The sequence below is a fragment of the Euphorbia lathyris genome, chromosome 3 (assembly GCF_963576675.1).
Source record: "Euphorbia lathyris chromosome 3, ddEupLath1.1, whole genome shotgun sequence".
Taxonomy (NCBI): Eukaryota; Viridiplantae; Streptophyta; class Magnoliopsida; order Malpighiales; family Euphorbiaceae; genus Euphorbia; species Euphorbia lathyris.
Genome location: NC_088912.1, coordinates 63770706 through 63842794, shown reverse-complemented (window position 1 = coordinate 63842794; position 72089 = coordinate 63770706). Strand labels below are relative to the sequence as shown.

General features: G+C 36.1%; 3 protein-coding genes and 1 long non-coding RNA gene across 10 annotated transcripts; 1 reads left to right on the top strand and 3 right to left on the bottom strand.

The window, feature by feature from the left end:
- Nucleotides 1-9687: 9687 nt before the first annotated feature.
- Nucleotides 9688-17119, bottom strand: LOC136222935 (PIGF/3-ketodihydrosphingosine reductase fusion protein). Of its 4 annotated transcripts, none has more exons than XM_066010627.1 (10): nt 17020-17093; nt 16691-16740; nt 15454-15690; nt 15085-15150; nt 14742-14784; nt 13420-13474; nt 12935-12983; nt 12443-12510; nt 11702-11810; nt 9688-9973 (listed from the first exon to the last, which is right to left on the bottom strand). In XM_066010627.1, the coding sequence occupies exons 3-10, from the start codon at nt 15655-15657 to the stop codon at nt 9860-9862; spliced, it is 708 nt and encodes a 235-aa protein (XP_065866699.1). In that variant the 5' UTR covers nt 15658-15690; nt 16691-16740; nt 17020-17093; the 3' UTR covers nt 9688-9859. The 4 variants fall into 4 exon arrangements, with proteins under 4 accessions (XP_065866699.1, XP_065866700.1, XP_065866697.1 ...); XM_066010628.1 differs by having other exon boundaries at nt 15454-15687; nt 17020-17089; XM_066010625.1 differs by lacking the exon at nt 16691-16740 and having other exon boundaries at nt 17020-17119.
- An 11768-nt stretch (nt 17120-28887) lies between these two features.
- On the bottom strand, nt 28888-32562 carry LOC136224828 (uncharacterized). 3 transcript variants are annotated; one of them, XR_010686635.1, is made up of 5 exons: nt 32255-32562; nt 31537-31814; nt 30912-31126; nt 29071-30772; nt 28888-29000 (listed from the first exon to the last, which is right to left on the bottom strand). XR_010686635.1 is itself a non-coding variant. In XM_066013255.1 (4 exons), exons 2-4 carry the CDS (start codon nt 31679-31681, stop codon nt 30653-30655), a joined length of 480 nt encoding a protein of 159 aa, XP_065869327.1. In that variant the 5' UTR covers nt 31682-31814; nt 32231-32547; the 3' UTR covers nt 29057-30652. The 3 variants fall into 3 exon arrangements, 1 of the variants encoding a protein (XP_065869327.1); XR_010686634.1 differs by having other exon boundaries at nt 32231-32547; XM_066013255.1 differs by lacking the exon at nt 28888-29000 and having other exon boundaries at nt 29057-30772; nt 32231-32547.
- A 121-nt stretch (nt 32563-32683) lies between these two features.
- LOC136224827 (shikimate O-hydroxycinnamoyltransferase) lies at nt 32684-37377 on the top strand. Of its 2 annotated transcripts, none has more exons than XM_066013253.1 (3): nt 32684-32828; nt 33416-33873; nt 36251-37377. In XM_066013253.1, exons 2-3 carry the CDS (start codon nt 33466-33468, stop codon nt 37136-37138), a joined length of 1296 nt encoding a protein of 431 aa, XP_065869325.1. In that variant the 5' UTR covers nt 32684-32828; nt 33416-33465; the 3' UTR covers nt 37139-37377. The 2 variants fall into 2 exon arrangements, with proteins under 2 accessions (XP_065869325.1, XP_065869326.1); XM_066013254.1 differs by lacking the exon at nt 32684-32828 and adding an exon at nt 32867-33177.
- A 154-nt stretch (nt 37378-37531) lies between these two features.
- Nucleotides 37532-38938, bottom strand: LOC136224830 (uncharacterized). Its single transcript, XR_010686636.1, has 2 exons — nt 37931-38938; nt 37532-37857 (listed from the first exon to the last, which is right to left on the bottom strand). It is a non-coding gene; the product is annotated as an uncharacterized lncRNA (long non-coding RNA).
- Between the last annotated feature and the right edge of the window lie 33151 nt (nt 38939-72089).

Below are 72089 nucleotides of genomic sequence, written 5' to 3'. Positions count from 1 at the left end.
ATAAAAGCTACAAAGCAACAATGAAAGCTACAAAGCAATAATGAAAGCTACAAAGCAATACATAACGAGCCTAATACGGAGGAAAGTCCCAATAGTTCTCAAAATCTCTCAGGTGTGATGCCCGCTCCGCAGATAGTGCCTCCTCGGCAGCACGCGCTCTCTCATCAGAAACTCGCGCTCTCTCATCAGAAACTCGTGCTCTCTCATCAGCAGCTCGTGCTCTCTCCTCTGCAGCAAGGCGTCTGATCGACTCATCACGCGCCCTCTCCTCGACGGCAAGGCGACCCTCGGTATCCCGTCACATCATCCCCGACCAGTGGTCGTTCCTCTCTTGATACACATGACCAACTCGGGCATCAGCTTCCCGCACTAGCTCGCTCTGTCTCCGCTCGTGGGCATACAGATCACTCTACAGAAAAAGAAAAAAAAAGAACAGATAAAAGGCAGCATAGGCAAAAACATAAATCATACATACATGCATACATTTCACTACACTAAAGTACAGTAATGATACATACCAGGTGATCGGTGCAGCGCAAGCTGAGGCGGTCTCGGAGATAACCAGACAGCCCCACGTAATCCGTACAAGTCTCTCTCGTGGTCAGAGAAGCGTCCGAGGGATCAAACGGGACCCTCGAGGAGAAGATAGGAGGGGCCGCCTCAAATCCCGCGTAAGGTGCCCCGGACTCGTCATAGCAGATCGTAGCATAATCTCTCCCATAGTCTGGTATAGGCACGCCTAGGGAAGACCTCTCCGGTCGGGCAGCGCTGGAGGACTCGCCAACATAGTAGGGCTGCTCGTACACTGGCGTCTGAGCCCGAGTGCCGTCGAAGAAATCAGATAAGTGGGCACTCCTCCAGGATCCCTCCTGCAAACAAAACACACCATAAAACCTCTGAACATCTCATGAATAAAATGGGTAAAATAAAAAGGAAATAATTAATTACCAGGTGCACAGACCTCCGATTTGCAGTCCGTTTCAGCCTGCATTTCTCCCAGACAGCAACCAATACTGTCAAGATATGAACTCCAGACAACAGCCAATTTTTACAGAATAATAACACCAGTCAAAGTACAGACGACAGTCAACAGAAAAATAATCGTTAGTCTATATCATTCCAGACCAAAACACGTTCCCATTAAACCTCCGAGACACTAGCTCCAGACAATGGTGTTTTAAAAGAATCCAGAATCGTTAGAAAGAACTTTTCTGCTCTCTAGCCATCTTACCTACGGTTCACGACCGAGGTAGCTTTTTAGCCATCTTACCTACGGTTCACGACCGAGGTAGCTTTTTAGCCATCTTACCTACGGTTCACGATCGAGGTAGCTTTTTAGCCATCTTACCTACGGTTCACAACCGAGGTAGCTTTTTAACCATCTTACCTACGGTTCACGACCGAGGTAGCTTTTTAGCCATCTTACCTACGGTTCACGACCGAGGTAGCTTTTTAGCCATCTTACCTACGGTTCACGACCGAGGTAGCTTTTTAGCCATCTTACCTACGGTCCACGACCGAGGTTGCTTTCGAGTCATTCTTACCCATAGTCAACGTACGCTAGATTCCGAGAGAAAAACATCCACCGACGGCCGATTCAGAGGCGAGGATGGAAGGAATCAGAGAACGACACCAGAGCGCGCAGCGCGAAGGTCAGGTATGCTCCCTCTTACTCTTTACGTGTCTTTTACTTTTATATGTTTTACATTGCATGTGTTACGTTAGCAAAAAAACGTTTTCGAAACACACACATCACTGTCAAAATAGAAAAGTAGGGGCAACTGTAGACACTGAGTCGGAGGACCTGTGACGAAAACCTGAAAACCAGACGGTTGAAGTGATTGATTCCGGAAGTTTTGAAAAACAAAAAATATATAAAGAATAATAAGCGAAGGAAAATTAGCGGCACGGCGCGGGTGCTTAGCGGCATCCGGCACGCGGACGACAATGGTCGAACGCCCGCTCGGCGGCGCGGGACGTGCGCTCGGCGTCCGTCGGACGCACCGCAAGTGGCACGCTCTCGACGTCCGAGCAATACCCAGGTCCGGTGGCACGGGGCACGCTCTCGTGGGCCGCTGAGCGCACGTGCCCGGTAGCGCGAAGCGCGCGTTCGGCGGCCGTGACGTGTGAGCGTCCGGCGACGCGGGACGCGCGCTCGGCGGCCGCGGGGTGCGCACGCCCGATGGCTCGAGGCACGCCCCGAGGGTCGTCGGGCGGGCGCCCAACCACGTCGGGCGAACGCCCGACGGAGGTTGGGCGCGGGCGCCCAACCTAGAGTTGGGCGATCGCCCAACAAGGTTGGGCGGTAGCCCAACACTAGGTTGGGCGGCCGCCCAACCCCAATGGGCGACGCCCAATTTCTTTTGGGCGTCGCCCATTGGTCCGGGGACCCGTTTGCCAATAAAAGGCACGGATCCCCATGCAAAAAAAAGGGGGAAGGAAGGGAGAGCTTCTCACACTAGAATATTTTTTCTAGAGAGAAGAAGTTGATTTTTTTAGGAGAAAACATTTTTTTTCCTAAAAATTGAAAATCTCCAAATTCCCTAAGTTCAATTTTTACTAAATTTTTCATAAAAAAACGGAAACTCGCGGTTCGTGGAATCAATCGGCTTCGACTGTCAGATACCGAATTCAAGGTATTATCCGAGGACTAGACTCTTTATTTTATTTAATTTATTCTCTTCTCCTATTTATTTTCTTTTTTTATATACTATAGTTTTTATTCATTTCGTCATTTATTTATTTTGTCACATTTTATTTAATTAGCGTATTTATTTAATTTTCGTTTCGTGTTAAATAAAATTCGGTTTGGTTTTAAAATAAAAAACCTCGTTTTGATATCCCAATACGAACCGTGATCCGATAAAAAGGTAGTTCGGGTATCAAAAACGTTGTAATTATAACATTTTAATTTAAAAGAAATTTCCAAATAATGTTTTAAAATAAAAACGTCGTTTTAGGAACTTCCGTTTTCGACTATGATCCATTTTTGGTAGTTCGGAAATCCAAAATGATTGAATTAGATTTAATTTAAAAGCTGTTGAATAAATCTGGAAACATTTAGGAGTGCTGCTGTAATTTACCAATTTTGTCACTAAATGCTGTTTACCAACGGATTTTCCGTCGGTAAATCTGCCAAAATGTAGAAAATGTCATTTCAGTCCCTTTTTCTTAACTTTTAAGCTTTTGAGCCTTAGTATATATATGTATAATTACGTAATATATGTTTTTTAAATTATTTTAGAACTTTAGCATATATATTTATTTTAGAATATTTGTATATCATTTTTATTCTATTTTACAATATGAGTATAAGTATATATATATATGTATTTCCTTTTTATTGATTTAGGCTATGTTTTGAATATTAGTTACTTGATATTTTGAGAAATAATGGATAAATATTAATATGTGTCATTTTTTATATTTGAAACTATATTAGTTATGTATACATATATATAGTTTTGGGATATTTGGGTTATCTTGATTATTGAATGAAATTATTTTTGGGTAAATGTTATTTTCTTAGTTATAGGATTTACTTACTATTTTCACATTTTCAAAGTATAGATATATTGTACCTATTATTTTTATATACATATAGTTCCTTTTGTATTAACTTTTATTTTCATATTCTATTTTTGATTTAAATATATATATATATATATGTTAGAATTGCTTTCTTTATTCTTTTGGGCTTAATCATGGGTCCATGTTTCAAGTGGACTTTGTTTGAGTATGGATGGTGGTTTAAATGGGTTATTATGGTAATTATAATTAGTAAAGAGTCCATTAAATAAGTGGGGAAAATAAATCATAAAAAGAGAGTTTTCAATTGAATTATTTAAACTAATGAGTTTTTAGATTTCTAATGTAAATAAATAGAGTCATTCTTGTTAATATTTCAAATCGTTTCCCAAAACATCACGTTTTAAAATCTTAATCTGTTCCAAAGGCGGATTAAATGATCATTGTAATTAAAATCATTTTCTTTGTGAATAATAGAGTTTTGAATCATTTTCTCAAAGAATTTGTACAAAATAAAATTGACTTGTATGTTTAAACCATGTTTTCTCATTAAAAGGTTTTTATCTCAAAAGTTTTCAAATACTCGAGTCGTTCCAACGGCGATTCGGGTAAATTTCATCAAACGGGGTTTTAAAACGCACCTAAATCGTTCCAACGGCGATTAAGGTGCGAACCATGTAAATGAACTCGTTTTGGAGGAAATAAGTTAATGTAGAACGAACACACAACATCACATTTAATACGGGTGTAAATAAATCACTTCTTTCTTCCCCCTCTCTGTGTATGTATAAACATAAATGGGTGATTCTTTACTGATGTGGCTTTTCAATAATATATGCTCAAAACGGTTTCTAAAAAGAGAAAGAAAAGGGTTTCAAATGAATTTTAAACTTAAAGAAGTATACGATTAGTCTGTTATCGCCTAACATGTTGAGTAGGAGGCCGGTGCTTCATAACCAGACGATGTCGGGGTGCCTAGTAGCCTTTCTCCGGAAAGGAGCTAACCTTCTCGTCTCGTACCTAAGTTTCCCGAACCCACACCGGTCTCCCGCAAGGGATCGGTGTTCATTTTCCCATTCGTGGGTGGCGACTCTTCCATATCTCCGAGCTCCGGTCCTGCCGAGCAGCTTGATTCCACGATTGGTTGCTTTCGGCGCCAATCACCGCTTACGTCGCCATGAGGTTGTCCACCCCCCGGTCCGCCCGGGAGATTAGGCCGCGGCACCTCGTCTAACAGCACCCAATGTGAGATTAGACGACTTAGATAGTCCTTCACTAAACAAAAAAAACACAGGGGGGAGAGGGGGGGCCACCTTGACGAACCCCATGCGAATAAGAAAAGTAACCCCGATCTCACATATTCACTACAATAGGAAGTATAGCTGACTGGAACAAACTCATGATCCAATCACAGAAAGTTCCACAAAAACCAAATCCTCGAAGGACAGCTATTAAAAAAATCCCAACTCAAAGTATCAAAGGCTTTTCGAATGTCCACCTTGACAACCATATTTCCACCAAAACATTGTTTCCTAAGGATATTCACACCCTAAGAAGCCCATGTAATAAATTCAGAAATGCTACGCCCTTTAATAAAACCGTAATGTTGTTCAGACACAATGTTACTCCAATACCAAACAACTATGAAGCAAAAATCTTGGAGATGATCTTGAAGTAGAAATTACTCAGAACTATAGGGTGGAACTAATGAATGGAGACAGCCTCCGGAACTTTAGGAATTAAAACCATGAGGTTCGAGTTCTATCTTATTAACATGGCCACAGTTGTAAAAAAAAAATACATAACAACTTAGTAGACATCTCTGGAAATATCCCAAAAATCCTTATAGAAAGTACCTGAAAGCCATTTGGACCAGGAGCGTGCTGATCTTCCAAGCTAAAAATTGTTTGTCGCACCTACTCTATATCAAGAGCATTAATAAGTAAATCATTATCTGCGATAGTCAAGGGAAGCTCTAGGGGGAGGCCGCATAGGGGCTCCCGGTTAGGAGGACCTCCGATAAAAAAAATTAATTTTTTCTTTATGAAATTCAAAATTAATTTCAATTCTAATACAATAATACAATCTGTCTCCTTTTTTGTTAGTCATCATCTCTTAACAACAATAGCACAACAAGGATCTTCAAAATTTATTTTACAACTTTTCTTTTAACATTAATAGGGATGCATTACAAATTTAGTTATATGGTTATTGGGGAAATCAAATTCATCACCTGCTTACAAAATAGTATAATTTTAAAGTCAAGATTCACCAGACAATACTATCTCAATGTTATTAACAGATGATGAGTTTTTTTAGTAATAGAAAAGCCTTATTGGGTGGTCAGAATGCTCACATGAAACAAAAAATCATCTTTTATCAACAAGGCTTGAAATTAGATTGTTTTGTACATAAGGGTTAGATCAATTTTCACCTAATAACCATAGGAATAACTTTGTACATAATCTAACAATAATATATCAATTAATTTTCGTTCTTTGCAAATTGCTAAAAGAGTTTGATCTTCAATTGGTTCTTTTTGTTGAGTCAAAAATTAATTATATTTCATATATACTAGATTTAAATTTATAAAAAAAAAATGGAGTATGAGAGTTGCCAAGGGCCAGGACTGGCCCTGAGCATAGGTCATGAGTGCGACCGCCTAGGGCTTGAGCAAAAAGGGACCCAAATTTTTTTAGTGTATACATAGCATTTTTGTAATGTAGTTATAATACCCATTCATACTTATAAAATGATCAAATAATATGATATTTTAGATCAAAAATAGATCCAATTTTCTATCTTAAACTTTAAGTACAATTTTTTTTTATTAAGAGTTTACCTATGCCTTGGGAGGTCATGGGTTCGAATCACATCCGGGTCTGGTGGAGATTTTTCTTTCTTCTTTAATGTAAGCGCATTGCGCAAATTTTTTTTTTTAAAAAAAAGAGCTTCTTATCTTTTTTTTTTCGCCTAGACCCCTAAAATTATCAGGACTGGCCATGTTCAGGACCTCTAAAATACTAGAGCCGACCCTGACCATAATGACCGAATACTTACCTCAGAAATATTAAAAATATTGTGGTTGGTGCAAAATCCTCATAGTGAAATAACACAAAATAGTAAGAGATAATGTGATCAGAAATGACACCAACATCCCCCGTCAAGGTACCATGAACTAGAAGGTGCTTTATACTATGCTTGGATTTTTTACGAGCATATTTTTTTATGAAAGAAACTCATATTTCTATCCCCGAAAGTGATCCACTCTTTGTGGGATATCTCATTCTAGTGCAGTGCCAACTCAAGCTCCTCATAAGCTCTCAACTCGGCCGCTTGAAGCTCATGTGAATGACCCTCATACGAAATGTGAAGTTGCACATCCTGAAGAGCAAAGGGTTCCCAAGATATTGTATCATGAATACTGCTAAAAACAACATGGTTTCAAGCTCGAAGGGTGCCGCATAGCCGATGAAATTTGAAGCCAAGAAGTTACATTGGTGGAAGATCCGGGAAAGAACCCAGCTAAGAGGAGATAACCATATCCCGGAGAGAGGCATTAGAGATCCACATTTTTTAAAACCAGAATCGAGAAGGCCTATGAGCCGAAGACAAATAAGAAAGAAGCAAAGGAGAGTGATCAAACAAATGTCGGGGCAAAGCGAGGAAATTTATTGAATCCCAAAGCTGAAAAATGGAAGATTACCCACCGCTTTTTCAATTCGACATTCAACCCGGCTATGACCATGACGTTTACTCGACCAAGTAAAATCATTATAAGATGCATGTATAGGTGGGGAATCGGACTTTTCGTTTGTGTTTCCTTCAATTTGCTGAAGGATTATGCTTCTACTCACTTGGCGAAGTAATCAATTGCCACAACTATGTACATGTGTCCATTTGAAGCATTCGGTCTTATCTCTCAATGATATCGATGCTTTAAGTTGTTAAGGTTCAGGTTGATGCCAAGACTTTTAGAGCTTCAAGGTTGGAAAATGGCTAAGGTTGCCATGGATTTCTTAGCAAATTCATGACAATCATTTTCCATTGTGAGTCAGTAAAACATTTATCATAGGATTTTCATGCCAAGCCAATTCCTCCCCTATAAACTCCACATATTCCTGACTGTACTGATTCTAACACATCTCGTGCCTCTTCTTCACTGATGCACCTCAGATGAATCTCGTCGAATTATCTTTTGTGTAGAGTATCTCCGTACAGCACAAACTATCTTGCCAAACTTTTGGTCACAGTTTGGTCTTTCGTCTCAACATTTGGCGGGAATTAATCACTTCTCATGTAAGGCATGACATTGAAATACTATGGCTATTGTCAACTACCAAAGTCATCACAGTTTCATAAAAAGAACCATTTGTCCTTCCGAAAAATAATGGTTTCAAGACGAGGTTCATCGAGCTCTCCCAGACGGAGACCAATTTCATAAAAAGGACCATTTGTCCTTCCAAAAAATAATGGTTTCAAGACGAGGTTCATCGAGATCTCCCAGATAGAGACCAATTTCATAAAAAGGACCATTTGTCCTTCCAAAAAATAATGGTTTCAAAACGAGGTTCATCGAGCTCTCCAGATAAAGACCAATATGGCCAGCACATCTGCTTTCTGATTCTAAGCTCTCAAGACATGAAAACGACATTCTTGGAATCTCTGCCCCAAAACTCCCAAATGTTCGACTTGGAATCTCTGCCCCCAAACTCCCAGATGTTTGAAATATGGCATAACCTTTCTTCTCTTACTTTTTAGTGCCTTTTGTGCCTATTCTATTATCAGTTTTGAATCTCCTCGGATTTCCACATGTGATGTCCCAATATCAGTAGGGATTCAAGGCAAAGATACATGCTTATTCAGCCATATTGTTAGTTGAATTGAAACAAGAGTTCCCTTGCCATTAATCCTTTCTTCTTCTAATGCAACCATCACAACTCCAACTCATGCTCCTATAGTGTAATTGCCCTATCGAAATACATCTTCCATAGCAAGACCGCAATCGCATTTCAAATGTTCATCAAGAAACTCATCTTCCATGGCAAGACCCCAATCACATTTCAAATGTTCATAAAAAAAAAAACTCGTATCTCATAGTTTCTTTCTCCAAAGCTAATGGGCCAAGAATTGAACAATTGTCCTACCCTTGATTACTTTCTTAGCCCTATGTATTCGATATCAAATTCAGACAACCACCATCTAATTGCCCAAGGATATCAAATTCAGACGACAACAATAATAACAACAGCCATCTAGTCGATATCAAATTCAGACAACCACCATCTAATTGCCCAAGGATATCAAATTCAGACGACAACAATAATAACAACAGCCATCTAGTCATTTTCCCTATCAATGATATCAAATTCAAACAACAGCAGCCATCTAGCCATTTTCCCTATCAAGGATGGAGTTTGGCACAAGTACTTGATGAGATCTATCTAAGAGACTATTACTAAATAATCCTCCCTTTGGTTTTTAATAAGGTTTTCACGAAGATCAATAAAATATTAATTATGCTATTAAAATAGCTAATTTATCCTAATATTTCTCTCTTAAAACTACTTTTTATGTAAAATTTATATTTCTTCTTAACTATTATGGCTTAATTATAATTGTTTGCATTAATTACTAAATCTCTCTCTTAATAAATAAGGGTAAATTTGAGGAAAGCTTGTCAAAAGTGCATTGGTAATACAAAAAAAAACGACTTATAAAAATGACCAAATTGAAAATATTAAAACATCTAGAGGGAGTATAATTTTCAGTAACTGAGCAAGAAGTAAAATAACAAAAAGTATAAAACACGAGTTAAAAATCCAAAAACCTTGAAATAGAAAGAAATGTGAGAGGCGATTCCCATTTTTAAACAACTAACAAAAATCTTCACCACTTGTTGGTGTGCCTAGAGGTTAAAAAATCTCTAAGCTGTCCCAGTTTGCTTTGGTTTAGCAGATTCTCCCAACTTATTACTACAGGTAAGAGAAGTCAAAATATGCAAGGGACAAGTGAGATTCATCCCTCTCCAAAGATAGGCTTATGGTGCTGCAATACAATTCTCTATCACCTGGCTACCATCTCAAAGACTCAAATTCCAGCTAATAATACAACCCTAAACTAAGGAATAAGCACTTGTCTAAAAACAAATAACAATAATGATAAATCTGACCTGACCAAATCATAACTATTGAAAATTCAAATCCAAAAGAATCAACAAAACAGCAGCTATTTATCTAAAATTTAAAACTAAACTACAAAAATTATTTATTCAATAATCTCTCAAATAGAGTAGCTTGCTATAAATATCAACATATAATGTCTAGACTTATTACTCCCCTTTAAGATGACGTGGTACAGCTTGCACGAGTACAAAACCAAGAGACACAACTAATGCAACCACATAGCCAATTATTGCTCCGTAAGTCACACATATTGGCCATTCCTGCAAATAAGAAACATGACTTCTCACAAGAACAAATAGACATGGTTGATCAGAAAGAAAGAAAAAAAATGACAAAATTAGAGGGAAAATTACAGGTGCATTTTAGCTTGTTATAAACTGGAAAATTACATACTGTTAGGTTTTGGCTTATTCAGATACCTTAATGATCAACCACAGTTTCTATAAAGGTGTTAAAACAAAAATATCCCCAAAAACAGATTAAGCTTGCACATTAGTCTGCCCAATTTCATTATTCTCTACTACGTAACTCATAATTACTAATTCGGATATAAAGTTAAATAAATATGGACACATTGCACATCTTCTAGCAATGGTAAGGGAATGAAATTACTAGAAATGGCATTTATACACAACTCCAAATTTATTTTATATAGCATGTTTATGCTTGGATAACAATAAAAGGGCAGCCCGGTGCACTACGCGTCCCCGCTAAGTGAGGGTCCGGGGAGGGGTCCCACCGCAAGGTTTCCCCTGCCAATTTTATTTTGGCAAGAGGCCGCTCCTAAGACTCGAACCCGTAACCTCTCGGTCACACGACAACAACGTTTACCGTTGCGCCAAGACTCGCCCTCTATGCTTGGATAACAATAGAGAGAAAAAGAACTTTTCAACTGAGTTTGGAAATTAGTGTTAGATTATTTTAAATCATCTCAAAAAATGAACTTGGAATCTTACCTTAGATGACAAACATTGATTTCCATTTCAAAAACGAGCATATTGCGACTCCTTTCTAATTTATTTTATATGACTCGAGAATTCAGATTCATGTTAATCATATGATTATTCTGAAGTGCCTTTAAATGCATTAGTGTGTCAATTATTAGGTGCAATGTGAATGTAGGCAACAGAGCAACAATAATTCGGTGCATGAATGCAGCATCCAGGTTGTTTACTATTGTATGGTGTGTTGACTTTATGGATGACATAGGCTAGGCTACTGTTACCGTCTAAAGATAACTCCATTGACTATTTTGTCTTAATTGGGTCTCAACGCGGCCCAATCATTCTTGAATCTTCTAAACAAAGTAAAGTTTTTCTTTTTTTGGTTTCTGTTTCTAAAGCTAGCGTTAGGTTTCTCTTTTGTAGTTGAATGATATAACTACATAAGGATGTACTGAGGAACCAAAGTTTGATTGTAACTTATAAAGCATGCCCCAAACAAAAATATTGACTCTATCAGTTCAACAGCCAGCAGAGGTCGCTTGCAGCTACAAAGATCTTGCATAGAAAACACTGGCAGTCCAGTTGTCCTAGTGCTGGATTTTTGCTACCTTCAAGACTTGCTTCTTATTTTTCTTTCATACTATCACATTTTATACAAAATGGAGCTATGAGCTAGCCAGCTATGTTCCATGAAGAAACAGTGTCAATAGGTATAACTTATAAGAGAAGATCAGTTCATTCACAAAAGAATAATACATAACATAACTCATTATATATTATGGTTAAGAAATTTGAATTATTCTAAGGAGCATATGGTATTAAATATTGTCCACAAGGGCAGGGAAATGATAAGTGAACTCAAGATACAAAATGTCAATTGCAATCTCACTACAGGATCAATGTGTATTATCACATGCAACAAACTCAGCATACACATAAAACAAGTTCACAATGATTTAATCCATGAATGGACATATAAAGAGATAACAGCAAGGATGTTTTGTAGGAAATAGTCTACCAAAAGGATTAAAAAAAAATGAGTACCTGCCATGGTCTTTCCCAGTCAAGTGGCATGGGCCAAGCCCCAAACCAGGCTCCAAGTATAGCTCCGTGTGCTGGTATACAAATCATGTACTCTATAGATTCATTTGGCCTAGGATAAAACAAATTTATGTTCCATATCAGGACAATATAGATATTCCAGTGAAAATTCAACCAACTGCTTTATTACAATTGTAAGTTGCTATAGTTGTTATTATCAGCAGAGCAGAACAACTTAAGACTTAAATTTAAATTTATAGATTTCCTAGTACAAGGCAAGAACCCAAACTTGATATTTTCTCTGGATTGCATAATAACAACAATAATAACAATAATAGTACTAACAACAACAGGCTCAAAAGCCAAATTCTCCTATGATTCATAGCCATATGGCTAAACTTGAGGAAGAATACAAGCATGCATCTCTATTCATTCCTCTTCTATCTAATAAGTGCTTACATAATATTGGATAGCAAACATTGACAAAAGGGAAGTGTCCAAAGAGGAATGTATTTGGGCACCTAATAGATACTTTCTCAAGTTTTCATATATTCTTCCAATGATTTCAAACATTGTATCATACACAAGTTACCAATTGGCACCATCTTGAGTTTGAATGGTATGGCCTTCAATTACCCTTGATCCATTGGCAAATAAAATAAATGAATATACAAGTACCATAGTATGACAAGTATTTAAGGTTCAAGTGTATTCTCAAAGTAACTAAATATTCAGAAACCTTACTTCGTAAATGCAAAAAGGCGTTGCCAGTGAGACCATGATGAACCAAATATACAAGCTGCAGGCACAACCTGGCACAGTAAATGTTTGTTAAACGATATCACAAAGGCCTACCCTAGTGAGAAGGGAAACGTGATCAAAGAACTTGGATTGACCCGACAATTTGACTTATTTTACTTTCTAAGAAAAATCAACAAGTCTCAAGTAAAAGTATTTGTTTATGGTAGAAGAAATCAAACACAGAAATGACAATAGAGAAAGTGATATATTGATAGATCTCGGTATTAGCAACTTGCAATACACCAATTGATTGAAATAGAAAAGGAAAACAAAGATGAAGAGAAGATAAAATGAATTGGGACTAGGCTCAACCCCAACTCATCTTCCCTCTCTACAATGTAGAGCCTCTCTGCTAAAAGCAGCCACAAAAACCCAAACATTATTTCCCTCCTCAAACAAAATATCTCAAGCAGTGAGCACCATAATAATCATTACCGTGAATGATGACATAAGAAGAGACCAATTAATAGTCTTTGGTAAGTACCTGATAAAAAAACAAAAAAAAAAAAACCAAATCAGCATTTCTCAACAATTTGCAGCTCATATGTAATAATGAGAATGGATTAACAGATTAAGTTGTGTCCTATAAGAAATACAAAAGGTTTATATATATTCTTCACACACTATGTTTCTATCTTCGTAATTCTGAAACCAAAAATCATAGTTGAGGCTGGACAGGCACCACCATCACTGAAATTCAACACCGCAGCTGAGTTTTTTTAACCACAATCAACTTAATGTGACAATAAACAAAGCCCATAAAGATCTTTTTTAAATAAGCAGGGATTCAAATACCTGATAGTGATGGAAGTTTTCTTGGGGGTTATAAAATATGAACTCCTCCCTTCCAACCTCAACTCTAATTTTTGTTTTCAGAAATATTTAAACTTTAAAGAGCTATCAGCCATTATGCCACATACTGGATGCCAACAGGTGCTCCCAAAACAATAGCTCCAAAAGCATTCAATACAGCCCCTACAGAACGAAAGATAAAAAGAAGTAAAAAAAAACAAATTAAAAAATTATGGCAAGTAGGTGAATAAAAGAAGACCCATAAATTTTGTAAGGGATAAGAAAAAAGGGGGTTCATAGTAAAATTACAATAAACCCACTTAGCTTTGCATATGGAATGGAGTAATTTCTAACGTCTATATACAAGGCCGGAAAACACCTACCCAGGTCTCAATTACTACAAGGCTAATGAAGTCTAAAGAAAATTAATGGAAAAATTAATTCTCCACCTAGGAGATTGATCAAAGTCTAGCAATAGAGTAGTAGCACTGGGAGGACTAGCAATAATATCATATACGACAATGTCCAAAATCTAAAGGAAAAATATAATATCAAGCCACCAACTTAATTGTCTTATCAGATAATCTCTATCACTTAAGAAAGTGCCAAACTTATAAGATTGATACCAGTTTTGCACAGACAATCAAATACATCTATTAAATATCTGTATCTGGTTCTAAATACACTGTCTTTAATTTCTTTTTAACAAAACTTTCAATGATAAAAACAAATGTGAGTATTATTTTTACCATTTTCTAAAGCCTGAAAACTATCTTTATAAGAAAATATTTATTCCTTTGCAAGATAATTTTCAACTAACAATATATTTCATGGAAGCAAATGAAATTACAGAAACCATTCATCAGACTGTTAGGGAACCCTTGAATGTCCATATCTTCACTTCACATATACAAAACTCAAGAAGTTCACTCTAGCAGCAAGAAATCCATTTCAATAATGGTTAACCTCCATGGAGAATGTTATTGAAGAAACTAGCAGGTAACACTTGGTTAAATTAAGATTGCACATATACAAACATGGTAGCACTCGGTAAGTGTCGTACTGATAAACTATCATCAATTGCAGAATGCTAACGACCAAAATTCTTAATAAGCCTGTTTTAGGTTGATAGGTTTTCGAATCTTCCAACTGCAAATACAGACATGCTAAAAACATAGCCAACATAAAAGCTTGTCCAGATTTGTTCATTCTTATCAGTAGGAAACATTACCACTTAAAGAAACCCATAGTTTTTTGCTAACTAAATACAGCAACATCTATCACACAATTTATCCAAGCACATACACACTAACAGGAGACATATTAATAAAGAAGTATTGAATGTACAATTGTTCAAACTAACATAAACATATATAGCATTGTTTTGTTATGCGAGTCAATATGAATATAACAGAAAAAAGTAAAAGGTAAACACAAGTTCAAAACTAACCAATTGGAAGAGCCAATAAGCCTCGTCCAACAGCTTTCAAGTACTGTAACATCAAATTGAAGAGAGAAAGGAAAAGAAAAACATAAATTAGGATGATACTAGTCAAGGTGTGTTTAGTTGCCACCAAAATAGCACAAAATCTTCGGATGAGAAATAAATTTTAAATAATTGGAACAGTTTCTAACTCAAACTGAAATTTCTAGAGCTCTTTCCAATTAATTAACTGACGCAGTTTATGTTTCTATTTATCCCCTTTTTGTTTCATCATTCCTAGATTTTCCAAACAATCAAACAAGAATGCAACAAATAAAATAAAATAATAAGGGCACAGAGTAGGTCATACCGAGCATTGTTCAGGATTCAGTCGAAACCAACCGTAAAGAAGTACAACGATTATGCTATCAACAATCTAAAACAGAAAAAAGAACAAACAAATGTCAAGTAACCAATTGACCTAGAAGTTTAACAACAGAATTTGTCATCTCAAACACAACCCCGCAAGTAAATGCTCTTTGCTGTACTTGAAGCATTCACGACATAAACCCACCCTACTATGTGTTTTGAAATTTCAACGTTGGCAGAATTTGAACCCCTCGTCAATGTCTAGGAACCAATTTTCTAAAGGGTGAGGAACAGAAAGAAGCCATAAAAAAGATTTAATTCCAAAAATGTTAAATAAAAAATCATAAAGAGGAAAGAAGAGAAGGGATACCCAGAGCAAACGGAGGGTGCGATAAGGATCAGAGACTAGGTTGATGTAGTAGAAATTTCGGGTCACCCATAAAGCAATAGCTAAACCAAGTGCACAGAAAAAATGCACCAAAAATGCTTGAAGAGTTGATATGTATTGGGATGAATTCACTGCCGTGAACGTTTCTGCTCCACTGCAGTGCTTCTTCTTCCTCTGTTTCTCCATCTTTGCAATTCTGAGTTGCCCTTTTCTCCACTGCTGCAGAGCACATAAACATAAATAGACATTTGGAATGGGCGGAACCAGGGTTCACTTTTAGAGGGGTGCTCCATGTAGTCAGTAAATTTTGGATCGGACATTAGCCTAGAGGGATTTGGTATCAAATGAAAGAAATAAAAATACAAGGTTTATTATCACCACTCGGAAATGGTGATAATAAGTATAGGTTTCGCACCACGTCTAGATCGAATGTGACTTAGAATTTTCCTATTCTAAAAGTACAAGGTTTAATACTATGTATCAATTAGAAGTTTATTCCAAATAAGAATGCACAACCAGATTGGGTTTCTAAATTCTAACATAAAGTTTAGAGCCAAACTAAAATACTATTTTGATGAATGAGAAAAATAAATCTAAATTATGTGTATAGTGGTGAAACACCTTCCATCACAATTTTTTCTTGTATAAAATGTTCAATAATATCTAGTTAAGGATTATATGCATAGTGGTGAAATAATGAGCCTTTTACTCCTCTAACAAGTTATGTAAACTAAATACATATAAGCCATATGTTAAAGCCATCTGTTGAATTGAAACACTAAAGCCACCTTTAAAAGGATAGTCACTTTTATTCATCATGTCTTCAGAAGGACAAGATCTACTAAAGCCATCTGTTGGAACATTAAGTTTTATCAGTAATTGACAAAATTAGATGAGTGTTGTACTCTAAGCTCTTAATTCAAATTTTGAAGTTACGGTATAAATACTAGAAGTCTGAATCAATGTTATCAGAACAGGACCAGACATCAAACCGGATTTGTAACTGGGTCACGGGTCATTTGGTCGGATCGGATGGCTCGGATTGATGACGTAATAAATAAATAATATAATTATTAATTATATATATTATTTAAAAATTATATTTATATATATAATAACTATAATAAACCTGTTTCCAAAACTTTGATTTAAAAAAAACCTGTTAAAACCGAAATATATATACATTTAGCAAATTGTAATAAGAAGCAAAACGTAAAACCTGTGTTCTGGAAGTTGCTTAGACATCACCATTATTTAAACAATATGCACCTGTTAAGCATTTTGGCAGTAAATGAAAGGAATACATTTTGGGAGTAGATTAATCAAAGCATCAAATTTATGTATCAGTTAGTAATAACATCACCATATCAAAGCATTAAATCAATCAACAAGCATAAATCACCATATCAAAGCAGTAAGTAAATCAACAAGCATGGCTTTCAACTTTCAAAGAAATGAAGAAATCTAAAAGAAAAGTATCAGATAAATCACCATAAATCAAAGCAGTAAATCACCATATCATTTAATTAGGAATGAATTTCGACAAACCTGTGAAGTCGATGCAGTCGGAGGCGCTGAAGTGGCGGAGGCGGAGGCGGAGGCGGAGGCGGAGGCGGAGGCGGAGGCGGAGGCGGAGGCGCTGGGTGGGTGGGTGGGTGGGTGGGTGGGAAGGAAGGAGGCGGGATGCGATTGATTTTGGGGGAGAAAGAAAGAGACAGTAATACGGTAATACCAATTTAATTTTGGGGTAAATTACAAAAATGGGTCAAATGGGAGGCTTATTTACATATTTAACCCATTTACCCAAGGGTTAAAGATGCAAAAATACCCTTGGGTCAATTTGAGAAATAATTCATCAAACTGTCTTCTCGGTCATGAATCTTGTTATCTACACTTCATACGCGTGTCATTTTATCAGCAACAAATCACAAACATTCGTTGGGATATAAAAAAAATAAAAAAATATACTGTCTTTTCGTACGAATTAGACAAAAAAAATTCAAAAAATCCACCGAATTTATAAATATTAATCTCAAGTTCTATTATTAAATTATAAAAAATATGAAATCTTTTTTAGAACGAATTATTATGCAATTGGTGCAGAATAATGAACAAAAATATTTGTGTTTTATAACAGTATCTGAAATTGACCCAATTTATCAACGTTAGGGGTAAAATTACGCTTGACTTTCAACGTTAGGGGTAAAATTGCACCATTTTAGACGTTAAGGGTAAAACTGCTCCTGGTCCTAAACGTTAGGGGTATTTTTGCACCTTAACCCTTTACCCAATCTATTACATATCTAGACTCATTTTGTGTGACTTTCCCATAATACCCTCAATATTTACACGTGTCTGTCTGACTTCGCAGATTCGATCTTATGCGAAGCCTACGAAGTAGCATATGCGAAGCCTGCGAAACTAATGTTTGGTTTAGTTGATGAATTTAATTAGCATATGCGAAGCCTGGATGTGTTTTGAAGCTAATTCGCGAAGTGGTATATAACAAAAAATGTCAAACAACAACGGATTCTAACATTAAAATCATAACATTATCAAAATTTACAACAAGATTGCCACAATAAACTCCTAACAAATCACTTTATTATACATAGGCTCCTATTCAATATCGATGGATGGATGTTTCTCACGGTACAGAACAATATTGCCACAATAAACTCCTAATAAATCACTTCATTATACATAGACTCCTATTCACCACCGATGGATGGATGTCTCACGATACATAGGCTCTTATTCACCAGAGGGATGGATGTGTCCCACGGTGTAAGCTCTTATTCACGACCGATGGTTGGATGTCCAGGCCTTTTGAAATGCATGCCTCTCATGGCACCCTAACACGCCGGCTTCCAGGAATGAATATTATGTATTCAACCACATTCAGAAAAATTTAATCGTGTTAATCAGAAAAAAAATGAAGATATGCGAACATAAATGTGTAAGGAAGAGGGTGATTTTACTTAGCGAAACAATGATTTTGCGACGTCTGCGAGGAGGAATGTGACGTTATGACTTCGCAAAATGATGATTTTTGCGAAGTGAAATCAATAAATTTCTCCCTACAGACCTTGCGAAACCCGTATATGCTAAGTAGATTTATGGGGAAAATGCAGAAAAAACAGTACATACTTACATTTTTCGACAAAACCAATATGATAAACTGAGAAAAACGATGAAAATAACGTAGAATCACCATTTCTTCGAACGAGCAGGAAATGGAAGATGAAGAACCATGGCTTCGTTTTCTAGGATTAGGAAGTTGCAGAATCAAGAGATGAATAGAGGAAGAAGAAAAATACATTGTAATTTGGAGACATGGTGCAGATTTCGTGCAATTTAAAAGAATATATGAAGATCAAAAGTTTTGGAATCATTAATGGAGGAGCTGCCAACCGTTTTGCGCAACCAAGGAGAAGAGGGGAGAGATCGTTCGTGTTTGAGGAAGTGGGAAGGTTAGAGGTATTATAAGAAAGTCACGCAAAATCAGTCTAAATATGTAGTAACCCATATGTAAATTGGTCTCTTATTTGACCTAGTTTTGTAATTTTCCCTTGTGAATTATTTGCGTGAGCTGGATTAATTAGCGAATTTAAGACAAGTTTGAGACGAGTGATAGTAACAACAATAACATTGACACCGCAATGGAGTATGATTTTTATTTTGTTCTATAAATTTAATCGTGGGAATGGTAGTGTTATCATACTATTGGTTTATTTAGCTTCTCTTTAAGGTTATGGAAATGTGGTCCTAAATCTATATTCTTTTTAGGCAAAAACATATTTAAGCCCCTGAACTTTATCTGTTTTAAGGATCAAGTCCTTGATCAATTATTTTTCCATATTGAACCCCTGATCATTGATTTTGTTATGGATTTGACACTTATTTAACTTTTCTGTCGAGTTTGAACTGCATACATCGTTAGAGCGATTCGGCTTGTTGACATGGACAAATAAAAAAAAGATTTCTTTGACTAGGAGAGATAAAAAAATCAAAAATTAAAACGAAATTATAGAAATTAATTTTCAGTATATTCTTCCAAACTCGATTTTCTTCTCCCTCATTTTGTGATTTTCAACATTAGAATTGTCAAATCGATCTTCTCATCTCCTAAACTCGACAAAAAAGTTAAATAAGGGCTAAATCCATAACAAAATCAATGATCAAGGGTTCAATGTGAAAAAATAATTGATCAGAGGCTTGATCCTTAAAACAGGTAAAGTTCAGGGACTTAAATATGCTTTTTGCCTTCTTTTTATGCGGATGCAATCATACCATCACATACTATTAGATATGGATTTGGATTTTTTTATTACAAATCAACACTTCTAATTTTTTTTTTTTTTTGGTAGAAAAGGAAAAGAAAAACGAATAACAACAAACTACCCAGGAATTAGCCTAGGGAAGCTAACCCCAATCCTATCTTCTAAGAGAAGATGAGAGATGAAACTAGGGGAAATAGGAAGGGTAGTAACGCCTAACGTCCCTTCATGGCCCGCCGCCGCCAAGCGATCAGCAACACGATTCTGCTCTCTAAAAATGTGTCTGAACTCTACGAACTCAAAGGAGGAGCAAAGCCTTATAATAGCTTTGATGAGGTTGCGATTGTTAAGACCCATAGAATGATTCTCAGAAATCATTTTGATTGCTTCCAAATTATCAGACTCCACAGAGAGCCTCTTAACACCCAGCCTTTTAGCAAGATTGATTCCAGTAAGAATAGCCCAGAGCTCCGCAGAAAAGGAAGAACCCAACCCTAAATTCTGGGAGAACCCAGAAAGCCAGACGCCCCCTACATCTCTAAGCACACCTCCAGCCGCAATCTTACCGTTACTGAGGCAGGAACCATCAGTATTCAGCTTCACAACCCCCTCTCTTGACCTGCTCCATCCCACGAGATGGACATCACAACACTGAGAGGCTCTGGCAAGGGACTCTCCTTTGAAACTATCGATAATAGAGAAAAGTTTTTTCGAGAAGAAATCAGCTAAGTTTGTCATAAAAACAGTTTTATCTCCAAAAATCTCCTCGTTTCTCCATTTCCAAACTTGGTGACAGATAATAGCAAAGAAAATGTCACCATGCTCCATGTATGGAAGCAACTTTCCTCTAACACTTCTAATTTAATTATTCAATAAATGAATAATTAATTTTTTCTTTAATAAAAACAATTTAATTTTATTCGTTTTGTTTTATATTACATATATCTTTTAGAGATTTTTTTTATTTCATAATACATGTCATTTTAATATAATCAATACACATTAAATCACGTTTGTTCTACATTAAAATAATGGTTTATAAATATTAATTAGAATAATGGACATATTATAAAATAAATAAATAGTGGAATCAATAAATAAGAGACATCATGTAAGCCCTCATCGAGGTTTGTGGTTTGCCCTGACCTTGGGAGTGGGTAGATCTACCCTTACCTAAACTTTATTTCTACCAAAAAATAATAATAAATAAATAAGAGACATCAAAGTTTTTTTTCCGAATATTCTTAATTTTTATACAATTCTCTGGAAAGATATGTAATATGCAACAGATGAAGTAACTATTAATGAGTTATAATTGTAATTTTTTTTTTGTAAAAAGAATAATTGTTTTATTTATAGAAAAAATAATACATCTCGACATAAGTAATTAAAAAATTACAATCTAGAACTAGACCGGAGAAGTTTGAATATGCATCTTCAATATCATATATCGTTATGTTTGGTGCACCTCCTGCAGGTCTCCAAGAAACTCTTGCAACCGATTGCAGGGGTTCTGTTCTTAGCTGTTTAGTTCGTCTCTAAGCTTTTTGATTTCTCTTTCTTTCTTGTCCTCTTGGACTTTTAGCCTTCCTTTTTCTACCAAAACATATATCGTTATAGAATAATAGTAGTAGACAATGCTTGAAATTGTTTTTTACACAACGACGAGAAACAAACTCTATCCATAATTGATTTCATAGTCATTTCTCCTGTAATGACTTTATGATCTTTCAATTGGTCAAATCTATGTGATGATAAAAAAAATGATGACAATAATATAGGGAGATATGCCATAACTACCAATAAAAGAAGAAAAAAAACTATAAATAAAGAAGAAACTATTAAATCTACTATAGTATATTGATAAAAAAAAAATTTATTTAATAAAGAAAAAGCAAAACAAAACCAAAAGTTGACTTATCTTTTAGTTAAAAGTCAGAACAAAATTTCAAAATCTGTATAAGAAAGAAGAGAGTTTTTTAACCGCTAGATTTAGATATAAAATAAACTAGAATGGGAGCTGATAATAAAATAAATCATATATATCCTTTCAATTTCAATGTCTATTTGAGATTGATCAGGATTCAAATAGGGTAAATTACATCATAATTAATTATGATGGGTTAAACTATTTACAAATATTCCATATTCTAAAAAAATTCTTAAAATGTCAAATTCTAAAAATTGAAAACGATCATGATAAAAAAAAAACTGAAAAACAATAATTGTTATTTTACAAAAGTAAAAATAAAACAATGAAAGTTTGATAAAAAAAAATTAAAGAAAACAATCAGAATAAAGAATTCATGTAATTTCGATATAATTTCCTCGTTCAAAATAAAATTCAAAATTGATTATTAATGTAATTTCATTATTCAAATACGTATTAGCAAATGATCAGTACTTTATGGTCCATACAACGATTTCGATATAATGGATCGAAAAGATTTTTTTTGATAGTAATATTAATATTTCATTAAATCATAAAATTGTAAGTACATAATAAACCAGTAAGGAATAAAACCTTACAATATAGGCTAAGCCTAATACATAGTCCACGATGGTAAGAAAATGACTATTAAAAGCAAAAAAAAAAAGCCATTAAAGGTATATTAAACATAAACAACATTTGAACCATATATAGATCGTAACTCTAAATTCACCGCAAAACAACTGTAGTCCAATCTTCAGCCTTTGAACCATTCTGAACCTTCGGATCTAAGTCCTTTCTTTTGCAACCACGTAGTCTACGGATAAGATCTATCATTTCTGTCCTTGCTAAAACAGAAAATATTACAAAAACAAAGAGTTTAGCCAACAAACACAGTTCAAACGGATTCAGATGTACGATAAAATATATAGGATCCAACTAAAAAACTGACACAAACAAAAGGAAAGTAACTACGAAAATAGAAAAACAAAAACGGTAGGAGTTTCCTTCTTCCTCCTCAACGAGACAGCAACGGAGAGGAAGGCAGACGAGGAGAGACGACGGTTTAGGAGGGGTGGGGGAGAAGAAGAAGCAAAAGGCGGAGGAGATGGGAGGCGGAAGAGATCTGAACTCCTAGAGAGAACCTTCTCTCCGAAAAGATTAAAATCGTATGACTTTAATTTTTTTATCCCAATCATTTTTAATAAGGTAGTATGTATTTTATTTTTTTATTGGTCGGCTTATTGTGTTTGGTTCATAATAGAACTTTTTGTCATTAATATGTTGTCTCAATAATTTGATAACACGCTAGCCTAGAGTCCGGAGAAGGGGGAGTCTCTGCCCCTGCACGATGGCTCCAACACTGAGTAGCGGTAGTTCTTGATAGCTCCCGCTAATTTTGGTTATATTGGTGTATTTGTAGTATTATTTAAAATAGTTGAATTGAGTTAAGATTATATTTTAAGGGTCAAATACATGGATATCATAATTAAGTACAAAATTACAACTAAGTTATATCACCAAACTTGATTCTTAATAAGTTATTATTCTCTATATATTATGATTTTACACCATAATTTAAAAATTCAAGACTCCAATTCATAAATCATAAACCCTATAAAATATATTCTAGACTTCTAATATATAAACTCTAATCCTTAAAATATATTAAAAGTACTTATTTTACTAGTTTGACATAATCTAAAATTATAACTTGACATAGTTGTAAATAGTTTTTAAAATATGAATTTCTGTGTAATTTTTCCATGTTTTAATGTAAGAGGTTATAAGTTCAAATCTCATTATTATTTTTAGGGATAAGTATCAAATTTGACCCCTTACGTTTTTGAAAAAGTACAAATATAACCATAACGTATGAAATGATGCAAATTTAGCCCTAATGTTTCCAAACAAGATCAATGTTAGCCTTATATTACTGAAAATTTGAAAAAAAATGGTTTGACTGTTATTTAACTATTACATTTTTGGTTGGTGTGGCTGTGATTGGGAGGCCATTGGCATTCATCTTCCCTCAGCGGTGCTCCTACAGTTAGCCTCCATGGTCATTTTCCCTCGTAATTTTTCTGTTAAGACTGCTTATTTTCTGACTCAGTCTAATGGACCTGGAGCGATGAATTCTCCGGTTTGGGGGCTTGTGTGGAAGCTTCAAGTTCCAGAGAGATTGTGTTTCTTTGTCTGGCTTGTTTTGCATAATGGTGTGCTCTCTAATGAGAATCGCGTCCGGATCAGCTTTGTCTAGATAGTTCCTGCTCGGAGTGCGGAGAGTCAGAGTCTATCTTGCATATACTTCACGATTGTCGAGCCGCAAGGGAGGTATGGGCATTGTGGATACCTTTTGAGGAAAGGGATGAGTTTTTCAGTAGACCGCTCGCTGCATGGATGCAGAAGAATTGCTGGTAGCGTAATTCAGTCAGATATGGGTGGGAGGTTACTTTTGTTATGATTATTTGGTGGCTTTGGCGTTGGAGGTGTTTGCGTGTTTTTGAGCAGGAAGGTGTGGGTTGTCTGAATAAGGCTAAGTTTCTTCAGAGGAAAATTGCTGGGTTCAAGGAAGCTTTCGTCTTTGAAGAGCGCACGGGGGTTGGGGATCGATAGGTGGTTTTTATCCGCTAGCGATCGCCAGAAGCTGGATGGTTTAAATTAAACAGAGACAGAGCTATTGAGGGGAATCCCGGATTGGCGTCGGCTGGAGGAGTGTTGCGGGATGCTCATGCCTGCTGGGTTACGGGGTTTGCAGTGAATCTGGAGGTATGTTCGGTAGTCCTTGCTGAGTTGTGGGGCTTCTACTTCGGACTTCGGGTTGCTTGGGGATAAAGGGTGCAGAGGGGTGGTGGTTGAGTTAGATTCTAGAGTTGTGGTCCAGTTGGTTCAGGAAGGCACTGAGAACCGTCGTCGTTGTTACTAGCTTGTGAATGAGTGTCGAAGGTTGTGTGCAAATGATTGGGAGATTCGACTAGTGCATGTGTACCGAGAAGGTAATTGCGCTGCAGATTGGATGGCTAACTTCGTAGGACGTCTATCTTTGGGTTTTCACGAGTGTGAGGAGCTTCCTGCAGGCATCCAAGATGTTCTTTTTTCTGATTATTATAGGACTGATCGTTCCCGGATGATTCGGTCCTAGTTTTCTGTTTTCTGGGTTTATAGCCCTCCATTCGATCCCAAAAAAAAAGTAAACATTTTTGACACATTGACAAAAATAACTATGATTAACTTGTATCTGACGGACTCAATTGTTACCATTTTCATATATTTTTTTCTGTGACGTAATTGATGTTTGGAAGTTCCATTATGACAATTAAATAACAATCACACTAGTTTTTTCAAAATTTCAGCAATATAAAATTGATCTTGTTTAGAAACGTTAGAGCTTAATTTGGACTATTTCGTACGTTAGAACTAAATTTACACTTCACTGAACGTTAGGATGTTGAGCTTATCATTTTTTTTACAAATTTTTTATTTATTTGAATTTTATCTTCTAAATAACCATTTTATCATTATTAATAACTATATTACTCCATTTGTTTCATATTACATGTTTTTTTAAAGAGTTGTATAGAAATTAAGGATATTGGGTTAAATGAACAAACTGGACAACTTTAGGGGATTGTATGCATTTTTTTTACCGTTGGAGGCAAGAACAAAATCCTCCCACGCGCCTCCTGTGTTTGAGACACAAACGTTGACTAGGTCAATGCCACGTCAGATGATAGGGGGTTAAAAGTAGCGTTTTTTTGGAGTTTAGGGGGTTAAAAGGATGTCCCTTAAGTTGAAGGGGTTAAATGAATAAAATGGACAACTTTAGGGGGTTGGGTATGTATTAAGCCAATACGTAATTTAGGAAGAATATAGTAATGTAATAGTTGACAGAATTGTGTACCTTTCTTCTTGATTTTTGTGATAGGCATTTGTGTTTATTCCTTTGTATACGTGTCACTTCTTGATTGGTCCGAAAGCTATATTTCTGCAATAGAGTGACTTGATCATGTAATTTGGATCCGAAGCTCTTTTCTCATTGTTATTTCCGAAAAATCACTTTATAGTTAGATGGACTGGCCGGATATATGAAATAATGGGCCCGAGCTTGTATGTCTAAGCTCACTCTCATATTTCATACCATATCAAGAGCCCTCCTTAGATCTTTGATAACGTCCTTTAGGACTTTCTTGGACATTGAAATGTCATTATTATTATTTCTAATAATGATTAAGTCCATTCACTTGTCCCTTCACTTGACGCGCCGTTTTTCCTTCTTGAATCATTTATTATTTATTTTATTAGTGAATACTTTTTTTAAACCAAAGAAAACGCTTTACTCACCATCTTTTTCATAAACCAAAAGCGATTTCTACTCTTTTTCTCTCCTACCATTTTGTGGCAAGAAATCTGTAAGTTCCTCATAACTTTTACTTCTTCGTCTTCATCTTGAATTTTCTTTTCCTTATGGCTCCTAAAGCCACGATTAAGAAAATTCGTGAAGCTAAAGTTCAAAATCCTCATTTGGAAGATGAAGAGGCTGTTAAGAAACCATTCTCCTTAAGAATTTTGATTTTGATTTTATAGTATTTAACATATAAACAGCGTATTTGGCAATTTTAAAATAAAATGAGTTTTTTCTTCTTCTGATATTTAGATTAAATTCTCTAAAAAGAATATCACCAAATTGAATATTTTCATTGATAATATAAGTGCAAGGACAGATCTAGAGGGGGGCTTGAGCACCCATTGTAGCCGGAAAAACTCCATTAAAGGTTTATATGAAGTTTCAATTTTTAATATAAAAACACCAAAAATTATCAATGGATGATAAAAGACCAAACCATAAAACGAGACATACTTTAGGTGTTAAAGTTAGGTTTACAATAGATTCTGTATATTCTTTGATTTTAAGGAAGAAGATGACTCCCACTAACATCACTGTGAATTTGAAAAAACAAACAAGACACTTCAGGAACGCAACAAAAGAGAATAATGATATATTAAAAAAAATCAAAGAACAATTGACCATGAGAACAATAATTTATTTTTTGTTATAAAAACAACAATATATTAAAAAGTCTCAAATTTATTTATTCCATTTACTATTACTTAATTGATATAAATTTCAAATTATGTCAAAAATTCCAACCACCTCAAACTAGAAAAACCATGATTTAAGGATACATTTGGTAATCTGTATCTAAATCATTTGGTAATATTTTATTTTTAAAATATTTTGATAAGTGACATTTAATCCATTTTAATTGACCGATTTGTTAATTTTGTTTGTCACATTTTATAATTTTTTATACATGATATATACAAGTGACAATTGATTTAATTTTTTTCATATAGACTTATGATGTGGATAAATAAAGAATTACTTTTTTTTTCTTATTCATTACATATTAAGCCTATTAGAAAATAATAATAATAAAATTATTATATTTATATGGCACGTGTCGAAAATTGTGTCATGTGGCAAAAATTTAACAAGTTGGTTAATTTTTTTTATCTAAAATTGATTAAATGTCACGTATGAGAATATTCCATAGACAATTGTTATCAAATAATTACAAAATTTTGGATACCACATGGATCAAATATAGATTTAATCCATGATTTAAAAGATAAGCTAACATACTTTACAATGACTAGATAACTTACGATACACTACATTTTAGGATTTCGAATTTTATTTAAATAATTAATTAAAAAATATTTTATTGATTAACTATACGGTGATAATATTTTATTTGTCAGATATGATGTGGTATCAAATTATTAGCTCGACATATGAATAACGTGGTATATTGAATGTATATTAAAATTGTTCACTATATGGAGCAGCTCCTATCAATAAATCCTTGATCCGTCATTGCGTAAGTTTATTGATAATTGCTGTGGTGAGCAAATATGTACAATGTAAAGGAATTATAATATGCAAATATAAGAGGAAGAAGAATATGATTTCATTAATATCTCATCTAGCAACCAACAAACTCCTTACCTCATACACGTGGGTAGGAAAAACCCAAAAAAAAAAAAACGGATTTTAGTAAAAAGCAATGTTATCAGGTTCGGATCGGACCAGCTGGTCCGATCGGCGGGAAAGCCGGTCCGAGTTTGTCCGGTTATATCAAAGGTGAAATAACCGGAGGGACCCGGGGTTGGACCGGGACCCGGCGGTTGGCCTGTGAACCGGTGTGACCCCGGGTCCATAGAATACGTTGATATATTTCAATTTATTCTGAATTTAATTTATTCGTTATATATTTAAGGCTCAAATTAACAAAAAATAACAAACTAAAAGTTGCTTATAATTTATTTTGGATATATATAATGTATAAAAATATTTTAAATTAATTATATATATTTAATATATATAAAAATATTATTTATTTATTTATTACGTCATCCGGTTCGATCATTCCGATCCATCCGATCCGACTAAATTACCCGTGACCCAAATCTGGTTTGATATTCGATCTGATTCGGATAACATTTGTAAAAAGAGGAAGGTCATGTGCCTAACAAACTTAATATAAAAAAGTACTAAAATAACCACAATTGTAAAAAATATTATATGATATATATAATACAGGAGTGAGATTCATTCTATCATATGTGAACTTTTCCATATAAATGCATAACTAAAGTATGTCTATACGGTTAAAAAAATAGTTTTAAGGTTTCGAGAAGAGTTAATGTAGCTTCCATCTATAAAACATTACAATTTTAATCTTAACAATTATTAAAGGGTGTTGTTAAATATAGCCTCCATTTCTCACCTCTATCTCCATGAAAGGAAAAAATACCCTTTAAATTTTTGGGGTGGGAAATGAAGGACTTTTTCCTCTCTCGATATGCGGGCGTGAGGTAATCATGCCTCACCACAAGGTGAGGCGTGAGGCTATCACGCCTCACCACACGGTGCGGACGTGATAGCCTCACGCCTCACCTTATGGTGAGACGTGATTACCTCATGCCCGCGTGCCGGGTGAGGAAAAAATTGTGGAATTTAACTTGGATTAACCTTTTAGAAATAAAAATTACGGAATTTAACTTGGATTAACCTTTTACAAATAAAAATTAACAACATAAACATTAAAATAAATTAATAAACATAAAATAGTACATATAATATCAAAGTGTTAAAATGTAATAAGTTCTAGTAGATAAACTCATAAAAACATATATCGGTTCGCCCGACGTCACGCGTCCATAAACTCATCCATCTCGCTCCTAATAAGTGGAGCCTCCTCATCAATTCGGCCGGCAGCCGATCGCTGGGTGATACGCCACAACCAGCTAACCCACTGCAAAATAAATAAATAAATATTAAAAAACAAACACATGTAAACTAATATTAAATAATAATAAACTTACATATTCGCTGTTGGAGCGAGCAAGCTGGACCGGTCCATCCTGTCCGGCATGAAGGAGATGAGGATGTGAATATCGCATGTACCAGTCCATGTAAGCAACATCACAGGCAGTGGGATCGTATCCAACTGGCCGGCATCTCCTCCGATCAATGCCCCGAGCCGATGGAAATCTCCCTCAGGTATCGTCAACTGTGACAGAGGAATGCGTGAGCCTGTACGATAAAGACTTCCATGACCATATTGCTCTATCAGGTCTAATACGCTCAGCCGGGATAGACTGAGTATATCTGACCTGACGTATGGCTCGATCCGGCATATACGGCTCAACAATGTCTCTACACCGTATCCAACCGGCCTAGGACACTCGAAGCTGATCATCATCGGGGACATGACCATAAGGCAACCACGTCACCTGCAAAAAATAATACTCAATAATAAATAATATACTATAAATAATACTTAAATTAGAATTAAAATTAAAAATACTGTACTAAAATTATAAATAAAAATATACCAAAATTATAAAATTAAAATTAAAAATATAATTACAGTAAAACCTCTATATAGGAATACGTTTGGGACCGGACAATTTGTATAACAATTGGGAGGTTATTCTTATATAGAGTTTGGTACCAAAAAAAAAAATCAACACTTAAAGTTTATAAATTTAATGTTTAGCATATCAAGTCTACGAGTTTTATTTCCAATACCTAAAGAATTGGAAGAGTTTTGAGTTTAGTTTCCAATACATAAAGAAAAGAGTTTTATGGGAAAATGATAAGAATTTATAGTTAAAGTTGGAATTTGTGTGCCAACTCATATTTAATCTCAATAATTTTTAATTTTTTTAATAAATTTTGTTTAAATCCTTAATACATATATACATTATTTACATAATTATTCCTATATAGAGGTATAGTTTCTAAAGGTGGGACTTGGATTATGTATAACAGTTAACATTTGGGAGGTTATTCTTATTTATAACCGGCCCAAGTTGGGACCGAAATTTTTTATAACAAATTGGAGGTTATTCTTATATAGAGTATTCCTATATAGAGGTTTTACTGTAATACTAAAATTATAAATAAAACTATAATTAATACTAAAATTTTATTAAATAGCTCGGCTGCCGTCATGCAGTCCAGCTGTGCACGTATGGTCTCTAGTCGGGCGGCCGTCCTGCCTGGAACCCCGACCTCCCATCTGCATGCTCGAGGACGGTCAGCTGAGATCCTGAGTGGTAGTCTATGCGGCTGGAACACCGGAAAATACTCGTATATCCACGTCTGTAGTAGGGTCAAACATCCGCAAATACCAGAACAGTCTCCCCTGCTCGCTATCCCTAGCTGCCGATATAACGTAGCAAGTGTAGCAGACCCCCATGAAAGTCCAACTGCCCCTCTAACACCGCCGTGAACCTTAGCCAGATGGTACGACCTAATCCTATCACCACTATTGTCAACAAACAAGGTGGATCCGAGCATAAACCACATCCACGTCGTGGCTCGAGTCGCGTCATCCCTATCATCGCTGGTAAGTTTGTGTACAACATCAACAAATACACCTCCACCACTCCAGTATTTTCAGAGCGGCGACAACAACTCTTCCTGATCCACCCCGAACATCATCTTGGACATGGCATGCAGCCGCTCAGTACTGCATGACTCAGAGACCATCAGACCTTCGATCGGGATACGCAAAATCTGCCATACATCATGCAGTAGAATAGTCATCTTCCTGAACGGTTGTAAAATGACACATATACAATTGTTGATTTTTTTTTTTAGATTTAGGGTTAAAAATAATAATTAAAATAATTTTGACAAACTAAATTATTCTTACCTCAGGTGTTGCACCACTTAACCACACCCCCAAATTCTGACATGCTAATGATCTGTTGTAGCATGTCAGAAACGATCGAAGCTCCCCTCCCAGCATCCGTGAGGCAACATGTCTTAGAAAACTAGGAATCACGGAACCATCAATGGAGCCACCATCCACCTGCCTAGAAACAATCCAGCTGTGGTCCTCACTAGCTTTGGGACGTTTGCTGGTCCCTGAAATTTTAAATAATACTAAAATTATAAATACTATACTAAAAATTAAAAATACTATACTAAAATTAAAATATTATACTCAAATTTTACTATACTATACTAAAATTAAAAATACTATACTAAAATTATACTATACTATACTAAAATTATACTATACTATACTTACTAAAATTATAAAATTATAACTATACTATACTAAAATTATAAAATTATACTATACTAAAATTATACTATACTATACTAAAATTATAAAATTATACTATACTAAAATTATACTATACTATACTAAAATTATAAAATTATACTATACTATACTAAAATTATAAAATTATACTATACTATACTATACTAAAATTATACTATACTATACTATACTAAAATTTAAAATACTATACTCAAATTAAAAGTACCTGTACTCGCAAAGCGACCACCTCTGCGCTGTCTACCCTGGGTCGGCTGCTCATCGCCATAATAATCCGTCGCCGCCTCCGCTCCTCGAATCTCGGGCTGATTCAATACAACCTCCTCAATCGAAGCCCTCCGCACTTGCTGCATCGCAGCCCCTCTCCGTCTACGACCCGATACATCAATACCACGTTGTCTCGTATGCCGGTGTATCCTCTTCGTCCATATCTAGACGACGAGCTGATGACGGGATAGATTTCCCCATGATAGTAGACCGCTCTGTCTACAAAATTACATCAAAAATAAATATGATTTACAACAACTAAATTTACCTATACAATTTACAACCATTAAATTAGAAAAAAATATAATTTACAACCTAAACATTTAACTAAAATTATATCTACAACATAAACATTTAACATTTACAACAATATAATTTACAACAACAAGAACATAAACATTACAACAATATAATTTACAACATTTAACATATAAATTATAATCAAATTAATCTAAACAAATAACAAACAATTAAATTTAATTATATTTATTTAAAAAATAAAAAGCCCCAAATTGCATTCGGACGTATGAACATTACGCCCGCCCTATGGTGCGGGCGTTTCCGGCGATTTTTAAAAATCCCTCACATATTCAAAAACGAACAACAAATCAACAAAATAAAACCGTAAATCGTACCATTTTTGCTTTCCTTTACCGTACCTGTCACGATCCATGGTTTGGTTGAGAAATTAGTCCGGATTTGATCCAATAACGTTTAGCGTGTTTGAAAGGTTTTGGGATTTTGAAAATTTATTCTATAGAGATAGAAAATTGTGGCTTTGGTTTAGTAATTCAAAAATGCCATTAAAAGCTTCATCGTATAAGCCTTATATCAACAGTGAATCCTATTTGATAAAATAAAGCTTTTTTTTTTTTAAATGAAAAATAGTTATGAAATAGAAAATGGAATAGAATGGTTCAGCTATGATGGTCTCACCAACCTCAACTCACTAGTGAGGGAGAAAGTCCAAATTATTATACTTTGACCCCCTCGTCTTATTCCTTTGTGCCAAAGCTATATATATATATAGATAAAAAGAAAGAAAAAGAACGTGGCAAGGGGTGAATGGTCAATGAGAGTAGGCGATGTTAGGTGAGTGACAGATCGGATTTCTACATTACATTACCAATACCATCTTTCTTCCTTATAAAATAAGTGGCCTGCCCTTTGCATTCTAACCTCCCACTCACCAACTCCGTTTCTTATCTCCTTGTTCCATTTTCCTAAAATCAGGTATTTCTTTCCGATCATTTCACTTTCATATTCTGCTTTCTTATTATGCAAATAACTATATTCTTGTGTGCCGTAACCGGAACGAATCGTCATCGTTTTCTCCGTTTAAACTTCACCCACTCCTCTTCCATCAATGATTAATGTGGATCTTCTCGTTAAATTTTGCTTTTCTGGGTTACCACCATTGACCGATTCGATTGCTTCTAATTTCTTTTTTCACTGTTTTTACATACAAATAAAATTAAACTTCTGTTAACAGTTTTCCTACCATTTTTAGCCTTTTCCACGTTAGTTAGGAGTTAGGACAACCTTCAAATCCCGTATACAGTATGTATTTCTACTAATTCAGGTAAAACTTATAATCAAAAAACAGATTTGGGCAAAACTTTATTTTCCATCTTCATTATTATTGCTCAAGTACTATGTTACATGTCATAATCATTATTATTGATTTTTTTTAAATATATAATTCCCTAATTAACTCCATTCCCATGTAATTATGAATTATCATGCGATGCGATGCGATGCGTCAACTGCTAAAAAAGTCAAAGATATTGTGTCTGACCGCTGATCTGTTTGCTATGCAGAAACGGCAGTCAAATTAGCGTAGCAAAAAAAGCGCGTGGAAAAGAAAACGATGATCATCAACGTAAAAGAGTCGACGCTGGTCCAGCCCGCAGAGGAGACGCCGAGAGTTGGGCTGTGGAACTCCAATGTTGATCTAGTGGTCCCGAGGTTCCACACCCCGAGCGTCTACTTCTACAGGCCAACTGGTGCTCCTAATTTCTTCGATCCAGATGTCATCAAGACGGCCCTTAGTAAGGCACTTGTGCCTTTTTATCCCATGGCCGGACGCCTGCGAAGGGATGAGGATGGTCGAATTGAGATTAACTGCAATGCTCAAGGTGTATTACTTGTTCTCGCTGACACCACCTCCGTCGTTGACGACTTCGGCGATTTCGCTCCCACTTTGGAGCTCAAGAAGCTTATTCCTACCGTTGATTACTCCGGCGGGATTTCCACTTTTCCTCTCTTAGTTTTGCAGGTACGCTCTTTCAATTTTTTACTCTGCATTTCGGAAATTAAATTCCATATATTCCTTCATTAAATGATCCTAATTGGTAGTGGGACCTATACTGCAATTGTTGGTAGATTTGTCCATGAATACAGGTGAATTGGTTATGTTTTCAGATAGTGATATTTTGTTAACTAGGTACTTTAGCAACAGACACCAAAAAAATTGAATTCCACATGACATTTCTAACACTACGTACATAAATGCTCTTAGTTTGAAAATCGTTCCTATCATATATTGAAATTTTAACAGTTTTTATTTTCTACTCTCCACTACTTAATCTAAAGATATAATATCATAATTGTCAAAAAAAAAAAAAAAAAATATCATAGTAAATTACAACCAGCCAGTTAACTTCACTCCCAAATAACATTATAATCACTAAACTTCAATTAACATCTCAACAAAGAAATTTTTCAAAAATTTAAGTTGTTTTAAACTATATTTACCATGAAAACACCTCTTATTTTCCAAAATCACAATTTTTTAAACAGTTACTTTGTCTTTCTTAGCCAAACATTTAAATCTGAAACATTGAAACTGTTTAAAATAAAATTTCCATAAGTTTTATACTGAAGGATTACTTGCTATTAAAGTGGTATGTCACTAAGTGTAAAGTTGGGCAACTTTTATGTTAGGCTTTACAGTTAGTGACTATGAAAGTAATTTACCCTCTAATACCTTGTGATTAAACCAATTTACTTGATAGATAAAACCAAAAAATAGCATCTCTGACAATTACCTTGGATTTAATTAGGAGAGTATTTGTTGGGCAAGCTTTAACATAATAGAGAAGTATTTGGCGGCTGTGATCCGGTTATAAATAGAAGTTACTGTAAATGGAGATGACATTATCTTTAGCAACTGATATTCTTTATACCTTGAGAACTTTGTAAATTGCCAAGTTTCAAACTTTTGATGACAATGTACTGTTCCACTGGTGGTGTTATTAATAAGCATAATATTAAAACAAGTGTAGGGTCTGTTTTCTCAGATACGGGCTGATCAACATAACATTTACTTGTCTTAAAGCAATGCTTCATAATTTTATGCCCCACAACTAGAAGGTTTCTCACATCACATGGACTTGAGATAACTTCATTTTAGGTTTTAGGCCTTTTCACATGGAGCTGAGGGCCACAATGACTGTAAAACAAAAGATATTACTGAGCAGGACCACATCTGATTAGACATCATTGTCTTCTCACCTAAATTTGATAGTGATTGACTGGACTAGTAACTCATCTCTTAATCAAACTTGTTGGCTTTCATTGTTTACTTACTTTTTACTCTTCTTAATGAATACAGATCATTTGCTTTAGACTTGAGGATCCATCTAAGTCTGATAGTGATCGATCACTTACTATTTGTAATCATTATGACTTGATCATAATGTTAAACATGTCAGCGACTTCAGACGAATAAGGACTCAGAATTTATAAGTTTTTGAAATTAAAGATTTGATTATTTAAAGCTACGCCTTGAGGAGAAACTGAGATAAGCTTTCAACTGTTAGCGAGTGCAGTTTGTTAGGGCAAAGACATTTGTTTGCGACAAATTCTCAAACTTTTATTTGACAATCGTTATTAATTGAGGCTCACATTTTCTAAGAGCTAAAAACTTACTAGAAAGTGAATGGGATAGGATACTTAGGAAATCGACTCGCATACCCAAAAGTCGTCATTTAAATAGGCTGCATATCTAAATCTAATTGGATAGTAGATTTTCTCTACTTTCCACTCTGTTTGTTTTCTTCTTTGTTCATTGCACAAAGATGCTCTATTATATGACTACTATAGCATGCCACCTGGCAAGCCTTGTCTGAGCACACATATCATGTTATTATCAATTTGATGGAAACTCACCTTTGCCTAAGTGGTCTTGTTTCCTTATTGAAAGGAAACGGTTTTCTATGATATGGCTATTCAAGTCTTTTATAATTTTTCTGATGGGAGTATTATAACTAAAACTTTGGTTGCTTATACTTTAGCAGCTACGGTTAGTGATCATAAGTGCATATATATACTCCATGATTTTCTCACAGTTGATTAAGAGGCATAAAGAGAGTGATTTTCTGTGAAATTGAGCTTTTTTCTGCACTCATCATCTATAAAATGTAGAACAAGCAAGATGATTGAGCATATAAATAACCAACCAGGACTTAGTTTTTTTTTTTTTTTGTCATTTCGTGCATAAAAAAGAAAATACCCATATAGCCTCCAACTATTTATAGACTTCCAGTAACTACTTGGATGTTTTCTGTATGGTCCCCTACAGACTTGTTAGTTCAAATTCGAATTAATGCATGCTTGAATTTACTAATGGTTTTTGGTTTGATTATTTGCAGATAACACACTTCAAGTGCGGTGGAGTTTCGCTTGGTGTTGGTATGCAACACCATGTAGCTGATGGGTTTTCTGGTCTTCACTTTGTGAATACATGGTCAGATATGGCTCGTGGTCTGGACCTTACAGTTCCACCATTCATAGACCGCACCCTCCTCCGTGCCAGAGATCCACCTCAGCCTGCATTCCACCACGTTGAGTATCAACCTCCTCCATCCCTAAAGGCTTGTGCCGAAACCACCAAACCAGATAGCACGACGGTCTCAATTTTCAAGTTATCAAGAGAGCAGCTTAACGTCCTGAAATCTAAGGCAAAAGAAGATGGAAACACTACAAGTTACAGCTCGTATGAGATGTTGGCAGGTCATGTATGGCGATCTACTTGCAGGGCACGTGGACTTGGTGATGATCAAGAAACCAAACTATACATTGCAACTGATGGAAGGTCAAGGTTGCAGCCTCCACTTCCACCGGGTTACTTTGGCAATGTGATATTTACAGCAACACCAATTGCAGTAGGAGGTGATCTGATATCAAAGCCAACATGGTATGCTGCAGGAAGGATTCATGACGCATTGGTTCGCATGGACCATGATTACCTTAGGTCAGCCCTTGATTACCTTGAACTTCAGCCTGATTTGTCTGCGCTTGTTCGAGGGGCACATACTTTTAAGTGCCCAAATCTGGGGATTACTAGCTGGGTTAGGCTGCCAATCCATGATGCAGATTTTGGATGGGGCAGACCCATATTTATGGGGCCTGGTGGTATTGCATACGAGGGTTTATCGTTCATCTTGCCGAGCTCGACAAATGATGGAAGCTTATCAGTAGCAATTGCATTGCAATCAGAACACATGAAACTGTTTGAGAAGTTCATCCATGACATTTAAACAAGTGCTGGGGAATATGACATATACCAGAAATTCTTTGTTTCTTTGTTTCTTGTTGAAAAACTTAATCACCACAATATCTTTCCGTGTTTGTCTTAATTTCAGCAGAAATGAAATGTCCATTAAGGGGAAAGTCCTTGTTGTACACGCTATGCACATATCTCAACTATGGAGAAGAGAAAATTGTATGTGTAATTTAGTGCAACAATCAATTTGACCTTTTCTTCTATTGATTCTGAGCTGAACTCTTCTTTAATCCTACACTTAAAAAATTATGGTTTGATGGCAAGCTTCTGGGATATGTTCTTAAAGACCAATTGAGTGTAGTTCAATTGGTACATCTAATAAATTCATCCCACATCTCAAAAAAAGAAAAAAGAAAAAAGAAAAAAGTGAGTATGAAGATGAAGCATTTATTAAGCAAAAGCAAAATCAATTATTAAAGATAGTAGCATCTTTAAAAAAGAAAAGTTGATGGAATCGAAGATAAATAATCATAAACAGCAGAGCTTTAAGCAAGTAGCAGAAGAAGATAAGAAACTAATGGAAATAAAAGAAAAGGCAGAAAGCTAAAGATAGATAGGCAGGGTGTTGCAGAGTTACAGAAGCACTTTTAGGATTGGGGCGGCGAACAATATTAGAATTAGTCCCATGAGATCCAGTCGATCTCTTCATAGACTGGAAAAGCTGAGCCTTGTTGTGTCCATGGCTGTTTGAAACTGCAGGTTAAAAAAAGATAATTACATGTTTTGAGTTAGGAAGATGAAGCCAGAAGTAGAGTTGGTAGCGTACCATGGATAGTGAAGTCTCCTTCATGTTTTGCTTGAAAGGAAAGGTTTGGTAGGAGATGAGCAGATATGATCAAAAACCATACAACAAACACAAGCTTCATTTCCTTTCCTTTTCCTTGAAGTGGAGTCTCAAATCAAATCTGACAAACAGAAACCAACCAACCCTGCCGTGTGATGTTATTGATTGCTCAATAAGTTGTGATTTTATTAAAACAAGAAATTGAAAGTTTTGTCAATATAAAGTAAGTACTACTTAATTGAGTAACCGTGTGCATTTAATCATTTCCGGTTGTATTTATTTGTTGGACATTTTATAACCACACACTAGTTAGGAAATTATATAATTACAAAAGATAATTAACCAGGGGTAGCCTACTTCTAAAATAAAAAAAAGTATAAAATTCAGAATTCTTTCCAAATACTCATATACTCCTTTATTCTATTCAACCATTAATTAAATCTAGGAATAACTATTCCATAAACTAAAAGCTCAACTTAATTAAACTAAAAGCTTAATCCGATAGTTAAAGGTCCACTACATATTAATATCTGACAATGAAAAACGCAAAAAATGGTAAAAACGGAAAAAGGTGAAAAATGGTTAAAGAGAAAAAACACAAAAACAGTGAAAAATATGAAAAACGTGAAAATGGTAAAAACCGAAAAAACGGTAAAAAAGTGAAAATGCGAAAAAATGGTAAAAATATGAAATACACGAAAAATAGTAAAAACGAGAAACTTAATTTTAAAGCGTTTCACATTTCCATATTCGTTTCGTAATCCGAAACTCTTGAAAACTTGCACAAAATATTTCGGGGTCATGTTTTCATAATTTTAAAAAAAAACTTGTTTCTAGCATGTGTACATAGATAATGACTTGCAAAGATTAGGACATATTAGATTTTGAAGTATGCATTCGATGTGATAGAATTTGTAAAGTTTGTTATTTGATTGAGATTAAGATGGTTTTAATTATACTTAAGGTAAGTTTGTCTTCTGAACTACAAAATTGTTCCATGTTATCGCATTTATGAACCAAACATAAGAATAACTATTTCTAAGGAAAACTATGTTATTCTATTCTATTTTATTCCATATCATTTTTTTTTTTTTGATAACGTTGTTTTCCATTCTATTTCATTGAACCAGCCAACACCTTATCATTATATTGGGCATTTAGGAATACTCAAGCTTTACTTCAAAATGTCTGAACATATAAAACATCACATGAACGTTCATCAAAATTAGAAAAAACAGCAACAACTTTGCTTATCAAATCAGCAGCGATGAATATGGAATTCGATAATTAGAGAAACCAGCAACCAATTCGAAAATTAGATAAAGCGAACGACATTTAACAAATCAACTCTTGGCTCACCTTATCAAACATATTTAGCTTCTCAAATTGACTGATGAGTGCTACGCAGAGATCATTCGTGTTGCTTCTAGTGAATATCTCGAAATCGTGTTGAGGAAATAGTTTTTCTAATGGGTTGTTGAGTAAATATCTCGCAATCGTTCGAGAAATTTGAGTTTGAGAAGGAGAAATAACACCTAATGGGATGGCTTCTAGTGAATTGAGTTTTAATTGGGCTATGTGTACATTAAAGCCCATGTTGCGGTTTTCTAATTCTGCCACAACAAAAGGGCGGGCTAAAGCCCAAGAGGCAGTTAATAAATGGGCTGCTATAAAAAGGCCTCTAAAGGAGCAGTTTTTTGTAATGAACATATAATTTTGTGCAAGATTTTCAACTAAGCAAATGGAAAACTTGTTATCTACCAATATTACTTAAGTTGTGGCATTCCAACACTAATCCAAATTGCATTACCAAGTGAAAATACATAGCCATATTGCAATCATCAAAGCTTCCAATCCATTGTTGTATGAATAGCCAATCAACTCTTCCTTGAACCAAATAATAAAATCAATTGTCCCATTGCAAACCTTTAATTATTAGTGATTTGCAATTCTTCATTTTTTTTTGAGTAATTGCGATTCTTCATGATTCTACTCAATCTCCATACCTAGATAGTAGTGCATAAAGTGTTGGATTCTTCATTTTGACCTATGATACTATAAATGATGAGAAAGATGAATATAATGATGAGGAGAAGTTGAAGGTAAAAGAAAGTGTTCACGAAGAAAGAAGAATACGATGTTATTGATTTGGATAATAATGTTGCTATTAATGAACATGATGTTCCTTCTATTGATTCTAATTCATTAGATCCTCTTGAGACACTTTCTTTGATTTCTATCATCGGATGATGTTATTTTTGAAGATGATAGTAAAATGATAGGGAGTGTTCTTGAATCTTTGAAGTCTGATATTGATAGGAAAGATGATGAATAATCAAAAGAAGATAAGCCATCAAAGCTCTTGACAGTTTGAAGCTAAGATTATGGTTTTTATTTGTATTTCTATTATTTGTTTGTTTTTTTGGGTTATTGTCTTTTTATTTGTAATTTTTTTTTAGAAAAGTGATAGTATTAATAATAAAGGCGGTGTCATTGTTGCTGAGAATGAGGATTTTAGTAAAATTAAAAAGAGCAAAGTTGAAAGTTGTTTTGATTTTTTTTTGGAGAATTTTCCATTTGAAATTAGTTTGATGCATTTTGCAGTATGTTTCTTCATTAAAATAAGAAAGAGAATTATATGAGGTACTTATGCATTGAATGACCAACTAGGATAGTAGACTCATGAATGGATAAGCAAACATGTTATTAATTGGGTTAAGGTTGATTCTTTAAAGAAAAAGAACCAGTAGTTTGTTTCCTGATTGTTGTTTTTATTATTACATTTCCTCTGTTTTTTTTTATAAACCATTACAGGGTGTTTCATACAAATTAAGAAACATAATTAATTTAAAGTCAAATTAGTAATCCAACCTTAATTAATATATGTGAGCGCTCGCCTCCACACTTTTTTTTTATTTACGTGAAAAGCAATTTAATGCCATACAACGTCACTTACCATTATATTAGGATGCCACTGGGGAGTGTTACCAATTCCTCGGCTTTTTATTCTGAATGGAGCCAAGCTCAACTGGACAGGCGAGGCGTGATTTCTTCTGAGGCTCCTCCCCGCTAGACTCGTCCCCACGCAGGCATGACTAAGGTAAATTTTGACGCCTCTCTTTTCCCTCAGATAGGCCAGGCAGGATATGGGTTTGTTGCTCGCTCTTCAACTATGTTTCTGGCAGTAGGCAGCAGTTGCAGCGGTTTGATTTCGGATCCGTTTTTGGCGAAGGTCTTAGCATGCCGGGCAACGCTCCTCTGGCTGGTGGAGAAGGGGTGGAGTAATGCCTTGGTCGAGTCAGACTCACAACTCCTGGTAAGTGCCCTTCGTAGCGAAGCTGGGAGCTCCTCGAGTATTGACCTGTTATTAGGCGGCTGCCAATCTCTTTTACAGTGAATTGTCGGCTGTTCTGTTTGCTTTGTTAAGCGATCCACGAATCAGGTTGCCCATGCTTAGTGGTCTCAACGACTGATCGCGGGGTTTGGGTTAATGTCCCGCCCCATTTTTTGTGTAACGTTTTGTTGGCTGATTTGTAAAGGTTCTGTTTAAAAAAAAATATATATATATATAGAGGAATGAGCATCAAGGAAGAATTTTCAAACTTTGAACAGAATAGGATAGTACATAATAGTAGGCATATACATATGAATTTCACGTGGAAAGCATCACATTATGAAAGAATAAGAAAGAGAGGCCCATTACCATTAGTGAAAGACAGTGTAAAAAAGATTATTCCCACATTATTATTCATCTCACATTTTCAGTGTGCAATAACAATTTATAATTAAGATGTCAATCTTCACTTGGAAGCTCTAAACTTCTCTTTAAATGATTGTAACACAACAAGTTAAGTTAACTTCTTTGTTTATTGGATCATAGTCTTATTCCCTTCTGTTCGTATTTAGAATTTTGTCATTTTGTCCATGTAGTATTATTAGTAATGTTTGTTCATCAGGTATTCTCATTCTGGATACAAAATTATTTAGTTTGTTAAATTTTCCGTATGACATAATTTTTAACGTGTGGCATGCAGACATACCAATTGTTTTTTTCCGTATAGGCTTAATATGTTGATAAATGATGAATTATTTTTTTCTTATTTATCTATCTATACAACAACAACAAAGCCTTAGTCCCGAAATGATTCGGAGTCTGCTAACATGAACCATCATATAAAACCGTGAAATCAAGTCGTGTCAGCGACACAAATTCTCTCCCTCCACTCTTTCCTATCCACTACCATATTTTCCTCAATCCCCAATACACTCATATCACTCTCGATCACCCTCCTCCAAGTTTGCTTAGGTCTTCCCCTACCCCTCACCACTACATCCTTTTGCCACTCTTCAGTCCTCCTAACCGGCGCATCAAGCGCTCTTCGTCTTACATGGCCAAACCACCTTAGTCGGTTTCCCTCATTTTATTCTCAATAGATGTAATCCCTACTTTTGTCCTAATTATTTCATTACTCACCCGATCCTTTCTCGTATGACCACACATCCATCTCAACATACGCATCTCCGCCACCGACATCTTATGAGTGTGACAGTGTTTCACTGCTCAACACTCCGTACCATATAACAATGATGGTCTGATTGCCGTACGGTAGAATTTTCCCTTCAATCTATTTGGAATGCCGGGGTCACAAAGAAAACCCGTAGCACTCTTCCACTTCGCCCAACCAGATTTAATCCTATGAGCAACATCTCCATCTACTTCTCCACCCGTTTGGATAATAGATCCTAAATACCGAAAGCAATCCGATGCCTGAACAACTCTCCCATCTAGGGTGATTGTCCCTGCCTCCCTACTCATATCGCCGCTAAACTTACACTCCAAATATTCTGTCTTACTTCGGCTCAGCTTAAAGCCTCTAGATTCTAAAGTTTGTCTCCATAGTTCCAACTTCCTCTCCACGCCTTCTTTCGTCTCATCAACCAATACAATATCATCTGCAAACAACATGCACCATGGTATACCATCTTGAAGTGAACTCGTTAGTTCATCCATAACGATGACAAAAAGAAATGGGCTTAGTGCAGAACCTTGATGCACTCCAATCGTAATAGGGAACTCTTCAGTCTTCCCAACACTGGTGCGTACACTCGTGCATGCTCCCTCATACATGTCCTTTATGATGTCAACATATTTCCGCGAAATGCCTTTCCTTATTAGGGCCCACCAAAGTACTTCCCTTGGTACCTTATCATATGCCTTCTCCAAGTCAATGAAAACCATATGCAAGTCTTTCTTCTTATTTCGATAGTGCTCCATTAATTGTCTCATTAGGTGGATGGCTTCCATAGTTGATCTTCCCGGCATAAAGCCAAACTGGTTTTCCGAGATCTTCACCGTCCTCCTTAGCCTTTGTTCGATCACTCGCTCCCACAGTTTCATAGTGTGACTCATTAATTTGATTCCTCGATAGTTGGCACAGTCTTGGACATCGCCTTTGTTCTTATACAACGAGATTAGGATACTTTTCCTCCATTCGGATGACATTTTATTGTTTCTCCAAATTTTGTTGAAGAACGTCGTCAACCATTCGATTCCTCTATCTCCCAAACATCTCCAAATCTCAATAGGGATGCCATCAGGTCCTACTGCTTTTTTTCAATCTCATCTTATTTAATGCCATTTTGACTTCACCCTTTCGTAAAAAATAATAAAAAATTATTAAAATGGGAGTAAGACTATCATTGTAAAAAGTTTTTACAATTCTAATAAATTTTACGAATGAAGAAAAACAAATATATGATTTTTTTAAAAATTATAAAAAACTTATAATAATATTTAATTTTAGTTTAAAGATATAATATTAAAAAATAATTACAATTTAAGAAAATTAATGATACATTTTTTCAAGTATATTAATTTCGGTGTATATGTAGTTTAAAAACTTCATTAAAATTAATTAGATTAAATTTGAAAACTAAAAGATAATTTTTTTTTTTTGTATATAACTAGGGGCAATTTTGGACTTTCATTTACAAAAACAAATAAGAGGAATAAAGAATTGATTAAGATAAAACTTAAGAACTTTATAATAATATGATGGATTTACTAGCGTGTTAAGTAAAAACATAAGGACTTTATAATTATTTACCCTATATCATATTTTTACAATTGTTATGCACATGACCTTCCTCTTTTTACTGAGATTGGTTTATTTTATTTTATTTTTTGGTTTTTCCTACCTATGTGTATGAGGTAAGGAGTTTGTTGGTTGCTGGATGAGATATTAATAAAATCTTATTTTCTTCGTCTTATATTTGGTATTATAATTCCTCTCCATTGTGTTCTTATTTGCTCACCATAGCAGTTATCAATACACATACGCAGTGACGGATATTTATTGATAGAGATTGCTCCATATGGTAAACAATTTTAATATACATTTAATACACCACGCTATCCATGTGTCACGCTAATAATTTGATAACACATCATATCTGACAAATAAAATATTATCACTGTATAGTTAATCAATAAAATATTTTTTAATTAATTATTTAAATAAAATTCGAAATCCTAAAATGTAGTGTATTTAGTCATTGTAAATATATTAGCTTATCTTTTAAATCACGGATTAAATCCATATTTGATCTATGTGGTATCCAAATTTTATCATTATTTGATAACATTTGTCTATGGAACATTCTCATATGTGACATTTAATCAATTTTGGATAAAAAAAAATTAACCAATTTGTTAACTTTTTGTCACGTGACACAATTTTTGACACATGACATATAAAACCGAAAAAACGTAAAAATAGTTGTTGGGGGTAAATGTAATTTTTACATTTATTTATATTTTTACCATAGGTTATAATTATAACCTAAGTTTACTAATTTTTACATTTATTCGTATTCAAACCATATGTTATAATTATAACTTATAGTTTGTCATTTTTATCATTTTGATGTAAAAAATAAAGGAAATAAAAAAATATATAAAATAAAAAAAGAAATAGTCAAAAGAAGAGAAGAAAGTGGGTTAGTGGGTGACAAAGTAGTGGGTGACAAAGTGGAAAATGCCACTAAACTAACTTTCTTAATGCAGGAAATCCGAAATAGGCCACTGATCACTTTTGATTAATTTTTTCGACAAGCTAAACGTTCAAGAACTTCAGAAGTGAGCTTGGATCCAGAAAATAGACGTCCCCAGCTTTATGGATCCATCTTCAGCAGCACCATAGGACGAACACAGAGAGAGCAGGAATTTTACGAAGTCAGCTGCAGAAAAACAAGCAATTTCGGATCAACTTACACAAGCCAAATTGAGGCCTAAAAATAAGGAAGCACTACTCCATTTTGTGCTTAGTGGAGTCATGGTATGAGTAGTGGGTAAATGAGTGTTTAGTGGGTGCAAATTCATCCTATAAATAACCTTTCTTCTTCTTCATTCAACTCCCCCCCTATAATCAATACAAAACCAATATCAATACCAAAATAATCAATCCAATACAACAATACACAACACTTATCAATACAATTCTCAAAAATATATTCAGCCTATTCATATATTTCTAGCCAAATTCGGTCCCAATTCGTCCATATTCATCACTAAACACAATTCTCAAGCTTCCAAGCCAATTTCAATCATTAATCCTTGATTCTTATCATCAATTTTAGCTACAATCGCTATAATCTCAAGCTTTCGTTCATCAAACTGAACATCAATTTACATCAGCCCCCTTTGCCCGATTTGAGCCACTAAAATCATCCCTCTCGGTCCTTGATTCGGTATAATTTGCTCTTTTTCCGACCAAACACAAATCTGATTCGTTTTTCCTACTCAAATTCACATCCAAAAACTCAATTTCCTAGCCAAAATACCAATTTTATCACAGCAATCCTAATTTCCAAATATTCAAGCCCAATCAATTAAGCCCATTAAACACACGTTTTACTCACTTCAAGCATCGGTCTCGGGATAACGACCTCAGGCAGACACAACGTTTCAACGCGACGCTTCGACGCAACGGTTCACCGCTTCAGTTAATTTATTTCAATTGTTCATTTCAATCTCAATTATAATCATATTTATTGCTTTTGACATTGTGGATATTAAATTTGCTATTTGTCTTGGCTGTAATTATTCTCATTCGATTGATTGTAACCCAAAACTCTTAATTTAAAGTAAATATAAAGAAAAATTCCCAAATTCTTGCGTTTGCTTTATTATTACTACATTTTTAATTACTGAAAACTATTGGTCCAATTCTAGTTAAAGTTGTGCTGACGGCAACTAGGAACACAGGGAAACATTTTCACAATCCTTGCTTTTCCTGTACAATTGTTTGATTATTAGCCAGTTATTCATTAGACACAGGCGCATATCTATAAAAACCGTTTTCTTAAACGTAGGTTGAGAACCTAATTCTCTGGCACGCCCGCATTTTCCCACACAAATCAAGGTTGTAAAAGGAATATTTTTGTTACTCAAAAATATCGCCAACAATAGTGAAAATGCGAAAAATGGTAAACATATTAAAAATACGAAAAATAGTAAAAATGAGAAACTTAATTTTAAAGCGTTTCACATTTCATATTCGTTTCGTAATCCGAAACTCTTGAAAACTTGTACAAAATATTTCGGGGTCATGTTTTCATAATTTAAAAAAAAAAATTGAAACTTGTTTCTAGCATGTGTACATAGATAATGACTTGCAAAGATTAGGACATATTATATTTTGAAGTATGCATTCATGTGATAGAATTTGTAAAGTTTGTTATTTGATTGACATTAAGTTGGTTTCAATTATACTTAAGGTAAGTTTGTATTTTGAGCTACAACATTGTTCCATATCATCGCATTTTATGAACCAAACATAAGAATAACTATTTCTAAAGAATAGCTATACTATTCTATTCTATTTTATTCTATATCATTTTTTTTTTTTTTATAATGTTGTTTTCCATTCTATTTCATTGAACACCGTATCATCATATTAGACATTTAGGAATACTCAAGCTTTACTTCACAATGTCTCAACATATAAAACATCACATGAACATATAATTTTGTGCAAGATTTTCAGCTAAGAAAATGGAAAGCTTGTTATCTACCAATATTGATAGGAAAGCTGATGAATAATCAAAAGAAGATAAGTATAAAGCTCTTGACAGTTTGAAGGTAAGATTATGGTTTTTATTTGTATTTTTATTATTTGTTTGTTTTTTTTTGGGGTTATTGTCTTTTTATTTGTAATTTTTTCTTTAGAAAAGTAATAGTATTAATAATGAAGATGATGTTATTGTCGCTGCGAATGAGGATTTTAGTAAAATTAAAAAGAGCGAAGTTGAAAGTTGTTTTGAATTTTTTGGAGAATTTTCCTTTTGAAATCAGTTTGATGCATTTTGCAATATGTTTTCTTCATTAAAATAAGAGAGAGAATTATATGAGGTACTTATGCATTGAACGACCAACTAGGATAGTAGGCTGCATGTTATTAATTGGATTAAAGTTGATTCTTTAAAGAAAAAAAACTAGTAGTTTGTTTCCTGATTGTTGTTTTTATTATTATATTCCCTATGTTCCCTTTTATAAGTCATTATAGGTGTTCCATACAAATTAAGAAACATAATTAATTTAAAGTCAAATTAGTAATCCAATCTTAATTAATATCTGTGAGCGCTCGCCTCCACATTTCTTTTTACTTACGTGAAAAGCGGTTTAATGTCTTACACCGTCACTTACCGTTGTTTTAGGACGCCACTGGGGAGTGTTGCCAATTCCTCGGCTTTTTATTCTGAATGGAGCCAAGCTCAACTGGACAGGCGAGACTTGATTTCTTCTGAGGCTCCTCCCCGCTAGACTCGTCCCTAGGCAGGCATGACTAAGGTAAATTTTGACGCCTCTCTTTTGTTGGTCCTTTATAACGTTACAAGTATAGTTCCAAGGGGGGGTTAGGAACTATTTAAACTTTTTCTTAATTTAGGGCAGACTTCTTTTCTTAGGAGAAAAGGTTTTAACAGCGGCGCTAAGTAAACAGCAAGATACTGGCTTAGTCAACTGGTGACTAGGTCAGTTTCTTAACTTGAGTCAGGAGATAGCACTTAGAGTCTATTCCTGAGCTCAGATGTTTGATGCGCACAACTCAGCTTGACCTCTTTACTTGGTCAGTTTTTGGTTATTTAAGCAAGCAATACATATAAGGAGTTTAAGGTAAGAAATACGTTACTCAGCAGATTTATCCAGGTTCGACTTCTAAGCCTACGTCCTGTCCCCGGAACACGTTCCAAGCTTTCGAATCCTCTACTAAGCTCTTTAAAGGTAGAGCCTCAAACCTTTTACAATCTTAGCAACTGAGTATAACAAGAGTACCTTCCTCTATACCTCTACTCAATCCTAATCTCTCGCTGAGTACTATAACCGAGTACTCAGCCTCTCCTTTCTAATCTCTAGAAATGATAAGTGTTTGTCCTAAACAATGATTGCTAAGACACCTTGGATGATTGAATAATCACTCTAGACTTTTACACAAAAGATATGAAATTTAGTGTAAGATTGCTTTGCTTTTTTGCTTGCAGAACTTGCGTAGAAATTTGGTCAGCGTAATGGCTTGATCAAGTTCTGTGTTGAATGAAGCTTCTGATGGCACTATTTATAGAGACGTCTTGAGGCATCGGTCATTTTGAATTTCGAAATAACCATTGGAGGGAAACGACTTCCTGTCGTTGTCATCCTGACTTGCTCAGAGCTCTCGGCCAATCAGATTTGAGTATCTTCTGTCCTCGGTCAGCTTTTGGTCAGCTCGGCAGAATGTCTCTCCTTTTATGGTAAAGTCAACTGGACAGCATACTGTGTCGTCTGAACTTTACCCGAAGTGGAAACACTTTGTCTGGAAGTTTTCCTTAGCCAGCTGCTGTCTTGTACGCTTTGTCGAATCAACTCAGCAGCTTCGTTCCGAAGTTGTTCCCTGAAGGTCTTCTAGATCCTTCTTCCGCTGAGTTGCGTTTTGTCCATAACGACAACGTTTTGACATACGCGGGCCGAGTTATCTTGAACCGTTTGACTTGGGCTTTGACTCTTGTATTGGGCTTGGGCCTTTTAATCCTTATGTCTTATAAGCAATTTAACTCAATATTGAACAAACACATTAGTAGAATAAATCAAAGCATTTAAACTTAGTGTGTTTAGAATATGTTTTTAATTATACTTAAACAATTTTGTCAAATCAAAATTATGTGGAAAGGTATTTCAACAAACTCCCCCATTTTGATGTTGGCAAAACTATTCAGCGAGGAACTGAGTGTTGAGCTCCCCCATGATAGTTGACTTATTATAACTTAGCAAACTCCCCCGTAAGGGTTGAGCTACTGACTTAGTTTTACTCTAAACATTTAAAGGTTTTAATCGAGTAAGTCTAAGGTCAGTTTTCAGATATAGGTCAGCTCATGGATCATATTCTATCTTACTCAGTGTTTAAGCGGAAATTATAGCATTCAGAGAGCGCTGAGTAATTTGTTATTCAATGAGTTTTATAAGACGATGTTTTATAAACATTCAAGTCAATGTCAAACATGTTATCAGCATTGGGTTCAATCAATAACTTTTATAAGCCTTTAAACATAGCTGATTTAATTGAAGATACATAATGACATAATACACAACATCGTATAAAAATAATTCATAACTCAGAGTTTGAACAGAAGATGCAAGTATTGATATTTAATATAGGTACTCAGCGTTTACAAACAAAAGTTCAAGACAGGCATAGAGACTACATATTTAGCCTATACTGAGCTAGCCTATATCTATTTCTTTCTCTTCTGTTTGGACTGACTAGACTCATGCTGTGTTCTCACTTGTTCTTTCTCCCCCGTTTTGTCAACATCGGGAGGAGGAATCCTAAAGGTGTCGGTTAAGACGGCTCTGGTCAGTTCTGTGGACAGCGCTTTAAGTCTATCGACGCTTTCATTGACACCATCAAAGATAGCCACTCCATTATCTGAGACCTCGGAGGGTATATTAAGCTCAGCAGCGCTGATCATGCTGACTATAAAAGCTTAAGATTTACCTACCCAAGTAAGTGCATCAGTTAGACCAGCAAGGACTTGATGGAATGTCTTCAGTAAGGAGGTGTCATAGTATTGACGCTGAACATTGCTGTGACGTATATGGTTAAAGGTTTGTCTGGTGATGGATAGCATTTCATTTTGCTTCATAGCGTCAGTATCCATCTCTTGCTTGTTCAGATTCAGCAATCGAACGGCCTCACTAATTTGCTACACTGAGCACTGAGAATAGGAGACCATTTGCTCGTTGGTTTTGATTTGCTAGGTGTGAAGCTGAGCAAAGAGCATTTTAACTTCATCAGAAGTAGCATAGCGTGTGTTCGCAGCTGACAAAGTCTGAACTTGTTCTTGAAGAGCGTTGAGATGTTGAACTGTTGTCAGCTGGATCTCAGCCAGCTTTGCAATGGAATCCTGCTTAGCTTGCTGTGCTTGAAAGGTAATGATGACATTCAGCAAATCCTTGAATCCCTTAACTTCGTGGAGAAGCTGAGTGACTTGGGAAAGCTGAGTTGTCTTAATAGTGGAAGACCCAGCAGGAGGAGGAGTAGTTTGTTGAAGGTCTTTGATCAATGCTTGCACTGAGTCGATTATTCTTTTGCCAGACTTAGTGGCATTTATGTAACTTTGAGAGCCTTCATTAAGTTGTCTAGTGACATCAGTATGACCGGTTGGAAGAGGAGTCAAGGGAATGACGTGGTCAGTGACTGGAAGTGAGTTTCCAATCTGCACTTGTGTTTCAGGTAGAACTGATTGATCGATAGAGGTGTTGATTGGAGAAGAAGTAATCCGGATGCTGTTGGTGCTAATTGAGGCAGGAATGTTCTGAGTCAGCACAAGACTTGGATTGACAGCATCGATGGGAATTGATTCCACTTGACTCATAGAATTTGCAGAAGCATTCAAGTCGGCATGTTCCTTTAGTGAAGAAACAGAGGCTTGCTTTTCTAGAGAAGCTGGTGGAGTAGAGGATGGTTGCTTTCTGAAAATTTTTAGCTTAAGTGCAGAGGGGTCCTTGGTTGGCTTCTGAATAACAAAGTCATGAAGGGTTGGTTGTTAAATAGGAATGTCACTGACTGTCGTCTGACCTGCCTTAATCAATCTTTTTCTGCGAGGAGGAGGAGTGTCATCTTGGATAGACTCTCCTGAGTGAGATGGAGAAGTTTCTTCTTGATCAGCTTCTTGATTAGCATTAAGCTGGTCAGATTTTTCTTGTACTTGATCAACATTGTGTTGGTCATGTTCTTGTTCTTCTCCAGTAGCCAACTCAGTATTGGCTTGCTCAGCTTCAACCTCACTGGTTGTTTCCTCATTGTCCTCAGCGTCATCCTGACCGATGGCCTCTTCTTCTTCATCATCTTCTGAACTGTCACCATCTAGCTCTTCCTCAACTTGTGCAATGAACTGATCGTCCAAATGCACCTCATCTTCTTGATGCTCAGCTACAGTTCCTAGACACTGTGTGTAGTGAGAGTCACCAGGAACAATGACGTCAGTAGGGATAGCATCAATTGGAGTCAATGAAGAAGACTTCTGCTTCTTTTGAGGTTGCTCATCAGCATCTTGTCTTTCCTCAATTTCAGGCTCATCTTGCCTGCTCATTTTCTCAGCTAACTTAGGTCTCTCCTGACCTGGTTCAGCAACTGACTTAGGCTTCTTTGCCTTAGGCTCAGCCTTCTTTGAAGGGGTCTCAATAGCTTTCCTCTTGCGGGTAGCTGGAGCCTTAGTTCTTCTCCCTTTCTTCGGGACAGCTGTTTCCTCAGCTTGTTGTTCACCAGCAGCAGCAGTTTTTCCTTTCTTCAGCGGTTGATTGAACTTCAAAGCCCTCAGTGAAGGTGCTGTGATTTCAGATCCTCTAGCTTTAACTTCATCAGTTAGGTCTATTTGATGATCAATGAGGATCCTGGTGATGAGCGAGCCCAGCCTTAGAGTTCCAGTGCTTCGTAGGAACCCAGCAATCAGGAATACTGGCATGTTGATCGGTTTGTATTTCAGCATATGTCATATGAAGCATTGCTCAAAGTTCGTTGCTGAGGTGGTGCAGTTGATCTTAGGATAAATGAAGTAGGTCAGCAAATAGTGAGCCATCTTTTGGTGTTGTCCCATAGAGGAACTGGAGAATTCTCCTGAGTGGCCTTCAGGTTTACAGAAGGTGACTTCGTACCCAGTACCGTCATGATCTCCAGATCTTCTCAGCTTTGCTCCTTCATTTTTCAACTTCAGCAAATTCGCCAAATAGGTGGGATTGATGAAAATCGTTTTCCCCCTTACTACTGTTGCCAGATAGTCCTGGTTATCATCAGCGACTTGGAGGTTCTTGTAGAATTCCCTTACTAGGTCAGGATAGGTGTGATCCCTAATGGAGAACAGCTCGGTCCATCCATTTTGCGAGATCCATTCGCAGAAGGGTTGCTCGGAAGTCACGAAGTTCTCAGAGACCCATCGTGAGAAGTCCACCTTCCATTCGCTAATGTTATCAAAAACCTTGGTATAGGTTCTGATTTTGGTCGGTTTTCCTTTGGAGGAGGTAGCTTGTCCAATTTTTCCTTTACTCGGCGTGGTGACCTTGGTAGTTTCAGGCACAGAAGTTTGCCTGGAGGGTTCATCGGAGCTGGTCTTAGGGTGACCGGCACCGGAGATGTTGACGGAAAATTTAGTCATAGTTTCAGAACAAGTTTGGGAAGCTTTGAGAGTTTTTAGAGAGAAAGCTTTGCCTTAGAATTCGGTAGGTGTAAAGAAAATAAATAATGAGGATTTACCCATTATTTATAGCGGTGAAGAGTGGATCTTATCGAATCCATATGTCAGTTTTGTCTTGGGATTGTCAACCGGCAAAGATCCTGGCATTTATGACACATTCGGCGCGTACGTCATCCTAGGTGGCTGTTCGCGTGCTTAAGCATTAAGTGCAACAGATCTAACACTCAGCGTTTAGAATACTAAGCGTTTTGGATTCTGAGTGGTCAGTAGTATATGAAAGGATGATTTCTCAGTTTAAGATTACTACTCTGTGTGCATATTGACTCAGTATTGATGTGTATTTTGTGTTAAGTACTCAGCATAACAATCACTCAGCATGCATTTGCATAAATCATTCAGCATAGTAATTCACTCAGCATAAATTTACATTTTAGAACAGGAATTTACTGAAGAGGATTAAACATACCAATGGCTTCTCTCAGTATGCTGAACTGTTCACGAGCCAGTGGCTTTGTGAAGATATCCGCAAGCTGCTCATCCGTTGGGACGTAGGTCAGCTTTATCTCACCTTTGAGTACATGGTCTCTAATAAAGTGATGCCTTATGCTGACATGCTTCATTCTGCTGTGTTGAATTGGGTTCTTTGATAGATCAATTGCACTTTTGTTGTCGCATTTGACCTCAATTGTCTTTGTTTGAACACCATAGTCTTCAAGCTGTTGCTTAATCCATAGGACTTGAGCAACACAATGATCAGCAGCAATGTACTCAGCTTCAGTGGTAGACAAGGCTACTGACGCCTGCTTCTTGCTGAACCAAGATACAAGACAGCTTCCTAAGAAATGACATCCTCTAGAGGTGATTTTTCGTTCTAGCTTGTCTCGACCATAGTCAGCGTCAGTGTATCCAACGAGTGTAAAGCCATGTGTGTTGGGATACCATAAACCTGCGTTCACTGAGCTTTGCAAGTATCTAAGGATTCTTTTTACAGCTATGTAATGAGATTCCTTAGGGTTAGATTGATATCTAGCACAGTAGCATACTAAGAACTGAATGTCCGGTCTACTGGCTGTTAAGTAAAGTAGAGAGCATATCATACCTCGATACAATTTGCTGTCTAATGACTTACCATTCTCGTCAGCGCAGAGGACAGTGTCAGTGCCCATAGGAGTGGATATTGGCTTGCAATTTTCCAAGTCATATTTCTTTAATATCTCCTTGGCAAATTTAGCTTGACTGATGAAGATTCCATTCTTTCCTTGTTTTATTTGAAGTCCGAGGAAGAAGTTGAGTTCTCCCATCATCGACATTTCAAACTCAGTCTGCATTTGTTTGCTAAATTCCTTGCACATTGATTCGTTAGTTGCACCAAATATTATATCATCAACATAAATTTGAGCCACCAGGGTATCTTTACCCTTTCTCTTAATGAATAAGGTTGTATCAGCTTTGCCCTTGACATAATTTCTAGTCAGCAGGAAACTGGTCAGCCTCTCATACCAAGCACGTGGTGCTTGCTTGAGGCCGTACAGAGCTTTTTTGAGTTTATAAACGTGGTTTGGGAATTTTGGATCCTCAAACCCTGGAGGTTGATTAATATAAACTTCCTCGTTTATAACTCCATTAAGAAATGCACTCTTAACATCCATTTGGAATAATTTAAAGTTCATGTAAGATGCATATGCACATAAGATCCTAATAGCTTCTAGCCTTGCCACTGGGGCAAAGGTCTCACCGTAGTCAATACCTTCTTACTGACTGTAGCCCTGAGCTACAAGCCTTGCTTTGTTCCTGACTACATTTCCTTTCTCATCCAGTTTGTTGCGGAAGACCCATCTTGTTCCAATGGTCTTCTGATTCCTTGGATGTGGCACTAGCTCCCATACATCGTTTCTTCTGAATTGGTCAAGTTCCTCTTGCATTGCGCTCATCCAGAATTCATCTTCCTCAGCATCAGCGAAGTTCTTAGGTTCCTGAACTGAGACGAAGGCTACATTGCTAAGGTACCTCCTGAGTTGATTCCTCGTCATCAGGGTATTCCCAGCAGAATCAAGGATTGCACTCTCTGAGTGCCCTCTTGGAATCCTTATCTCTTTAGGTAGATTTATGTCTTGTGCTGTCTGTGTTTCAACAATCTCTGCAGAAGTAGACTGGTCAGTGAAAACAATCTTAGGTTCACTCTTACTCTTGGTCAGCCTTTTAGTAAATGACTCAGCAGCTGGTTCTTGGTCAGCGGTTACTGAGTGTGGATCATCCTCGGTCAGTGGCTGGTATCTACCTGTAGGGTTAGTCTCGTCGAACTCAACATGTACTGACTCTTCTAAAACTTGAGTTCGTTTATTGAAAACTCTGTATGCTTTGCTGTTTGTTGAGTAGCCTAAAAAGATAGCCTCATCAGCTTTTGAGTCGAACTTTGCTAAGCTATCTTTGGTATTCAAAATAAAACATTTACAGCCAAAGGCACGAAATTATCCAATGTTGGGCTTTCGTCCTTTCCAAAGTTCATAGGGGGTTTTCTTTAATATAGGTCTAACTAGAGCCCTATTAAGAATATAGCACGCTGTGTTAACAGCCTCTCCCCAAAAATACTTTGGAAGCCTATGCTCATCCAGCATTGTCCTGGCTATTTCAACCAGAGTTCTGTTCTTCCTTTCAACAACCCCATTTTGTTGAGGTGTTCTAGGAGCAGAAAAATTATGGTCAATGCCGCTGGCTTCACAGAATTCAACAAACTTTTGGTTTTTGAATTCTCCACCATTATCACTTCGGATGTGAGCCAATTTTAGGTCTTTATCATTTTCAATTTTTCTAACCAAATTTGAAAATGTCTCAAAGGTCTCATCCTTGCTACTCAGCAAGATGACCCAAGTGTACCGAGAGAAGTAATCTACAATGACCAAGGAAAATCTTCTTCCACCCAGACTCAGCGGCTGGACTGGATCGAAGAGATCCAAGTGTAGTAACTCTAACGGACGCTTAGTTGAGACAATGTTTTTACTGTGAAAAGATTGTTTGGTTTGTTTTCTAGCTTGGCAAGCGTGGCATAATTGATCTTTTTCAAATTTAAGTTCAGGCAGTCCTTCAACCAATTGCTTTCTTGCTAATTTGGCCAGGAGGTCCATGCTTACATGACCAAGTCTCATGTGCCATAGCCAGGAATTTTCTTCCTTTGATACTAAGCATACAGTTTTTGAAAACTTTTTCTCTAAGTCTAGCATAAAGACATTATCTATGCGAGGGGCAGTTAAAATTAACTCATTTGATTTACCCTCGTATATTTTACATCCAGTAGCATCAAATATAACTTTTCTCCCATTGTCACATAGCTGAGCTACGCTGAGTAAGTTATATTTGAGTCCGTTGACTAGGGAGACTGACTCAATAGTAGGATTATCTCCGATGGTTCCTAACCCTACTATCTTACCCTTTTTGTTGTCTCCAAAACTTACACTTCCTCCTCGTTTACGCTCAAACGTGATGAACTGAGTTTCATCACCAGTCATATGCCTCGAGCATGCGCTCTCAATATACCACATCTTTGACTTCCCAGCACATCTCAGGCTTACCTGCATTGTAACTAGTTACTTTTAGGTACCCAATTCTTTTTGGGTCCTTGGTTGTTAGGTGCAACAGGTAAAGCATCATATTTTATTTTATGGTGACATACTTGGACAGTATGGCCATTCTTTCCACAGAAGTCACAGCTGACCTTCTGTTTAGGTTGTCTCACTGACTGGTCAGCACCCCAGTGCTGAGCATGCCAGCACACCTTTGTGGTGTGACCTTTCTTCCCACAGAAGTCACACTGGACATTCCGTTGGGGATTCCATCTCTGCTGAGTACCTTGGTACTGAGTTCTCAGAGGAATGTTTCTTTTATTTGGAACCTTTAATTGGTTCTGGATAGTTGTGACGTCCTTTCTCAGTTTCTTTGAAACTGATTGGACTTCAGAGACAGACTCATGTATGATCTTTATGTTATCATGCAAAGTTGAGTTGTCCTGAAGAAGGTATCTGAGGTCACTCAGCTTGACCTCTTCAACCTCGTCACAGCGCCTGCTGAGTGCTCTAATTTTCTTATTACACTTTTTGACAAGTATATAGAGATCACTCAGGGCATTACCCATTTCGTTTCTGAGCTGGGAAAGTGGTATTACCTCATTTGATTGCTCCTCATCGTCAGATGCAACGGAGGGGTCAGTATGCTCAGAGACGCACGGCTCAGCAAGTTCGCCAGCCATGAAGCATATCTTCGCTGACTCGGTGGCCTCAGCTTCTGTTGATGAAGACTCATCACTGTCGCTCCATGTAGCCACCATTGCCTTTTTGCCGTTCTTCTTATCTTTCCTCAGCGTGGGGCAGCTTGACTTTATATGGCCAGTTTGATGACATTCAAAGCATGTAATGGGCTTTGAGTTGTCTTTCTTGTATTTGCTGTCGCTGGACTCAGCTTTATACTTATCAAACTTTCTGTAAGGATTCTTAGAATATTTATCATTTTTCCTGAACAGCCTTTTCATCTTCCTTGTGAACATAGCCATCTGTTCATCATCTGTTGAGCTCCCATCAGTGGAGTCAGCTTTCATGACAAGAGATTTCTGCTTCTTGTCTTCAGACTTTTCCTTCACCTCGAAGTTTTTCATTGATATCTCATGGGTCAGCAACGAGCCGATGAGTTCGTCATATTTGTAGGTGGTTAAGTCCTGAGCTTCCTCAACAGCGGTCTTCTTTGCTTGCCAGTCTTTAGGAAGACTCGTGAGTATCTTTTTGACTTGTTCTTCCTCAGTGAAGATCTTCCCAAGTCTCTTGAGCTCATTTATGATGTTGGTAAACCTTGCATTCATGTCAGATATGCCCTCATCATTGTTCATCTCGAACAGATCGTACAGTCTCATCTGCTGGTTCACCTTGGACTCTTTTACTTTATTGGTTCCTTCGTAGGTGACCTCCAGCTTCTTCCAGATCTCTTGCGCCGACTCACAACCTGAAATTTTATTATATTCTGCAGCATCGAGCGCACAGTGAAGCATATTAATAGCCGAAGTGTGATTTTGAAGCTTCTTGAGATCATCCTCTATCCATTTGGCCTCAGCTTTTACAACTGTTTGGCCAACCACAACTTCGACAGGTACAAATGGGCCTTGCACTATAGATAGCCAGGCACTCATATTTGTAGCCTGGATGAAATTTTTCATCCTATTCTTCCAGAAGGTATAGTTAGACCCGAAGAATAGGGGAGGCCGAGTGATGGACAGCCCCTCAGGCAATATCTGAGTTGTTTGGTTTCCTGGGAGAAACCGAGTACTATTTTCGCCCATAGTGGGGATCAGCTCAAGGTTGTTAAACCTTTTACAGTGAGCTTTTAGGCTCTGATACCACTTGTTGGTCCCTTATAACGTTACAAGTATAGTTCCAAAGGGGGGTTAGGAACTATTTAAACTTTTTCTTAATTTAGGGCAGACTTCTTTTCTTAGGAGAAAAGGTTTTAACAGCGGTGCTGAGTAAACAGCAAGATACTGGCTTAGTCAACTGGTGACTAATTCAGTTTCTTAACTTGAGTCAGGAGATAGCACTTAGAGTCTATTCCTGAGATCAGATGTTTGATGCGCACAACTCAACTTGACCTCTTTACTTGGTCAGTTTTTGGTTATTTAAGCAAACAATACATATAAGGAGTTTAAGGTAAGAAATGCGTTACTCAGCAGATTTATCCAGGTTCGGCTTCTAAGCCTACGTCCTGTCCCTGGAACACGTTCCGAGCTTTCGAATCCTCTACTGAGCTCTTTAAAGGTAGAGCCTCAAACCTTTTACAATCTTAGCAACTGAGTATAACAAGAGTACCTTCCTCTATACCTCTACTCAATCCTAATCTCTCGCTGAGTACTATAACCGAGTACTCAGCCTCTCCTTTCTAATCTCTAGAAATGATAAGTGTTTGTCCTAAACAATGATTGCTAAGACACCTTAGATGATTGAATAATCACTCTAGACTTTTACACAAAAGATATGAAATTTAGTGTAAGATTGCTTTGCTTTTTTGCTTGCAGAACTTGCGTAGAAATTTGGTCAGCGTAATGGCTTGATCAAGTTCTGTGTTGAATGAAGCTTCTGATGGCACTATTTATAGAGACGTCTTGAGGCATCGGTCATTTCGAATTTCAAAATAACCGTTGGAGGGAAACGGCTTCCTGTCGTTGTCATCCTGACTTGCTCAGAGCTCTCGGCCAATCAGATTTGAGTATCTTCTGTCCTCGGTCAGCTTTTGGTCAGCTCGGCAGAATGTCTCTCCTTTTATGGTAAAGTCAACTGGACAGCATACTGTGTCGTCTGAACTTTACCCAAAGTGGAAACACTTTGTCTGGAAGTTTTCCTTAGCCAGCTGCTGTCTTGTACGCTTTGTCGAATCGACTCAGCAGCTTCGTTCCGAAGTTGTTCCCTGAAGGTCTTCTAGATCCTTCTTCCGCTGAGTTGCGTTTTGTCCATAACGACAACGTTTTGACATACGCGGGCCGAGTTGTCTTGAACCGTTTGACTTGGGCTTTGACTCTTGTATTGGGCTTGGGCCTTTTAATCCTTATGTCTTATAAGCAATTTAACTCAACATTGAACAAACACATTAGTAGAATAAATCAAAGCATTTAAACTTAGTGTGTTTAGAATATGTTTTTAATTATACTTAAACAATTTTGTCAAATCAAAATTATGTGGAAAGGTGTTTCAACATCTTTTCCCTCAGATAGGCCAGGCGGGATATGGGTTTGTTGCTCGCTCTTCAACTATGTTTCTGGCAGTAGGCAGGAGTTGCAGCGGTTTGATTTCGGATCCGTTTCTGGCGGAGGTCTTAGCATGCCGGGCACCGCTCCTCTGGCTGGTGGAGAAGGGGTGGAGTAATGTCTTGGTCGAGTCAGACTCATAACTCCTGGTGAGTGCCCTTCGTAGCAAATCTAGGAGCTCCTCGAGTATTGACCCGTTATTCGGCGACGACCAGTCTCTTTTACAACGAATTTGTCAGCTGTTCTATTTGCTTTGTTAAGCGATCCGCGAACCAGGTTGCCCATGCTTAGTGGTCTCAACGACTGATAGTGGGGTTTGGGTTAATGTCCTGCCACCATTTTTTGTGTAATGTTTTGTTGGTTGATTCTTAATGCAAAGGTTCTGTTTAAAAAAAATATATATACACGAATGAGCATTAAGGAAGAATTTTCAAACTTTGAACAGAATAGGGATAGTACATAATAGTAGTCATATACATATGCAGAAAATGTCCAATTTTCCCTCTGAACTATTATGTAGGCATATACAACATATACTATTATGTACTATTTATATAAAATGTCCAATTTGCACTCTGAACTTGTGTAAAATGTAATCAAACTTATTACTCGGTCGTAAAAAAGTAAGTTAAATGCGGAAAATGTATTCCACGCATCTTAGAATATTATTATATAATTAAAAAATAGATTAAAAATGAAGTTGTTAATTGCTCAACTATAAAATTTGTCTTCTCTAATATTAGACATGCATACCATGATTTTGGTTGTTTTACTTTTTTTTAAGACTCGTGCAATACATCTTCCACATTTAACTTACTTTTTTGCAACCGAGTAATCAATTGATTATATTTTACGCAAGTTCAGGAAGCAAATTGGACATGTAAGTTGAGGAGGTTATTGGTACACTTTGAAACTTTGAAAGTGGGGGCCAATCAAACTTTTTGGACAAGTTCAGGAGACAAATGATGTATTAAGCCCATTATCAAAAGAATAAGAAAGAGAGGCCCCCATTACCATTAGTGAAAGTGTAAAAAAGATTATTCCCACATTATTATTCATTTCACATTTTCAGTGTGCAATAACAATTTATAATTAAGATGTCAATCTTCATTCTTCAAAAAAAAAAAAAAAAAGGGGGTCAATCTTCACTTGGAAAATCTAAACTTCTCTAAATGATTGTAACACAACAAGTTAACTTTTTTTTATTGGATTAAAGTCTTATTCCCTTCGGTGGTATTTAGAATTTTGTCATTTTGTCTATGTAGTATTATTAGTAATGTTTGTTCAGCAGGTATTCTCATTTTTGTTAAATTTTTTTTATGACATAATTTTTAACCGTATGGCATGTATATATGATAATTGTTTGTTTTTTCCTTATTTATCTACAGGTAAAGTCTATATAGAAAAAATAATTAAAACAATTATTACGTGTACATGTCACGTGTTAAAAATTATAGCATGTAAAAAATTTAATAAATTAGATAAATTTTCATCCGAAATAGATTATATGTCGATAATATTTTAAATACCACATATTCAAATAAGTTTTTATGTCTTTCTCACTAGTTAAAGTTTAGCTTTTTGTTTTTATTAATAATATGTAAATTCCAATTTGTATCCAATTTTGTGATTCATGTTGACCTTAAAATGTATAAATCTAACCTAACCTAACAAGCAGAGACATCAATCTTTTACGGGTAAATTTCATAAATGGTGTACAACATTTGCCCCATTTCACATTTTGATGTACAACCTTCATTTTGTCACATTAATATATACGAACTTATAAGTGACCTCTCACTCTGGTGTACAGCAGGTAAAAATGACCGGTCAACGCCTGGTCAACACGCCAACTCATCATTTTTCAACTTCTAAATTATTAATTGTCTCTTTTACCCCTCCATCTCCTTCTTCCTTACCCATTTCTTCATTTCTCTATCTACCTTCTCCATTTATTATACTGTGATCTTTCTTTCTTTTTTTAAGAAACTTATTATATTGTAAAAAAATAGATAAAAAACCCATTGTTATTAGTAATTATCAATGAAATACAAATTATTGTTTATTTTTCCAGCTCCACCGCCTACAACAGCCTCCACCTCCTGCAATCCAGACAATTCTCAATAGGTAAAACCGTTCGATCTGCAATCCAACGCTCCACGGTCTGAAAAGAAATCTCGATCTGCAATCTATAGCTCCCGCTTGCAGCAACCTTATTTCGTCATCATCATTAATGAAAGCTGCAGTTTACTCCAATTCCATGTTCTTAATGGCGCTCTAAATTCCAGTTTTCTATTTGATTATTTCGATTATCTGGGTTCTATTTTTTCATTATTATTGGGTTAAATCCAATATTATGATGGTTGCGCATTTGAGATAAGAGCAGATTTTTGGGGGGTTTTTTTATTGAGAATTTAGATGTGATAATTTCGCAGGTATAATGTTGATTTTGTTGTCTTTGTGTTTTAGTCTAGGAAAAGTGAAGAGGCCATGAGAAAAACTTTTCTGTGTCAGGGAGCTTAATCGCCATTTCTACAACTCTGTCATGTTTTCTCTCTAGAAATTGATAGTAACAATTTTTCTCTCTCTAGAACTTTGGGGAAGGAGAACTTTGGGGAAGGAGGAGATGAAAGGGGTTCTACGAGATTACGGTATAATAAATAGAGAGAAGGTAGAGAGAGAAATGAAGAAATGGGTACGGAAGAAGGAGAGGGAGGGGTAAAAGAGACAATTAATAATTTAGGAGTTGAAAAATGATGAGTTGGCGTGTTGACCAGGCGTTGACCAGTCACTTTTACCTGTTGTACATCAGAGTGGAAGGTCACCTATAAGTTCGTATATAATAGTGTGACAAAATGAAGGTCGTACACCAAAGTGTGAAATGGGACAAAGGTTATACACCATTGATGAAATTTACCCAATCTTTTACTTAGCTCACAATGTATTAATTAAGGTTAAGCTTTTTGAAGCAAATTAAGGTTAAACTAGTTTTAATTCCAACTAGTTCTGCTCATCTTATTAATTAGCGATATTTTTTAGAAATTGTTTACTAATGTTTTTAACATTTAAATAAATAAGGTTATTAAAAATATTTATGCATACAAAGATGAAAGTCCTCTCATTTTCCTTTTAGTTCATACACAATTGATGTTTTAAAAATCAGATCCAAAATCGAACCAGATAGATAACTGAGTTAAGGACCAATGGATTTAATCGGTTAATTCAGATTGGTTGAACCGATGACATCATATATATATATAATTGAATAATCTGCAGATTTTTTAGAGGCAAATTTTACAATTAAGTAAATAAGATAAAAATGATTACAAAATTTGCATGAGAAATTGTAAGTTAAAAATGAAAACAAAAAGTATATGAATGTGGAATAAATTTTTCTTTTAGGACTTGTTTATATCCCACTTTCTCATTTCATATCCTTCATTAAAATGTAGGGGCCCGCTATGGTTACTTTGTTTTTTTACAAAGTACCGTTATTTGGTGTGGTTTTCACGGTGCCCGCTATGGTTACTTTGTTTTTTACAAAGTACCGTTACTTAGTGTGGTTTTCACCATTGGATGATGGAGCATAAAATTAATCCAATGGTGAAAACCACACCAAGTAACGGTACTTTGTAAAAAACAAAGTAACCATAGCGAACACCTAAAATGTAATGTGGGATAAGAAATGAGTACGTGGAATATAATATAAAAAATCTGGTAATTAATATTAGCGGTAACTATAAAATTTGGATAATATGTCACAATTTGTCTCAATGAAAATTATTTAAGTTTGCTTTTGTCTTAATAAAGTTATTTTGAATATGTTTCAGTCATCTTTTCGTCGAAATTGCTGACGTAGCATCTCAACATCATGTTAGTGTCACTTGACATATTAAAAAAAATGTAACTATATATTTTAATTGACAATCGATATGCTACGTGGGTTAATTTGAGGTTAAAATTTTAAGTGACAATCATTATTTGTCTGGGTTAATTTATGGTTAATTTTTTTTATTATGCCACATAACATTGAAACATGTGATTAGATGTTACGTAATCAACTCCGGTGGAAAAATGATCGGAAAACGTTCAAAGTGACTTTATTGGAACAAAAACAAACTTAGGTAATTTTATTGAGACAAATTAAACTTTTATGATCTTTTGGAGATATTATCCAAAATTTTGTGACCACTAATGCTAATTACCCATAAACAAGTGGGTTGCTAAATACCGCTCCCATTTGAATTTTTTTGCCATTCTCATAATTTTGATCAAAACTGAAAATTTTCTCTCTAAAATAACAAACCCGAACAACAATAATTGAAATTATGAAAATAATTGATGTGTGACATTCCGAACCTCGGAAATGGATGATTAGAAGTCGAAAACATTAAAATTTATGCTTTTTATCAAAGAAGTCATGAAAATAATGCATTTTTTTTAACGATTTTGTATTTTTCGTCACAAAAAATTGAACGATTTTGCATTGGCCAAAATTTAGCTAGGCGGATCCAGCATCCGCCTAGGCCAAATTTTGGTCAATTCTCTAATATCTAAATTTTCAGTTTTGACATTTTTCTATGAAAAAGATAAAATTATCCAAATGAAGACGGTAATAAATAATTTGGAATCGGTAAATAGCAATATCCAAAAACAATCAAGTTAACTTGTTAAAAAAAACAACGTGAGATATCCCACATAGAAAGTTTCAAGCTAAAAGAAAAACGGGTGGGTTATAAAATAGGATAATGAGTGACTCCTTGAAAATAGTAAATGCTTTAGTATCATTAAGTGCTTTTTCCATAATATCTTTAGTAACCAAATGCAACTTTTTTTTAATAAAAATCGGGATGAGACCGGTTTACCGGACTGATTCAGGTGCCAATTTTCCCCAGTTCAAATGAGGTCATTAATATTGACTCTAAAGTAGTATAATTAGATAGGAAGCTTAGTCGGTTCATGGTTAAACCAATCTGATCGGCCGGTCTAATCTGATTTTCAAAACCAAAGTAATTTAGTGTGTAAGTGAGTTTACAGGATATTTAATCGTTTAAGGTAAAAGTCCAAAATGTTTGCCATTAGAGTTTCTCTTTGGAAATATTTTTTAAGTTGGAACAAATTTGTTGTGGGTGAAAAATGCTTGTTTTAACAGGCGAAAGTGTGCATCTGCCATTATAAATGTAGGAGATGTGTTTTTTTTTTAAATTACAACTTTATAGGCACACAACAGTAGCAATATGCACCTCGTTTAAGCTAAATGCTAAATACTATGACATTCCTTATTCTAGAAAGGATTGGCAAGATAGCCTACAAATTGCAGCTGCACCTGAGTGCAAAATTGACCATATGTTTCACATATCTCTCCCTACAAAGCAAGTGAAGCCATCAATTCTTATGATTACTACACTTCCTCCAATAGTAGTGGTAAGGTTATATATGTAAATACACACGTAGCTGTAGATAGCCTTTGAATTAGTCATTGTATTTTGAATTCCAAATATTTGTAACAAAACTTATCCTGTAAGCTTATTTAAGCAAACCTAATTAATGAAATCACTCAGTTGAGTCTCACGTTCTTTATGGTATGAGAGCTCATTGTGGTTTATATGTCAATTATCGTTTCTATGTGTTGTTTTATGATCATCATAGCAAGTTTTCTTGGCTATTTCTTGTATGATATAAATCTGAAGTATTGAGTGTCTTTATTAAATTCAGAACCTTGGTTGAAAAATATTTCAATCGTCCGATTTTAAATTTTCAATCTGATTGGGCCGGCGAAGTTCAAGCCTTAACCGCATATCTCACTACCAATAGAATTAACCAAAGAGTTTCATGTCCATACACCTCTGAACAAAATGGATGTGCCGAGAGAAAAACCGCCATGTAGTCGAAACCGATCTTTCTTTACTCTCACATGCTGAAATACCCACCAAATTTTGGCCATATGCATTTGAAAGTGCCATGTTTGTCATTAATCGTCTACCAACTAAACTTCTTGATTTTTGCACTCCATATGAGAAATTGTTTGGCTATGTCCCTCATTATATCTTGTTTCGTCCTTTTGGTTTGTTTGTGCTATATGTGGCTACGCCCATATAATTCCAATAAATTATTTCCATGTTCTCGTAAATGCATATTTTTTGGGTATAACAAAGTTCATAAAGGTTACAAATGCTATGATTTACTCACTAATAATCTTTTCATCTCACGCCATGTTGTTTTCAATGAACATGAATTTCCATTCCAAGGTTAGAACGTGAAATGCATTTTATGTTTATGACCAATCATGACGAAACACCAATTACAGTAACATTTCCAGTTGCGAAAGAACCATTCACAGTTATTCCCCCAACAGCCCACGATCCACCTTTGTGTTGAAACACCGTTCCACAAGATTTTGATTTGACAAAATCATTCATGATTAAGGGACAATTAAATTTAAGTGCTTTGATTTAATTGTACTAATCTGTTTGTTCAATGTTGAGTATAAACTTAAATACAAAAAGATATAAAAAGTAAGACAGGACAAAGTCAGCATGAGAGCCAAGAATAAACTGAGTAGAATCGAACTCAGTACCAAAGAATAGAAGCCTGAAATTCAACAAAGCTAAGTGGAATGGAACTCAGCATCAGAAGCCCTCTCACTAGTTGTCGTGCAAAAAAAAACTGACTAAAAGAGAACTCAGCATAAGAGTTGACAACACACGAAGACAACGAATAAAGTAGAGGACGAGTAAATTCTCAGGACAGCCTGAGAGATCCGTTCACTAGAAGACAAGTTTTGCAAACCTTCTGCACCAATAATTGAATCCTCGAAAATACGCAATAGACACATTCCGAGATGTATGGCTCAATGGATTATTGCTAAAAGACAACCACCACAAAAAGACAACATCTGCAGGAACAAGACAAGCCTGATGCCTGAAGAATTCAGAGGATAGGATTGGCCTGCAAAATCTGAAGCTGACCAGAATCTGTCTCCCAAAAGAGCCGTTTTGGAATTAACGGCTAAATCATTTCAAATGATCCTTCTCCAGGTCTTCATCTATATAAAGACAATCAAACTCCTTGAATTATTGCCGAAGTACAGAAAGAAAAATACAAGAGAGAAAAATACAAGTTCAAAGCACTTCAAAACAAGAAAAAGATCTTACACTCATTTTCTATTCCTGTGTAAATGCTAGATTGATTGTCTATAATCATCTAAGGTGTTCTTCTTCTGAAAGAGAACAAATTGTATCAATTGAGATATTGAGAGTGTTGTGCTGAGTGTTTGGTTGTAAACATTCAGTGGTAGAGAAATCTAAGTACCGGGTTGTGGTGCTTAGTAGGAGTTGAGTAGAGGAAAAGACGACGGTACTCTTGCATATTCAACTGCCTGTAATCGGTTTGTGCTCTACCTTTAAAGAGCTCAGTATTGGATTCTAAAAGCCTGGAGGACTCTGGGGGACTGGACGTAGGCAGAGAGGCCGAACCAGGATAAGTGATACTGAGTAATTTCTAACTCTCTCAAATATATATATATCTGTGCTTGTGTTGATTGTTGTATTTACTCAGCCTATAAACTGTTAGAAACTAACACTGAGTAAATCGAAGTGCTGAGTTGGAAACTGACTACGAGAGAGTCAATTTCCATCTCTCAAGTAAAACAGTCTTAGTCAGCATCTGACTAAAGCTGCCTTACGCTAAGCTCACCCAAGCTGACCAAAGCTGAGTTGTTCAACTTATTGAAATAACTAAGTCAGCAAGATTAATTAGCAAAAAAGTTATATTAGTTCCTAACCCCCCCTTGAAACTAATCACACAGGACCAACACTTTGTTCCCACTATAAATCAGCCCTAAATCCCCACAACTCAGAGCTCTCATTCCCTACATACCACTTGAAGAAAAATAGACAAGGCTAGGTGCAGCAAAAATATAAAATTTTATTTATTTCCTTTTTCCCAAGATCTGTTAATCGTTATTTCATATAAAAGAGTAATTAAACAAGTGTACCTTTTCTGAAGATCTATCTACCATTGTAAACGAAGTGCCCACAACTTCTAAATCGTATTTCACGAACAATGAAATCAATAAAAAAGAAAATGGTTAGTAATCAACCAATTAGTAGCACTTGATTGCCTCTAAAGGAATCGATACGAGATCAAAGAGAGGGTAAATGAAAGAGTAATTAAGACGAATGAAAGTCGGAAGAATTCTTAGCCTCCAAAACTTGTGTTGGCCAAAAATCATAGGGGTGGGGAAATATTTATAGTCTTCCAAATATTAACCCTAATCACATTAACTTTAATCACTTAATTAGAATCCTATTCCAAATATGTTTACTAATAGATAAATAAATAAATATTATCATTATCTTTATCTATATCTTAATATAAATAAACAAATGCTAATCCTAATACAACAACAACAACAACAACAACAACAACAACAACAACAACAAAGCCTTAGTCCCGAAATGATCCGGGGTCAGCTAACATGAACCATCATATAAAACCGTGAAAATCAAGTCGTGTCAGCGACACAGATTCGCTCCCTCCACTCCGTCCTATCCACTACCATATTTTCCTCAATTCCCAGTAAACTCATATCACTCTCAATCACCCTCCTCCAAGTTTGCTTAGGTCTTGCCCTACCCCTCACCACTACATCCCTTTGCCACTCTTCGGTTCTCCTAACCGGCGCATCAAGCGCTCTACGTCTCACATGGCCAAACCACCTTAATCGGTTTTCTCTCATTTTATTCTCAATAGATGTGACCCCTACTTTTGTCCTAATTATTTCATTACGCACCCGTTCCTTTCTCGTATGACCACACATCCATCTCAATATACGTATCTCCGCCACCGACATCTTATGGATCTGGCAGTGTTTCACTGCCCAACACTCCATACCATATAACAATGCTGGTCTAATTGCCGTCCGGTAGAATTTTCCCTTCAATCTATTAGGCATGCCGGGATCACAAAGGAAACCCGTAGCACTCTTCCACTTCGACCAACCAGCTTTAATCCTATGAGCAACATCTCCATCTACTTCTCCATTCGTTTGGATAATAGATCCTAAATACCGGAAGCAATCCGAGGCCTGAACAACTCTCCCATCTAGGGTGATTGTCCCTGCCTCCCTACTCCTATGGCCGCTAAACTTACACTCCAAATATTCTGTCTTACTTCGACTCAACTTAAAGCCTCTAGATTCTAGAGTTTGTCTCCATAGTTCCAAATTCCTCTCCACTCCTTTTTTCGTCTCATCAACCAACACAATATCATCTGCAAACAGCATGCACCATGGTATACCATCTTGAAGTGAACTTGTTAGTTCATCCATAACGATGGCAAAAAGAATTGGGCTTAGTGCGGAACCTTGATGCACTCCAATCGTAATAGGAAACTCTTCAGTCTTCCCAACACTAGTATGTACACTCGTGCATACTCCCTCGTACATGTCCTTTATGATGTCAATATATTTCCGCAAAATGCCTTTCCTTATCAAGGCCCACCAAAGTACTTCCCTTGGTACCTTATCATATGCTTTCTCCAAGTCAATGAAAACCATATGCAAGTCTTTCTTCTTATTTCGATAGTGCTCCATTAATTGTCTCATTAGATGGATGTCTTCCATAGTTGATCTTCCCGGCATAAAGCCAAACTGGTTTTCCGAGATCTTCACCGTCCTCCTTAGCCTTTGTTCGATCACTCGCTCCTAAAGTTTCATAGTGTGACTCATTAATTTGATTCCCCGGTAGTTGGCACAATCTTGGACATCGCCTTTGTTCTTATACAAAGGGATTAAGGTACTTTTCCTCCATTCTGATGGCATCTTATTGTTTCTCCAAATTTTGTTGAAGAACGTCGTCAACCATTCGATTCCTCTTTCTCCCAAACATCTCCAAATCTCAATAGGGATGCCATCAGGTCCTACTGCTTTCTTCGACTTCATCTTACTTAATGCCATTTTGACTTCACCCTTTTGAATTCTCCGCAGGCATTCATGATTTATCATATCGTGATGGATACTTGTATCTCCAACATCTTGTTGGCGATCTCCATTAAATAAGTCATCAAAATAGGACCTCCATCGTTCCTTGATATCCTTATCTCCAAATAGGACTTTCTGGTCCACATCCTTCACACATTTAACTTTTCCGAGATCTCGCGTCTTCCTATCTCTCATCCGAGCAATTCTATATATGTCTCGTTCCCTTTCTTTCGTATCCAATCTTGTATACAGATCCCGATTCACCTTTGCTCTAGCATCTCGTATGACCTTCTTTACTTCCCTTTTAGCCTCTTTGTATTTTTCGTAGTTCTCGTCACTCCTACATTTCCCCAATAGTTTATAGGATTCTCTCTTACTCTTTACTGCTTGTCGTACTTCTTCTGTCCACCAAGATGTGTCCTTACCCGGTGGCATGCTACCTTTAGATTCCCCTAGAACTTCCTTCGCTACTTCCCTTATACTATGCTCCATCTTATTCCATATCGAATCTATATCTGAATCCATATTGCAGGTCCAAATATCTTTTTTGGTCATCTCATCCACAAATTTTTGTTGATTCTCCCCTTGCAATTTCCACCACTTAATCTTAGTCTCTACTTATGGTGTTTGTTTTCTTATACATTTCCTACTTCGAAAATCTAGCACCACTACTCTATGTTGGGTTGTCATACTCTCACCAGGGATCACCTTACAATCAATATAACTCTTTCTCCAAGCACTCCTTACTAAGAAGAAGTCAATTTGGCTCGCATTACCGCCACTCCGATAAGTCACTAAGTGGGATGTTCTCTTCATAAACCATGTGTTCATGATACTCAAGTCATAGGCTGATGCGAATTCTAAAATATCATTTCCTGCTTCATTTTTATCTCCAAAACCATACCCTCCATGAACACTCTCAAACCCATCTCGCCTAGAACCCACGTGTCCATTGAGATCACCCCCAGTACCATTTTTTCATCCCTAGGAACCTGTTGCACCACTTCCTCTAAGTCATCCCAAAAAGCTTGTCTTATAGACACATCTAATCCTATTTGTGGCGCATATGCACTAATGACATTCACAACCTCATCCCCTATCACTAGCTTAACACTCATAATTCTATCGCTCTTCCTAGACACCGCTACTACATCATCAATATACTCCCTATCAATAAGAATACCTACTCCATTTCTACCCTTATCCTTTCCTGAGTACCAAAGCTTATAACCCCAAGGAGCTATCTCTCTAGCCTTGGCTCCAACCCACTTAGTTTCTTGTAGGCACAATATATTTATTCTCCTCCTCTTCATAACATCTACAATTTCAGCTAATCTTACTGTCAAAGAACCTATATTCCATGTCCCAAAGCGTAACCTACTACCCTTACCCCTACCCCTACCATTACCTTGGACTAGCTTATTTACCCACAACCCTTGCATATTTGACACCACCCCCGGGTCTTGGGGTGGCGCGCTGCTTCGGGGCGACGACCTAGCAACCCTTGCACATTTATCACTACACCCGGGTCTAGGAAGTACAGCGCGTCGCTGAGTAGGGAACGCCCCAACGATATTTATATTATGGTTCATGTCATAAGATGTGGCTAAGTTTTACGGTGGCCGCCACAAACCTACCGCAACCCTCCTCCTTTGTCCGGGCTTGGGACCGGCTGTAAAGGCCACCAAGTGACCCTCACAGGCGGAGTTAAATGATAATCCTAATCTAATTAGATATTTATTTATGTTAGGAATTTAATTAATTAGAGATATAATCACATAAAATCTTCTAATTAATATTATCGTATAATTAGATAATTCAAATATAACTATAATCTAATTATTATTTTTTGGTTCGAACTATAATCTAATTATAATTATCAATTAATTATCTTATCCCTAATATTCACAAATTTCGGCTCATATACTTTCTCTCTCTTAATTATGTTCCGTCCTCCGATTCCAAGTCCTGCCCAATATGTTCTTACCGCTGCTAGTCGTATATATTTATTAGAATTTATTCAACCTGATTAATTTCAACTAAATATATAACGAAATGAATTTGAGGACTATTACTAGCAGAAACGTAGACATTCCCCCAGAGTGATAAGAAGTCAGGTTGATACTGACCTTTACCTTTCCGTATTAGGTCCAGTATAATTCGATTTTTCATCAGCTACATCCTTAGACGAATCTGTAACTATGGAATATGTCAAGTTGCATATAATGAGACATCTATTTTACTTGTCTAGGTAGAATTAACTCTGAATAGATAGGTTAAGTGAAATCTCAATTTCTACTCTTAACCCTATCACCTTGTAAGGATTTCCAGTTAATTCTCCACAAGAGGTCATGGATATATCTCTTATCTATCAGGAGTGACGAATGTTCAATCTAACACTAACTATCATGTAATTACTTTATGTGATATCGAACGCCTACCTCACACACCCCAGAGTCCCCTCTCTAGTGGATCGTGTTTGAACAGAGAAAGCACAACACTCCATAATCCAGAATCACTAATTAATGTTTATTTGAGTCTGTGGATTACTTATACCTATTAATACCATTTGAGATGAAACATGTGACATTTAGATAAATCCAACCATCTTGTTACCTCAAGTCGGGTCCCAAATCCTAATGAACTCTTTCACCGGATCCATG

What these genes read in the sequence shown, in the direction of transcription:
- LOC136224827 (XM_066013253.1), top strand. Translation starts at nt 33,466, where the DNA reads ATGATCATCAACGTAAAAGAGTCGACGCTGGTCCAGCCCGCAGAGGAG. An exon ending in TTCCTCTCTTAGTTTTGCAG is followed by an intron (nt 33,874 to 36,250) that starts GTACGCTCTTTC and finishes GATTATTTGCAG; the next exon opens with ATAACACACTTCAAGTGCGG.
- LOC136224828 (XM_066013255.1), bottom strand. Translation starts at nt 31,681, where the DNA reads ATGCAGCAAGTGCGGAGGGCTTCGATTGAGGAGGTTGTATTGAATCAG. An exon ending in TGGTCGCTTTGCGAGTACAG is followed by an intron (nt 31,127 to 31,536) that starts GTACTTTTAATT and finishes TTAAAATTTCAG; the next exon opens with GGACCAGCAAACGTCCCAAA. An exon ending in TAAGTGGTGCAACACCTGAG is followed by an intron (nt 30,773 to 30,911) that starts GTAAGAATAATT and finishes GATGTATGGCAG; the next exon opens with ATTTTGCGTATCCCGATCGA.
- LOC136222935 (XM_066010625.1), bottom strand. Translation starts at nt 15,657, where the DNA reads ATGGAGAAACAGAGGAAGAAGAAGCACTGCAGTGGAGCAGAAACGTTC. An exon ending in GCACCCTCCGTTTGCTCTGG is followed by an intron (nt 15,151 to 15,453) that starts GTATCCCTTCTC and finishes TTTCTGTTTTAG; the next exon opens with ATTGTTGATAGCATAATCGT. An exon ending in ACTGGGAAAGACCATGGCAG is followed by an intron (nt 9,974 to 11,701) that starts GTACTCATTTTT and finishes TCTTATTTGCAG; the next exon opens with GAATGGCCAATATGTGTGAC.